General features: G+C 40.6%; 2 protein-coding genes and 1 long non-coding RNA gene across 3 annotated transcripts; 1 reads left to right on the forward strand and 2 right to left on the reverse strand.

Annotated features, from left to right (window-relative positions):
* Positions 1-11408: 11408 nt before the first annotated feature.
* Positions 11409-36335, reverse strand: LOC138913517 (uncharacterized). The gene is made up of 3 exons (XR_011419287.1): positions 36066-36335; positions 22286-22409; positions 11409-11761 (listed from the first exon to the last, which is right to left on the reverse strand). It is a non-coding gene; the product is annotated as an uncharacterized lncRNA (long non-coding RNA).
* LOC108062372 (dynein light chain roadblock-type 2) lies at positions 19093-19700 on the reverse strand. The gene has a single exon (XM_017149011.3). It carries the CDS (start codon positions 19579-19581, stop codon positions 19276-19278), a length of 306 nt encoding a protein of 101 aa, XP_017004500.1. The 5' UTR covers positions 19582-19700; the 3' UTR covers positions 19093-19275.
* A 19890-nt stretch (positions 36336-56225) lies between the features above and the next one.
* Positions 56226-57909, forward strand: Glut3 (Glucose transporter type 3). The gene has a single exon (XM_017138048.3). It carries the CDS (start codon positions 56344-56346, stop codon positions 57871-57873), a length of 1530 nt encoding a protein of 509 aa, XP_016993537.1. The 5' UTR covers positions 56226-56343; the 3' UTR covers positions 57874-57909.
* The last annotated feature ends 9729 nt before the right edge of the window (positions 57910-67638 follow it).

Here is a 67638-nt window from a genome sequence, read left to right on the forward strand (position 1 = left end):
GACAAAATTGTTTTTATTTATACATCACAATCTATTGCTTTATATTTCAAAATACATTTTAATAAATTAATTAAATTTTTTTTAATCGTTTTAGAGATAAACCAGTTTAACCTAAACCTAAAATAATTTTACGTAAAATTTAACACTTTTCTTTCTTTTCTGTACATATTTAAGAGAACAAAGACCTAAGGATTGAAATCGCTTTACGAATTTACATAATATAACACAATCAACTTATAAATTGTCTTACTAAAATATGTTTCCGCCGGCTAAACAATATATTATTTCTAATTTTAAGGAATCAAAAGAACAATAATTGTAAAATAGCAAAAATGAAGAAGGCATACAGAACTAAAAGCATAAAATTCATCAATATCAATCAACGTTTAAGAAGTTTGTATATTGTTTTGATAAAATATACATCTCTTATTGTAATTAAATTAGGTTGCACATATGTATAAATGATGTTGAGTTTTTGTTACGTTTGGAGCCTTACAGATATTAGATAATTAAACATTATTGAAAATATTATAGAAGTATTTAGCAAGCATGACGGTCGGCTTAAGGTAATGAGACATTTTTTTCTTTTTAATAATAATAATAATAACCGGATAAAACATATTTGTAACTAATAGCACATTGTATTGAATAAAAATTGAGAAAGTTGTTTTTACTTAACTTTTAAACATTAAATTGGGTGACGTGCTTGTACAATATAAATTCATAAAATTTGGAATGTTTTATTTTATTAGAAAAACTGATTGTCAAGAAATGTATATCAAAGTGTACTTCTCCTCCGGTTTGCCTTTCAACTGTGATTCAACCGAGGAGCCGGAAAATTTGTGTGCTGCGGTTTTCCTTTTCCTATTCACATTCAAATTCGCATTCGAATCCAAATGTTCAATCCGTTCGCCAATACTTTCAATGGGATATTAATGTCAATGTAAATATGGCTGCGAATTGATGCTAATAAATTCATATGCATAATGCAAATAGATCGGGGTCTTGCAGACCGAGAACGCCGGGCCATTCGCGAAAGTTTCGCAAATATTTGTCAAAGTTTCCACATTCGCACAAACGGCTCGTAGATTAAGCCAGAAACCGACGACGAACAAACAAAGTTGCTTGCCACAAGTGTTTGCAAAATAAACTTATTATAAGAAGAAATTTACTTTTCTACTTTTCCCACCCCCAACCCTCCCGCCTGCGCCATTTTCCATCCCCCAAATTTTTGGTGCCAAGTCTGAAAAATCAACAACAAGCGAAAGATACAAAAACTTGCACAAAACACAGATACACACAGCCGCACAAACACACACATTCGAATCACATTCGGAGACGCGGTGACATTTTCCAAATATGCGGCCAAAAGCCCAAGGAAAACGAAGGCAGAAGGCGAGAAGACCCAGAGCAAAGCAAAAGTAAAGTAAAAATCGCAGTCGCAACTGAAAACTAAATATCGTGAGTCGGGAATCCAGGACCCAGAAACTCGCAATCCAGGACCAAGGAACTCGGCACCCAGGGGAAGGACACGAGTGCGAAGGACTCGCGGGGATGACAGAGAAATAGCCTCATAACCATTTGAAGCCATTCGAAGGCGCATAAAAGGATCACAACAATCGCCGAAATGAGCCATAATGAGCTCGTAAAAATTTTGCTACCTAATATACTCGGGAATCTTACGGGTACGAGTATATTCAAACTTGCTACGTTATGGGGTATGCAATGGGGCAGCTCCCACTTTGCTTCCCCTGCGGCTCCCCTGCTCCTTTCCCTGTTTTTTGCTCCTGCAGGAGCTCCTCCGCGTGCAGAAAGTTGGGACCTCAGACTCTGAGTTTTGTTTTTGTTCGACATCGATGATTGTTTTTTCCTCCGTTGTGCATTCTTGAGTTCCTTGATATCAGAGGAATGGTTGGAGCTGTGGTTTGGTTATTGATTGATTAATTTCGATTTTTTGTTGGTTCAAAATAAGGTAATGCAGAGACAGGTGATTATGTTCATCTTCAAGGTAATGTGATAATATTAATTGGAATCTAAATCAACACACAGAAAAATGCCAGGATAAACTTGATAATCAAAGTATGATAGATATTGGAAATTGTAATTCATTGTATATCATCATTTCGTATCAATTCTTTATCAGTGCTTTAAATAGAATACTATTTATATATATGTACAAGTGGAGTGAAAAGTATATTTAGTTAAAAATTTATAGCAGTTTAAAGAACTTAAATTTTTTTTACAAGTATTTTAAACTTAAAATATTATTTAAATTGAGTATATCTTTATGGTTAAAATTTAAACAAAACTGGTACGTAATGCAATCAATTACTGCTTCTTCTGCATGTGTAAACACGTTTTAACAATTGAATACCCTGCATCGCCCACACAGCCCGAAAAGGGAGGCTTCGATTGTCTTGGCACAAAGTCGCAATGAGATTGTGCGATTCCCGATTCGCAATTCGATTCCCAGGCATTTGCATACAAAGCGATCTCATTTTCATATGGCCACCGCCTCCGCTCCACTGTCATCGGTAGCTTGTTGCGGCAATTTACGAGAGCTTCCGTTCTGCGCAGAAAGGGGAGTCGAATGGAAAGCTCACACCTGTCCGAGTTACCTAAGGCTGCCCAGTTGCCCAGTGGATATAGACAATGGTAAACGTGGCCAATTAGCCCCGAGGCAGCCGAATCCGTGGCCAAAACCTGACTCCTCCTTCACACCATCGCCTTGATTGTTGGCCTCCATTCGCCTTTGAGAACCGGTGCAGGGTAATTAGACAAGCTGTTTAATTGCCACCTTGTCAGCTCGCCTGCCTCTGCCTCCTCACCCGCTGTTTTATTGGCCGCAATCGCTCAAATCGAGCGATGCCATCCGTGAGATAGGCGCACCCAATCTAATCATAGTCAAAAAGCAGACACAAATGCCCCCCTCCACCTGGGAATCGGGGGGAGCCACTTACGCAGCTAATAAAGCAGCAATTTGGCAGCTGGAAGCGCCGGCGCTGACGCCAGTCCAAAACATCAAACGGCCAGTACCAAGAGTATACTATCCCGCCGCAGTCCCTCCTCCTCTGCGAGATCAAAGTTTTGGGGCCCCGAGGTTTATTTACACAGAGATGTTCAACAAAATACTCGTACTCCTCGGTGCCTGGTCTCCTGCACTCGCCGTTTGTTTACGTATTGTCTATAAAGATTTTGGCTCTGTCTTTCGGCATTTTTCGGTTCGATGGGGCTCGGCACCTGTTAGAGGGTGCACTGAGAGAAAGGAGTATACAATATCAAATAAAAACACCTCTTAACGAGGTAAAAAACTAGTGACGACCGCACCTTCAACATACAAAAGTTCTGATATCAACATTTGTGACGAAAAATTATTACACTCGTCATTAAATAGACTTTCTAATATTTTCTCATTCGGCCCGCCCTAGCAAACTATTCCAGCATTTTTCCCTTCACAGGCATTTTCTATTGCAGCGTGCCGAATGAGAAAATATTAGAAAGTGTTATATACCAAAATTTAAGGAATCTCAAGGGCTATACAGTTTAAGGTTTTAAAGAAAATCGTTAGAGCCGTTTTTGAGAAAAAAAAAAAGCTAAAAAAAAAGTTTTAAAAAATTGTCTTTTGTTCATATTTTTTTAATTATTACATTTACACAAATTGCATATAGAAGGCGTTTATAGCATTTAAAATTACCTTTCAAACGAGATGCAGCACAAGTCTGTAGCTTTAGTAGTATAGAAGTTACGGCTTTCCGATTTTTAGCTATTTATAGCTGTTTTCCCGCTAAACTAGCGAGTTTTTCCAAAAGTGGTAGAACAAAAGTTTTTTATATCGATGTGATGAACGTCATATAAAATTTTCAAAACTTAAAAAACATGTTTTGGACAAACTGACAAACTGACAAACTGACAAACTGACAAACAGAATTAAATTTTCATTTTGGGAAGACGAAGAAAATCTTATTTTGGCTATAACTTTTGAACGGAGCGTCGGATTTTGACAAACGATCCCTCATTCGACGGGTATTTTCAAAAGGAATACAAGTAAAATATTGCGAGGGGGCAATTATCCCCACCGGCCCCAACAGCTCCAAATTTCGAAATTTTCACTTTTTCACTTTCACCGCTCTCTCTCCCAAGCAAATTGATTTTCTTAGAGTCTTGGTATGCAATCCTGTTAGTTTTTGCAATACCTTTCGATAAATGTATCATTCATTATGATCGGACCATCACAGTAGATTTTCATTTCTTCGTGTATATATAGTAGTCGCCTTCGCACACTCTCCTGGTGCGCTTCGTCACTACATGGACTGCCGTCCATAGTGATAATTAAGTAGAATCATATAGTATTTTTCCATCCCATTTTCAGAAAATTTTTTTTATCCTCATAATCTTTTGACTTTCCCTTAATCTTGCTAGACTTCCTCAGAAAGAACGCTTACACCCTTAAATATCTAAATATCTAAATTCTAATTATATAATATTTATATATTTTTTACAATATTTCCCAAATGTTTTTCTGTGTAACTGGTGGGTGGTGCTTTAAAGGGCGCTTTTCTCGCGGCCCTCCAGATTTATCACGCCAATCGTTCAGAATTTTCAAAGTCAATACATTTTTCTGTCGATTTTTAGGCTTTGATGAGACCGAAGCCAAGTGATCGCGAGGCAAGGTGTCGACAACTTGATAGGCCAACAAATGGCCGAGTTTGATGCATTTCGTATTCAAATGTCTTATTGATTGGTGCCACTAATTAGTTAGGAATTTTCAATATTGAAATAAAAAGAAAGACCTTAAATTAAATAATCTGTTCTTCAAGCTTTTTCTCATTTTATTTTTTATAGTCTGTTCTTCTCAAAATTTGTATATTTTGGGGTCTAAAAACTTTCCATTTAGCAAAGTAAATGTTTATGCAAAGAAATAGCTTGAAAATGAACCATACTAAAGCCATTTGAGATATTTAAAATAAAGTCCCGCCCCCAGAAAAAATAGCGACCTCCCACACCGACGCTTTTCCGAAAAATTTAATGAAAAATGTAATCCACAAAAAAATGAGCCAGAAACAATGAGTGGACGAAATGGTCGAAGGAGCCGAGCCAACTGAAATGAAACTACCGGGCGCACTTCCTCTGCAAATTTGAATGGCCCCGGCTACAATGGCCATAATGTACGCATGGATTAACCAATTACATTGCAATTTTAATTTGCAGGCTGGCGAAATTTTATTGCGAAATTGGCGGGAGCGCAAAATGAAATCGGCGCGCCGCGAATATGGAACGCATTGATAAGGAAATCCTGAGGGCCATGAAGGGGGGTTTTTGCGGGTGGGCTTCTGTGGGGGAGTTGACCCGAAAGCAAGGACCATGGCAAACGGAGAGCGAAAAAGAGCACAAACAGAGGGCCGAATGCGAAATGCAATCCAACGGATTTAAGTTCTTTATTAACACTTAATAAATCATAGGAGGCTGCCGGGTGGTGCAGGGTGGCTTTGGGTGGCTCTGGGTGGTTCCGAATGCCTCTGGAGTTCGTTTTCATGCCATTGACGACGCTTCGTCGGCCGTGGAGGGGAAATGGTGGCCATAAAACTAGCGCCAGCGGACGGGGGAAGGGCCGTAAATGCTTGTCCATCCATCCATCCATCCATTCATCCATCTGCTGTCCGGGCTGTCCGGCACTATCTGCCACATTGCGACAGTGTCAAGCATAAATCCTCATCATAATTCAAAGCATTGATCATCGCCTCCGACTCCCATTCGAATGGCAAAAAATGACAAATTGTTTGGCGCTTCCATGTGGCGCCTGCCCTTTTGCACGTGTGTTGCCCATGGCCCGTTGCCCATTGCCCATTGACAACAGTAACTGAAAATGCAACGGCAACTGCAACTGCAACTGCAGCGTGCACAAATAAAATACTCGTAAAATTCAACCAGCAACTCTGCAAAAGCAATGGAAAAAATTTTCCTGTTTCATTTTTAAATGAAAGTTTATTATTGTTTTTGCGTGACAAGATAAGGTAAAAGTCGTAAAATTTTATTATGTATTTATGCATTAAACATTCTGCATTATGAATTTAATACGGAATTATAAATATTTGCGGATTTAAGCTTAAGGCCTATTTGTGTGCGAGTGTCGTCAAATGCAGGTGAATCGATTGGAGGGAGGGCAGTGCGGTGTACAAAGTTGAATATTTAGTGCCCATTCATTGTGGGTGCCACAATATATTCTGTTTAAGCCGGGCTTTAATAAAACAAGTGTCAGTGCGAAGCCCGAACAGTTCGAGGCAAAACACTAAAATTAAGTTAACAAAATGAGTGAAGTCTTGCCGAAAAATTCAGGAATTTAAATAACAAAACGGTAATAATGTAAAAGTTGTTAACTAACAAAGAATGGTAACAAACTAGAAGTAGAATAAATAATGAGTTGTAATTATAAAATATTAAAAATCAATTATAACTAGTAATATTTCATATTTTTATTTGGGGGGCTTTGAATATCTTTGTGTTTTTGCTTACCTTTTATATATTTTTCACCCAAAACACACGAATAAAATGTCCTTTCAGTTAGTGTCGTTTAAGCAACCATCTAGCCTCATTTGAATGTCGTTCTACCGTTAGTTAAATTTATTGGACGACTCGCGACCTGGACAGACAACTCGGAGAATTTTCCAGCTCGACTCCGCTGGAAAATCAATAAACGCAAAAAGCCCGGCCTACGGACAAGACATACAAATTTTCCAATTAAGCAGAACACGTTTCCTAACGATTATTTTATACAATCAAATCGAAACGAAACGAAGCCAATTAAGACTATCGACGACTGCCAAAGCGATTGCGTTAGTACGAATAAATCGTGAGGGGATTCCAAAGCGGGCTCCTTCGATTTGATGAATTAATGAATAAGTTGACGGGCCACCGACTGACGATCCACCGCCGGCTGTCAAATGCGGCTAAATGCAGGCTGGAGGGGCAGTTGCCACTCGCAACTTGCACAGCCACAATGTGCAACAATTGGGCGTGCATATTCGTTAGCGAGTGCCACCAACGTTGGCGGTGGTAATTGAGGCGTGTGTGGGTGGGGGAGTGGCTGCATGGCCATTGCTTGACGAGCTGCAGCGCTTAAAATGTTTGCAGATTGCATTCGCGAGATACGAATGACAGAACAAACACACAAAAAAAAAGGATTTCAAAGGTTTTAAGTTTACTTTACAAGGAACATAGGTATCTTTCTTCCAAATAGAGAAAGAATGTCTGTTCGCGACTAAACTCTTTTTAATGAAATAAAATAATAATAATATTAATACGATAAAAACTTTATATTACAGTTTTAGTCAAAATTTTTGTACAAAATCTTAAAAAAAATAAACTCTGGAATCATAGAACTAAGCTTTAACAGGTAAAGTGCAATAAACAACAATTTATCTAAATATATTATTACTTTTTTAATATATTGAAGTATTTATTAGTTTAAGTAACAATAATATTAAAGAATGTCAGGGACACTTTGACCTGCTAGTAAAAATCCTTATTCGCTCGATCTACATATATTTGAAAACATACTTTTTCTGGGTGTACCCGGGATGGCTCAACAATTGCGAGGCGCGCGATTTTCCATTTTTATGCGCAGCATTTCCACAATTCAAATTTGCACACAAAGTGGCAATTTGGCCCAAAACCGTTGCGAGCGCCTTTTATGGCCTACACAATCAGAGACGGAGCTGCAGTCGGAGTTGCAACTGCCAACTTCCAACTGCCAACTGACGACTTGCAACCGCTCGTTGGCCGGCGAGGCAGCAGCGCATAATTGAATCGAAGCGCTCTTCGCGTTTCTTCAAATGAACGTCAATTAAAAATGCATCATAACCGCCCCCAGCGCCATTCCATAAACGCTGGCTTAATTTATTCCCCCATCGGTGGGCCGTGGCGATTCTGGCCATAAAGCAAACCAGTCCCAGGTAATAGTTGCGTATTAGTGTTATGGCACCCCGCCAGCCGGAACCCGATCCCGATCTCCATTACCATCCCGGCTGCTGCAGCCAGGTGGAGTACTCTGCCCATCTACCTACCCATATATGTTGTGTTATGGCTACACTCGATACTCACGATAGAAACTCGTACGATACCCAGTTGATTGGCAGATTGGCAGATCGGCTGATGGCTGATGGATTCGTAATGTGTGTCTAAGAAGTAAATTAACTCTGGGCAAATTGATTGAAATTGATAAGCAGCCATTGATTCGCCAGCTCTGAGCATGCAAAATATTTAATCAGATCTCAAAGACGTGATATTAGGGGTCATTAGCTACGGTCGCTCGGTAAATATCAAATATTTATTGAGGCCTTGAAAAATTGCACAACATTAACTTAAATACTTGTGTGCAATGAAAATCGATGAAGAGTTCGGAAAATGACTGAAGTACAAGTAGGAAAGAATTAACAATCATATCTCTTCAAAATTTTTTGGCACTTTTATTTACACTTTAATAATAAATATAAATTTTTAAAACATTGATATATTTTTCAGCTTTTAAAATGAATCATTTCTAAAAGTATTATTTTACCAAAAAGTTCGAATTGTAATTTTGATGTGCATATCACTTTCATTGAGTCCGCCCACTCACTTTACTTTGCGCCATCAATAACTATCTGCCAAATGGCTTAATTAGAAAGTTTTCAAGTGCTTGGAGTTGTCGTCGCTGAAGGCTCCTTCGGTTGGTCTATCCGTAGGATATGGCTTCGTCTGGGCCCTCTGCTCCATCCACACACCCCTAAAGTTGGCCAGTGGCTCTGGATCTGGATGTGGATGTGGATGTGGATGTGGCCCACGGGTTCGGGCCAAAGGCAGCCGGCTGTTGGCCTTGCTACCCCTGGAGTGCAATCATCGGCGCCTTGGCGTGTTTGTGTGCAAAGCAGTCATAAAAATTACAATAAACAATCATCATTTCGATCCGTTTACACCCACTTTGCACGTTTTCGCAGGCCGTGGAAAGTGAAAAAGGATTCCGCACCGGCTTACACCGCTCCAGTTAATAATGGTACACTCAAATTCCTTTAGCAGTCAGAAAATCAAAAATTAAGTGTTTACATTTATATAAAAATCTTAAATATTTTTACATTGTTAAATTTTTGTGTTCTAAAAAAAAACTATCTTTAATATATATAGACGTATACGTCTTCAATTAAATTATTAATATTAAGTTGTAGACTTAATCTGTACGTAGCTCAATTAATTAAACAAAATATTAAATTAAAATATTTAAATGATACAATAAATAATTTTAATTAATTTTCTACGTTTATGGACCTTTATTTTAAAAAAATCCTTTTTTCTGAGTGTGTGAGGGTGGGCTAGAGAGTTGTTGGCCAGCAGCTAACAAGTAGGCGAAAACCGCGAGGCACGGCACTGAAACAAAAGTGCTCAATTAGTCGCCCTCAGTCCTCAATCCTCAGTCCTCGGGATTAGAATGCAGATACGAGAAAGGGAGTTCGGAAATGAAGAGCTGCCGACAGCCACATGCAAATGCTCTGCCAATTGTTTGATGAATTGCGGCCAGAAGTCAAGGGTTCATTGCCAGGATTAGTAGGTAGGTATTCCGCCGCACCGAATGTCTTCATTGTGTCCGAGGAGTTTCTTCGGCCTGGTCTCTGCATTGTTTTGCTTCGGTTTGGTTGCGATGGTCTGCTTTGCATAAGCAGTTGGTTCACAGCGATTTCGGACCGCAATTGATTTCTGACCCCGTAATGAGCACAAGCCCGGCACCACTGAACCACTTTGCGGTGGATTAAGTCATCAAGTCGCAAACAAATTTTTCCCGCGGCGCCTGAGGCGGTTGCTTTGGAGGTGGGAATACGGTCAAGCAACCCGGAAGGGATTATGACAGGGAATCGTGCTGAGAATGGCTATGTATTGAGCTAAGCTGTTGTTTAAAAAGTGGTTAAGTAGGAATTAGAGAATATATATTTTAAAAAATAGTTATCCAATTAATAGGAATTTCAAAAGTTATAGTAATAACATAATTAATTTATTTGTTTTAATTTTCTTATTTATTATTTGTTTCATCTTTTTGGTTGTAAAATAAATAAATGTTCACAAATAAGATTATTTAAATGGATCTAATGGTCTCCATGCTCAGAACACCCAAAAACCAATCTTTATGTCTGACAATTGTCAGGGATTAGGGACCTTTAGTGCTCCACTTGGGGCTGGTTAATAAAAAAGCAAACAGTTAAGTAGTGTAACAAGATGTTAAGGAACCTGTTGCTGCTTTTGGCCCTCGTACCTAAGTCATACCACCAAATAGCAAATGAAACCATTTAAATTGTCGTAAAATAAATTTTATTGGCTCGTAAAAAGAAAAACCGGCAGTCGGCAATTAAATGCTAAGCAGAACAGAGCGGAACAAGATAGAATGGCATTTTAACAACTATATAAACAAATTGCGGTTAATACCAAAACACAGGCTGAAGTTTTATGTTCTTTTTACGACTTGACGCCACCGCCACTTGAGTGGCAGAAATCCGCTGGCGAACATAGTCATCTGAGACTCACTCAAAGCGTCAGCGATCCGAACATCCCAGTTGGTTCGAGTGTCCTTTTTGTGATCCTGAGTGCCCCTGCCCTATAGGGGATGTGCGTTCATTTTTGGCTTGAGCGTGAGTGAGATTTCCCATTCTGAGTCTGCGGACTTTACGACCTTTTTACGATCTGTTAGTGTGACACGATGACAATCAATATAAAAGACATAAAACCCAAGTTCCGTGACGTATGCCATAATTATTGTGATATCCCCTTCGTGTAGATACAAATGTATCTGCGAGATGCTGATGGCCCATAGACATCATTACTTTTACGAGGTGCCTCGGATGCTGCCGTTAGTTTGATGCCTCTGCTCCATGCCGCTGATGATGCCCGAGGAAATGGCGGTAAAATTTTATTCGAATGCATTTGCCTTCGCCGGGGCTCAGTGATTGCATATGGCTGTGGCTTTTATGGCATTTTAACGATTTGTTTTGACGTCGGATTTGGCCAGCATCTTGATGAGCCCTCCTCCGGCAAGGTCGCAGCTCGTTGACGCCTTGATTTACGCACTCGCACTCGCACTGGCGGAAGTTCATTTCGATGGGGCCCATAAATGTAGTCATATTTTGTTCAATTTGTTTTTACAGCGTTTTTATTAATACTTGGAAAAATATAAATTAATTTTACTTATTTTACGTCATTTACATGTTTCGGTAATGATTTATTTGGGTAATTTTCAAAAGTAACGTTCGACATATTTTATTATATTTTGAAAATTCTTTAAGACCTTACAAAAATTTAACAAAAACAATAAGACTTAGTAAAATAATTTAATGAAATTTAATTAAAATATCTTTCCTGAGTAAAAATACCAACATAATTCTCATTTAGAACCTTATCTTAAGGGCGTCGGTTTTCAAGATGGAGGAACTTGAACTGTTGTCCCGTCTTTCCTTCAAAGCGGACGCTTCACTGGCAACATGTGTGGGGTGTCTGCCTCTGATTCTGTTTCTGGGCTTGTTCAACGGGTTCCAGTTTCCAATGCAGTCGAATGCATCTGAAGTGCACTCCGGCCGGGTGTGTGCGTGTGTCTACATCCATATATGCGGTCATATTAAATCATCTGCTTGTAGTAAATCATGGCAGCAACTTAAAGAGGAGCGGGTGGAACCACAAGTACAGCACTGACATCCAAGGGCATATGGTATGGAAATGAAGTCGTCTCGATCCAATGAGGGGTGATAATGAGCTGGGGATTAGAGATGTAAGAAAAAGTTACAGTTGCTTAATGAAAATATTTAAAAAAATAATAAATTTTTTTTAAAAATTAATAAATAAAGAGATTGTTTGCCCATTCAACAATTGATCACGAAAACACAATTAGACCCTCAGGAAAATCAATGCAGATACATGGAAATATTCTTGCAGGCGCCTCTTACTGACAGCCAAACAAACAGCCAAACTGCTGGAATATGTTTTTGGGAAATAAATCAAAATTCTCATATTTGGCAAGGATGAATGCGGCCCGAATCGCCTGGCGCAAAAGAGAAAGTTGTTGGCCCTTTGTTTCCCCGGGCATTGGCCATGCCGGTGGTTTTGTTATCAGATGCTCGAGGGCGCGATCGGCCCGAATACGCAACATATATATACACAACATAGTACCTACCGAAGGGACACCACCAATTTTACAGGGGATTTACGAATCCACCGTGTAACGAGAATGCCTATGCCTCCTCATTCCCGATTCTGTGCGGCTGAGGCATATTTTTATGATTTATTACCGGGCCCGGCTATAATCGAGCTGGCAAAGTCAGACAATACCTGGGTGTCCTTTTTTGGGATCGGCGGCGTTGCGATAACAGAGAGTCAAAACAAATCTCCTAAGGTCAGCTAAAAAGCATCGTTCGCCCTGGCATTTTTTACGCTCTCGAGGACATGTTGAAAGGCAGCATTACCATTTCCATCTATGGCTGCAATATTTTTTATGACACATTTTTATGATTTATGAATTGATTTGGTTTCGACTTTGGGTTTCTTTCACGATCTATTATTTTTTGTGTTGTTTTTTTTCGGGAAGGCGACCTTCGAGTTGGTGTCCTGGGAGGGCCTGGACTCAAAACTATTACCGGAGCATATTGGTATTATGATCACCTTCGGCGGTGCCTTGGGTTAATTGTTCCTGTGAAATTGGGCGTTTTAATGTGACTTGTTTGCGGCAATTGTCTTCGAATGCTAATAAGCTGGCTAGCAATAATGGGAGCACAAGGCTTAGCTAATTCAATTTAAGTTGATTGATTAATCGATATAAGATATGGAATTTAATTTATAAATGGTATTCATTTAATCCAATTTTAGTATTTAAGTTATGTTAAATTGTTACCAATTTAAATTAGTATTGCCATAAACCTCTTAAAAAAATATGAATGCCCAACATTTATTAATTATAATATTTTATTAGTTATGTTTTGAAGCTGTATATTTTTCCTTTGAGATTCCAGATAACCTAGCTGCGGTTTCTCTGAGTCACTCGAACACTATGCGCTAAATGCAAAATCTCTCTGGCGGAGTGCAATAAAAATTGAAAATTATTTAACCGACAACTCGACATGGTCTGCTCTGGAAATCCTCTAGTGTTTACGTTGCGAAAACAATTGAAATCATAACAATAAAATCAAATTTGAAATTTGCGAGCGGTGGGCGGTTTGTAGGGAGTTGTAGAGGAAAAGAGGGGAGTGGAGTGAAGTGGAGCGACCAAGTGGCGAGCGGGCCAATGGGCAACCAGTTGCGTCAGAGCGGCGATGTGAGAAAATTTCCAGCACAAGCCCAAACAACCAAAGGTAAATGGCAAATGGGTGAAATGCTTAAGAAAATCAAGCCAACGAGGAGCAGCGCCAAAAAGCAGAGACAGTGAAACGAACGAAATGGCCATAAACTTAAGCCAAAATGCTCCCTCCGTCGGGAGGGTGGAAAGGAGGGTTTCAGGAGGGGACGGGGACCCAACCAACCAGTTCGGCAACGCGAACTCCGAACTTAATCGAAACATCAAAGGAAGAAAGCCAGCCAGCAGCAACAACAACCAGCCAACAACCAGAAACTTATTAAAAACAAGAGAGAACGTTATAGTCGGGTGCCCCGACTATCAGATACCCGTTACTCAGGTAAAGGGAGTGCGAGGGAGATGGAGATAGAGATAGAAAACGTTGATCACGCATAACTTTTTAACGAATGGTCCGATTTGAAAAATTTCTTCTACATTTCGATAGGTATTGATAAACACAATAAAACTGCATTCTTACTTTTCCAAAATATTAAAAATTTTAAATTCGTATACAAGCAATTGTGGGCGCTAGAGGGGGCGTGGCACCATTTTGAAACAAACTTGCGCTGCGTAGGAACTCCTAAAATCTGCATGCAAAATGCCAATCTTCTAGCTTTTATAGTTTCTGAGATCTCAGCGTTCATACAGACAGACAGACGGACAGACGGACAGACGGACAGACGGACAGACGGACATGGCTAGATCGACTCGGCTAGTGATCCTGATCAAGAATATATATACTTTATGGGGTCGGAAACGCTTCCTTCTCCCTGTTACATACTTTTGCACGAATACAATATACCCTTTTACTCTACGAGTAACGGGTATAACAACAAGTGCAGCTTGCTTAGCCAGTTGGCCCAAAGGGGTTGGAAGCGGGGGAGGAAAGGGTAAGACACGGAGGGTATCTGTACAGCCAATTTGGCTATCAATCTAGATCTGGCGATTTTAAAAAAGGAGCTACAAAAACAGAAGCTTTTGATATTGTTCATCCTACATAGAGTATGTATTTTGTAAAAATTCCTAAAAGAAAAAAAAATGCACTTCTTTTTGTGGGCTGAGGTAGGTAAAGTACTTTGTCTCCATTACTTGAAGAACTCTTTAGATAATGAAGTCATAGCTTAGTAAAGTTACTCACAAAGCATATTTGCCCGTTGATTTTAAAACTTGTCATTAAAGTTTATGAAATGCTGGAACCGCTAATAAATCTTAACAAGACCCTCGTAATTTGTAATTATTTTTATTTAGTTTATTTTTAAACATTTTAATGTACTTTAAATCCGACTTAATAAATTTCACAATGAGTACAATATTTATGTTTTGAATAAATTCTGGTTTAGCTTTTTCGACTTCAAAGTCTTGGCTGCACTGGAGGGCATTCGTGCTGTTTGTGCAGTGGCAGCACGTCCCAACCGACATCGACAAGCTGCACTGAGCGAAAATATCAGTTAGCGGGGCAGCGCTGGAAGGGGAGCACTCAAAATGGGCACTTTCGGTCGCAATAACCACGACATTTACGATTATTTTACGGCCACTAAAAATCAAAAGTGTAATTTACGGAACCAAACCAAACTGAACCGAGACGAACAATGAGACGGAGACAGGGACGGCAACACGACCGGCGAAAGAGACGGAAAGTGTCGACTGAGGAGCGATGGAACCGTATCTGTATCGGTGTTGCATCAGCTTAGATGAAGTTGAGTCCGGGGAAATGGGGAGCAGGATTTCGGGGCGGTGCAGAGGTCAGTGTGGCGTGGGTGGTGCTTCAAATCTCCACGGGGAGCACCAAAACAATGCCACTTCACAATGACTTCCTGCATCGTGAACTGTGGCACACAAAAAAAGTATTTTTTTAAAAGGCATTTTTGGATAACTAATTACCAAGTCATTTAATAATATTTTTCTTATTTTCGGTCCAAATAGGTGAAATATAAAATAATTGTTGAATAATCATGATTAGGATCGCTTAAAAAAGTATAAATAAATTGTATAGAATATGGAGACTTATTTTTAAAGAACTCGTATAAAGAATAAAAAAGTATGAATTAAATAAAGTGTTTTTTAATATTTTTTAGAGGTTGAGGCTAACAAACTATTTCGGGTTAGACACAAGTTCTTCAAGAAATCCTTTATTCTGATATTTTAATCCACTATGCAGAGGAGTTGAGCCCTGAAGTTGGCTCGAGTTTCGAATGAAGAGTGCCGAAGCAGGGAGGAAGTGCTGTGAAGAAAACCAGTTGATTCCTAACTGGATGGACATTGCCGGCAGCCAAATGAAAAGCAGTCTTTGCCTCCTTGGGTTCCTTTCTCTGCACTTGCTGGCTGTCTCTGTTATGGCTTGAGTCTTGATTTTTCTTTATTTTTCCTTATTTTTCTGGCCATCACATGTGCAACTCGAAGCCAACAACTCCAGTTCGGAGCCCTCTTCCGCCCACCTCCCCTGATTGCGATTGGTGTTCTGCTTTAGCCGTTTTAGCGGATGGCGATGGCTGGATGATGCTGCGAATGTCGAAAGCGCATCGCGTTGAAAGATGATTTTCATGTTTTCCCCCTCAACGTCCCCTGGATTCCCCCTGTTTTCGAGCCGGAATCGTGGCCCTAACGATGCTCAAAGTAATTTTGTTGTCTTAACCGCGTTTACTGACATCTTGATGCTTTGATTGCTCCGATTTTGAATGGAATCGTTTGCGCTGCAACACCCGCACTTGGCTTTATGCGCCATTGCCATTATCGTCTTGGCAAGTCGGGGAAATTGAATTGAAGTCTTTGATTGGCAATATGCTCCGTTGACCCCTTAACAAGTTGCCAGTCGATCGTTAACCGGAGCGGCAAAATGCGGAGAGAGCCAATATAGAGAAAACCGGGAAACGGCCGAGTTAGAACTGGCCAACTTAATTGGAAAATGTAATACGATGGTTCGATGAAGAGTATTTTAGTCCTTCTAGATTCTTCCAAAAACAAAATAGGTAGGAGCAAGCTAACAAATGTAATGTACTAAAGGCCGATTTCTCGTCCTTAGTTTAACATTAGGATAAGAAAATGAGTTTCGGTAAAACCGTTTTAGATATATCTATAGGAATGATAAGTATATTAAGTATATTTTTATTGTACAAATTTAGAATATTAAAATATTTAATATGTTACTTTCTCTCTATCTTAAGGTCCAGTATTATACCAACCCCAAAAACCGCATTAAACAAAAAACTTCCTTTTGACGGATTTTTGGTCTACGAAACCTATATGTTGAATACTAAAAGAATAAAGAAATTACAGGACTGGGACTTTAAGAACATTTATTACATATTAAAATTTAAAATAAAAAAACGTAAAAAGCTAACACCATTTTTTTTATATTAACCAATTAACGGAAAACCCAATACATTTTTTAATACCTCTACCAGTCAAAACATAACATTAAATGTTAACATATGTTACGTAACAGAAAAACTTCAAAGGAGTAACAGTGGCTCTCAAACTGGGCAGTCAAGCTGCCTCCCAAACTATGGTGACAGAACCCATAGATGGCGCATGCAAAACAGTGCTGCCATCTGGCGAAAATCTTGCGCAACTCCGTCCCTTTTTCCGTTAATTTTCAATTGGAGTAAATGCTAGCAGATAGCTTCTTAATCGGCTGTTTTCTCAATTTATTATTGTACTTTTATTCACTGGCTTCTATTTGAAGATTTTTTCGATATTTTCTTTTTTTTCTGCTAACTTTCTGCTTATTTTTCGTCCAGCAGTTGTTTTTTGGTCTTCTTGCACGAAATCGCTCATCCGCCCCCTTAAAGCGACGTCTGCGCCGCAGCGAGTCGAAACTGGAAATGTGGCGCGGTGGTTGAACGAGCCAGAAAAAATCCAGCATTTCATCACCACCACCAGCATGAAAATGGGCTTGGCCTTTTCGTTTGAGTGAGTATTTCGAGGAGCTCATTCTCCTCAATTCTCAATGCTCCTCTCTCTTTTTTTCTTGCTGTTTTGATAGCCGTCGGCTCTAAAAGTCAAAAAATTACAGAACATAGGGAATGTCTTGAAATGTTGCTGGTAAATTTTGTAGTTTTTATGATTGTCTGTTTTTAATTTTTTTTTAAATTGTTTTCAAGAAATTCATCTTCCTAATCATTAAAGAATTACGTTATCAAACTCAGTAGTTCAATTACAGCAGCATTAATTTTCCAAACCATTTGGAAAAAGAAGATTACAATACCTCTGAAACAAATATCAACATTGTTAAAAACTCATCACATTTGTACATAAACTGATAGATTTGATGGAGGAACTTATAATTTTTAAAGGAAATATGTTAATATATTACTGTAATGGAAAATATCAAGATTCCTATTAGGTACCATCTTGAATTTCAACAAGATTAATATTTGAAAAAAAAATCCTCTGACCTTGGATAATTTGTATTTTTAATAAACAAAACCACAGTAGTAAAAGTAAAAATAAAGATATAAATACCTACAAAAATATAGATATTATTCAAGAGTGGTTAGCAGATGTTGCGCTTGAGTATTCATCACATTCGTCGTCTCGTTTGCGTTGCAACTTTGCTTTCAGGTTTGCGGCACAACTTAATTGAATTCATAGAGCGTGTTGGCACACCCGTACAGTGAACACCGGGCGACGGGAACGGTAGCCGCCTGACGAGTTCATAAAGTGTGATGTATGAAATGTGTGTGAGTTGGCCGTGGACATCTTTGCGATAGCTTCAAAAACGTTTTATTTGAATTTAATTCAAAGTGTTTCTAATTTGCCCGGGGCATTGATAATTTCGCAGGAATAAAGTCGTCACCGGGAATGGACCGTGGAGTAATTTCATTTCACGCTGCCTCAAATGAAGTGCGCAATTCTGACAGCCCGAGTTGGGGGGAGAAAAAATCGCTCGACCTTGCCACCATCGAAGTTGGCCCATTGTGCCCGAGAGCCCAAAGAGCCCAGAGAGCCAGTTGAATCAAGTTTCGGTACAAATTTGTACAATTTCATATTTACCCAGCACCACAAAACGACGCCAGACAATGGGAAACTGCTTAAAGATAGCTGCCTGGGCACAAAGCACCCCAGGAGCGTCTCGTGGTGATTATGGACTCGGGTTGAAAGCCGGGTAAAAAAGGGCAGATAAGTTATTGTTGCAGCAGCAACCCCTGCAAAGGGATCTGTAAAAATAGGACAAGATATAGATACACTCGCACTCGCACACACATTCATCTATTCATCTGCCCAGAGGGTGCGTCGTAAAAATGAGTTACGAGTCCTGCCATTTTAAATTAAAATAGCAGGCTGCCTCCCTCCATTGTGGCAGCAAGATGGAAGAGGCAAAAGGAAGGAAAAAGGTCAAAGGCCACGCATTTCCACCCTGAAAGTCCCATCCAGCGGACAAAATGGTCATGTTGACAGAAGTAAATCTCTTGAATTATCGCATTAGATGCCGCATTCTCACAGATAGATTCCCGGCCCGATGAAGCCATGTCGTAAATAATCGAGATCGGAACGTCGCCGGGGTATTATAAAGGATTTTCGGGCATCCCTGTTGATTTAAGCATTCTTCCCGTGTTTGTTTGGCATTCAAAAGGGTTCAAGACCATTGCCACCCCATTTTCAAAGACTCTCCATGCCACCAACATTGATCGACATTTTACTGTTCTCATTTAAATTCAACGGCTATTAGTAACTTTAAACTTGAAAGAAAATATCGGAAAAAACTACTTTTGCCGATAAAGATTTTAGAAGAATTACTTCACATTTTCAAACCATTAAAGAAATTCCTTAAAGAATTTTTTATTCCGCAACTGGAGGGCTAAAAATTGCCCAAACATTTTAGGAAACAATGTCCCAAGTCATAGAAAATTGTTCCTAAAAGTTTCAGACAATTTTTAAGTGATGAGTAAAATTCCAACATGATTTAATTTTCCTAGGATGATTAACAGCTGAGTTTCCCACTTCCCTCACTGAACCACCGTGATGGTAAAATACTCTTCGGGGGCCACCAGATACTCGAACTTGCGAGTGGCCAGGCGCATGAAGCACAGTTTGTTGGACGGGTCAATGTCCCGAATGACACTTTGGCAGGTACTGACCAGGAGTCCGTTCAAGTGCTTCACGATCGCCTGGGCACTTGTATTATCGAAGGACGTTTCGGCCACGGCATTGGCCATATTGTCGGAGATCACGTATCCCGTAGTGTGATCCGATAGAATTCGATCCACCATAGTTCCATTCTGGTGGATCACCTGCTCCAGAATACGATTCATTATCCTCCGTGTGGTGTGTGTGGTAAATAGTAAATTGTTATATATTTGTTTTGCGACTGGGAGTAATTTGAGTGTTCTATGTGATTTGTTTGGAGGAACTGAATGGTTTTTGGAGATCAAACAGAAAACTAAACATTTGATTTGACTTAAAGGGCTCAGGCTCTACGATTTTCCAAATAACCAAATGTTATAATTATAAAGAAATAAAAATATAATTTATTTTAAAGTGTTGTTAATTCTTTTTTTAATGGTTTGACCTTTTTACAGTTTTCAATAAATTTGTTAAGTCTGAATAAAAATGGAAAATGTTCTCATTAAATTTACTTAATTTCAAATACATCCATTAGGCCCCGTATAAAATGAAATTACCTTCTCCCAATTTTCCTTTACCCACTTTTAAATTACCTCCTCCTCCATTTACAATATTTTTATATCGGATTTATAATTACACCGCACGCCTATCGCGTTGATTAAATAAGTGTTGGCCGCTCGTTGCAACATCGCAACAGATGGCAGTGGGCTCGAATAAATTAAACTTATCGGAGTTTTCTTATCTCGCTGCGGCCCTTGATCCCCACTCCCCCTGGAATCCCCAGTGCCATTGAACTTGCCCTCCAATTGGATCTGCCCGAGTCGCCGAGGTCAGTTCGAATTACTGCACACAAAAACTGATATTCCCGCCCAAGTTCAAGTGGTCGCGTGGCTTCTACGAGTCGCTCTCCTCCCGCAGGCAGCCTCATCAAGCCGTTTTCATTTAATTTTCATGCACATTTAATGGCGTCTGTTATTGGCTTTTAACGAGATTTCCACTCCAACCCGACGATTTTTTTTAGGTATCCGTATAATTGACTTTTTGACTTTGAACCGCTTTGTCGCAGGTCGTTGACTCGCCGGCGGCGACTTAAACTAATTCCCATTCGCTGGCTTAGCTTAAAGCCCCCTTTGGACTGCGATAAATCAGAGCAGGCAGAGTTGCAAATTCTGACTACTAGCGGGTGTTTAGTATTTAGTACAACACTCATCTGAACCAGGCTCATCTGTATTCAGGGCCCCTCGTCGCCTTAACTTCTCTTCTCGGCAGGGAGAAGTGCTTGTCGGACAAGTCCAGAGAGTACATATGGGAGTGCATGTCCCTCCGGTTCCCCAGATATATCCCCATATCCCCAGATCGACCCAAAATGGCCACTCGAGCGCCCACAACGGCCATAAAACACTTTCGGACATGCTGTTGGCCCAACAAACAACTCTCAACTCCGCTCCGTTCTTTTCTCTCCGAGCTGGTCAATAAAATGTGCATAAATTCCGATGCCATTCAAAAGGCAACCCGAAACTGGCCGTCGAGGAGAAGGCTTTGTATTTAACGGGTCAGCAAAGTACAGTGGAAATATGGTATTTCTTGCCAGTCTTACAACTGAACTTGTCCGTTTTCAATGCAACTTTAATCTCGAATTTTATTAGGATAATTCAGAATATCAGCCTTAAATGGCTTCTTATATAAAGTACACAATTTTAAAAAGATTTTTCTTATATTCCTAAAAATAAATCTGTAAAATATTCGCAGTTTTATAAACACATTACAATTAATTTTTATTTCAATTATACTGATCTTAACTAAAATTTCTTGAAACTTATATTAAACTTTAATGTATTGGGATTACAAATTTTTCAATAAATTTAATTGCTAATATATACAATTATTTATTACCATACCTTTAGATTTATAAATATTCTTCCCGCCCATTGTAAAGATTTAAATTTTGCCCAATTCTACTGCCCCTTTAGTGATGATTCATGGCCGCCAAATGCAAAACGGGAGATTTGTGGCCTGGAAAATGAATGGTGTACAAGTTCGGGCTCGGTGCCATTTCAAACTATGCAAAATGGGAGCTCATAAATCCCCTGAGCCCAAGTCGGACTATTTCGCTATCTGTGGGCCCGATTTTAGTTCGGATTTTGGGCTTTTGGTTTTGGCCCCGGGGGCGGGATTAGGCGGTAAACGCTTATCCGAAAGCGAGATACTCGGCGTTATGCCGGCGCCATAACTCATTTAATTAGATGACTATCGCTGTTTAGGCATAATTCATCCACCAACAGACGAAACTTTCCCAACCCCACTGACTGCCGAAGAGGTCGAAAGGTCGGGGCGGCATCAAAAACGATAAATAACACAGAAAAAGAATGAAACTTTCGAAATGGAAACTTCCTTCGTTAATTAGAAAAACCAACAGACCAACTAGCAAACTGACATTAAAAAACACACAAGGACAGGGGAAAAAGTAGGACATAGAGTGGCAATTTGAAAACACTTTCCCTGTCTCCGCTCCTGAAAAAATGCAAATGAGCTGCCCGAGCTGGAATTCAGGCCTTTTGCTGGCCGCTCCGGTCATTGGCCGGCGGTCAGTTGTGGAACGGTGTATCTGGGTATCTGAGTATCTGGTTTTTCGCCCTCTGTTTTGGCCCTTTCATTTGTGCCACTCGAGCGGCGAAAGGGACACGTCGCACACACATGGCACAAATTGGCCGAGGGCTTCGCCTTTTGTCCAACTGGCCCAAATATATCCTTCAGCCCACTGACACACTTCCCCGCTTCGCATATCACCAGCATCTGAACCCCAGCTTTGATTACGGACTCCGAGACTCCGAAGCTCCCATAAATAATGCGCAACATACATATAATACATGGTACATGTACATGTGGACTCACCTCAACGCGTTCTGAATTTCTAATGTGCCCAAAAATGGAGAACAGTCCTCGAGAGTTGTGTAATATACGGTATCCTGGGGTTGGAAATCGGACGGCAGGACAATTTATTTGCTGTGTGAGTGCTCTGTAATTGAAAATTAAATGGAAAGTGTTAAATGGGCTCAGGGATAACTTGAGATAGTCTGCTAAAAGGATTTATCCCTTACAATAGGTAAGTGAACTAAAATCACATTTTCAAGTATATTTATAGGTAATTGAAAAGACCAATTTAATATTCATACAGTACCAAATACACTCATACTAAACATGACGATATTTTATCTCCCCAAATAAATCGACTCAAAACACCACAACCCACTTAAACTCCACATTAAGTGAAGGATTATTCATTAACACATGATTTCATTATTTTTAACGACAAATTGTCGAATCGACTCATTTCAGATGCGCAGGGAACAATAAAAACTGTGAAAATATTGCAGCCCCAAATTCGTAATCCCATTGACAAATGGCATTATTTGCTTTTCGAATTTATGTGATGGTCTTCTAAATAACAACCAATTTAAGGTATTTATCTTTAAGAAGCGTAATTTCGTATGCTAATTCGCGGGGCAGTTGGCTTGCTAATTTATGAAAGCGGCGGTCTTGGCCACAACCGATCTGGTTTCGACTAACAGACGAAAAAAAAACATACTTGCCGGACGAACAATGCAAATTTTTATTAGCCATGAAGTCGGCCATAAAAGCCATTTCGAACCGCTCGAAATCGTTGCTCTCCGCTCGAGTACAAATTGTTAGAAGAGGTGCAAAACGGAGCGATTAAATATATCTCCCGGGCTAATTTTAATAACTTCATGAGACTCGTTTTCAGCGCAAATAAATTCGAAAATTTAACAAAAAAACAAACAAAGTATTGAATATCAAGTTTCGTTTGATGGCAATCTTAGAACTCGGAGCAAAATCGCTTGCCAAAACAAAGGAATTGAATTCATTTAGTTTTATGGACCCAAAAAGGTGGGAGATGCTGGAAAAAAAATTACATCGGGCCAACAACAAAGACGCACACAAACACACAAAGAGGCCATTGAAAAGATAAATTTCTTAATTTAAATTCAGAGTCAGAGTGAATCGAGTTTTGTTCGTTTCCACCCTCGAACGATTTTCATTTCCGTTACAAATGCTTTTCAATTTCGCCCGAGCCAAATTCAATTTTCAAACGTTTTATTTCGACAACGTTTTGATTTAGTCGCGCTCGCTTTGAATATTTTACGAATTGCTTTGGATTCTCTGAATCGAAATTGGGCCTGGGCCACCATTTTCTGGCTTTGTGCGTTTGTGTAACTATGGAATATTTATTATTTAAATTTCTCGACAGCGAGTCGGTGGCCCTAAATCATGCGACAGGCTCATTCAAAAACAACCAACTCTCGCGCCCAAAAACACTCGCATATTCGTAAGTTGTGTTGTTTTTTCGACGCATGATTTAGGTGCAGTCATAAATTCAATTTTAAGCTTTTTGGTATTTCATTTCGGTCTGGCCGGGGATCTGGTTTTGGGCCCCGACTTTCTGTGCTACGGTACGGGTTGTGGATGGGGCTTGGTGTTCGGTTTGGGGTCCGGGGTTCGGGGTTCGGGTCCGAGGCCAAGATAAACACTTGACAACGTGCTAAGGCCGGCACTGGGAACGCGATAAGCGCATAAATAAAGCCCCCCGTAATAAATTCAGCGTCACATTTGACGCCCCGCCATCGCATCTGTGGACCCATGGGCGTCTCGGGGGGCTTTTCGGGGGGATACCAGTGACACTTGGTCCTCCAGAGCCACTCTCGACCTCTTGGCTTAACTGTACCATGCATCATCCGTAGCACTTTGAAGGCACCATTAAGCTCTTCTCCTCGCTTTTTTTCAAGACAACTTCTGGCGACGTTTATGTGGCGTTTTAGGATGCTCTTTGAATATTTATAGGGTAAAGCTAAGACAATGTCGTATATCTTTGTGATTGCATAGTTTAGGTTGCAATAAGTTATATGATTAAATAAATTATATTAATTCAAAAGGGAAAAAAGCGCAAAGATGCCTATAAATTTCCTGTGAATAAATGGTTTTATTAGGTTAATAATATAACTGTACGACAGACTTAAATTCTGTTAAATAAAAGAAATCTCAAAATGACCAAAACAATTCGTATTGCGGAACTCCCTTCCAATTTCTTTCAGAGTTCGGACCGTAAAGGATCGGCCATCTGGTCAGCTGTTGTCCGAGTGCTTTTACCGTGTCATAATTGCCCTGCAGGACTTTGGGAAATATATGACATCTGCGTTGATGTAACAAAGGGCTAAGGGGAAGAGAAAGGAAGGGATAAAAATCCTGCAGCCAGCTATTCACGGCAATCAAACAGCGCGGCACACGCGGCGAAAGGATGCGGCGCAGTGTGAGAGTGCCGAGTCCATTAAAAGGACATTCCACGCCGGCGATCCACATGTGTCCGTCGAATGGACGTGCCGTGCCAAAGGGACCAGGCACCTTGTTTGTTTTTCCACCGCCGTACATCTCATACTTTCTTTATTTTTTTTAATTTTTGTAAATTGAAAACTGTGTGCGGATGCGGATGCAGCATTGCGTGGCAATTACACAGGCCCTCAGCCCGAGTCATAAATTCCATCCTTTGCAGGGAAAACCAAAAGGAGTAGCGTGCCACCAGGGGGTCTGGATCTCCATGCGAGCCACTTCGAGGTGGCCAAGTGGCCGTGCAACATTTCATGTCGTGTTTACACTCACTTCCCGATCGCTCCCTCCCCTTCGCATCGAAAAAAAAGTCCGGCAAGAGGGTCAGGATATTAAAAACTGCCATTAACTGCGGCCAGTGCCTCCAGTTTGCCAATTACCGCCAGAGTTGTGAGCCGATGCGACAGGTTGCGGCCCGACTTATTTATATTATTAAGTTTCTTTTTTATAATTTATCAATTTACCTTTTCCGCGACCGCACAACTTGCAAGTACATAATGGGAAAAGGGCTCTTGAAAACAATAATTACTTGAGGTAATATGTAAGCGGCTATTTCATTGGGTTTCCCTTCGCTCGGTAAGAGATACAATGTTGTCTTTTAAATATATGCCGGAATACTATTACTGCTATATGCATTTCTGTGTTTATAGGAATTATCATAAAAAGTGCAAGAAATATGTAGACTAGTTTAAGAAACATATTATCACGCATACGCCATGTGATCCATATTAATTGAATGGCTATGAAAATTTCCAAAATTCCTTTAAAATTTCTAGGAAACTAAATATAAAAAACCAAAAATTTTTAAATCATCCAAAAATAAGAACTACTTTACAATAAAAAAATGTTCTCAATTTAATATTTTGAGTTGGCATTTATTTTGCTGAACAAATTTAATTTAATTTTGTATCATGATAAAAACACCAATTTACCAAGGCGAAGAAAACACTTTTTTCATGTTGCAATATTTCATAACCCCAACCAAAAAGTGCCACCCAAGAAGCGTGGCGCCGCGGAAGAAATGAGTCGTATTTTTGGGTTCTTTGACCCAATTAGAATGCATATGGCTAGGGAAATTAGAAAATGGGCAAGTCGGCAATCGTTTGGACTTCATGGCAATTTCCAATTTTGAATTTGCCAATTAAATGTTTATCTCTGGCTAATTACCGACGCCTTTAAACCTCAAAAACAACAACAACGAACGACCGACGCCGGCATTATTCAATTAAAAGTTGTTGCTTTTGTGGGGGCTGTGTATATTTTGTTTTCCTTGTTTTTGGCACGCACTAAACCCCATAAAAGTCATAAAGACCCGCATAAAACCCATAAAAGCCATAAAACGAAAATGAAAAGAATCTTAAAAAGCGGCGAGCAACAAGAAGCGATGAATTTCAAGAGAGACGAAAAGGAAAGGGAAGAGGCGGTGGAAAAACCAGTTTAAGGTGATTTCTGATTGATATGGAAAAGCACTCGCAACATGTTCGCTGCTCTCGCTTTTCCACTCGCTTTCCCGTCGCTTTTCCTTTGAGTGGAAGTTCGCCTGTTGCCTTGGCGCTCTCTCTCACGTTTTCCGCTTCTTTTTTTTTCAATCAGTGCCCGAGCACAATGATTTTTATTTTTATGCGCCAACGTAACGATCTCGTTTCCACTTACTTAAATCTACATTTTAACTGCCTGGCACATTTTATGTCCCCTTCTAACAGCCGTGTGATATGGGAAGATGCGCGCGCTCTTTTTCGACTGCGCTCTCCTCTCGCTCTTGCAAAAAAAGTGCGAAAGAGAGCGGGTCGCAAGAGAGCTTTTCCTATTTCCAGAGGCTTTTCTTCGGGCTGCCAAATGTTCACTGGGCAATTAAATCAATACTAATTAATAAGCAAACATGGGCAAACACACAAAGAGCGAGAGAGAAAGAGAGCACGAGAGAGCAGGGCAACAGAGAGCGGCAGACAATTGAGCCACATTCAGCAAACGATTATGAGGCCATCTCAGTCGCACTTAAAACGGCCATTACGAACGACAGTTATGGCGACGACGCCGGCAGAGGCAGTGGCTGCGCTGCTCTGCGACTGCGGAGAGCGTGAGAAAAGCCATTCTCACGAAGAGCTGCGTATCGATTATGCTCAACGGCCGATTTACTTGTCTTAATGCGAGAGCGACACGTGGCGTCGTGCCATGAGGGAGAGAGAGAGGGACAGCCATCTCGCTCTGGCCGCTCTCTTCTTATGGCGCAGCCATTATGGTGCGCGCACCCCTCTCGCTCGCACCCTTAGGCCAGCCCTATTTGCATCTCGCTCCAGCACATGCAAGACTCTTGATAGCCCTCTCTCTTTTTGAGTTATCGGCACTTTGGCTCTGCCGTTATGGCTTCCGTGTGAAGGGGGCGTGGCCTAGAGAGCAGTAGCATTTGGCGCTGGGGTTTTATGGCTCATTTTCAGATTTTGAGTGCGTTCTTCCGCCGCTTCTTCTTCTTCTTTCTCGGGTTCGTATTCGTATTTCGTATTTTCTGGGGTTTCCACTTTGACGTTTGCCGTCGCTTGTTTGGATAATTATTTGGATTGTTATTAGATTGTTGCAACAACTATAAAAGGGCCGTAAAAAATATTTTTATTTCTCCTTAAATGATTTTTAGTGGCCCAGTGCCTTGTGGTGACAAATTGCCCCGGGGAAGAGAAGATTATGGCTCTAATCACCGTCTTCATGTTTCTTTGTCTTCTTCTTTGTCTTAACTTTGACCCCATGCACACAACCACATGGGGACATAATGTTGTAGTGAGGGAGAGTGGGTGCCTAATTAAAATATATAATTTATATTAAATAATTTATAATTTGAACAATTTTTTTAGAGCGATATAAAAGCCAAGTAAAATACATTTTTTGTTTTAAGTAATAGGGTTTATAAGAAATGTTTAGTGAAAATTTACAAAAAAAAAATTAAACATTTTTTTTTCAATCTTCATTTTTCTGCTTATGCATATTTCTCACATATTCAAAATTTACTTCAATTGATAAGCAGGTTTGTATTCCCCAAAGAGACTCTGTTTGATAGCCGTTTTTATGCTCTGATATAAAGAGCATTTATAACGATCCAAGTTCTTATCATCTAAAAAAATAGGTTATTAATGATAATAAATAACTGCCGCAAAAAAAAACCCCATCTCTTCGATTATAAAACCATATGAACTGAACAGCTCCATAATTTGATCGAACTCAGTTTCGATTTCATTGCGAGTCTTGAGTTATACGATTCGCATACAAAAATGGTTTATTTATTACTTTTTCATAAGACAAACATAATTCTTGTGGAATTCGAAGAGCGGGCAGCATAAAACCAGAAAGGAGAGAAATAAGTCAGATAAAGAAAAAGCATTTTAACGAAACTGTCACGGCCCGGGGACGTGAGTTCCGTGATTGGATTGCCCAATAAATGTTTATCGAACGTCGAACAAATGCGTATCTATCCTCTGAATGTTTGGCGCTTTATTTTGTTTTTCGGAGTTCTTTTTTGTGGAGAAAACACTTGGGTTTTTTTGGGGTCTGGGCTACGGGACCCAGCTGGCGGGAAAACAAACAAAAGACACGTTTTGAAAGAGAGACAATAATGAACAGAAGCAGCAGAAGCGGCAAAGTTATTTTTATGAAATTAATATTGAGTGCTGTGGGGCCATCCGAGTCCGAAATGGGTAATTAAAATAATAAAAGCATTTTTTCGACCGCCGATGCATTCGGAATTTTAATTAAAAAGTCGCATGGGACCGCCGCCCCGGGGGACTGCTTGTAAATTCTGCAATGCGACATTTCAGAATGTCTTCGTAAACAAATATTAAGAAAATATTTTCCCTCGGGCAAATGCGTTTTTAAGTAGCAGCTTCGCTATAAGCGATCCGATAAATTCCGTCTGCCGGGCATCCCATTCGATTTAATTGACTCGCCCGGTTTGACTAATTTTGGAACGTTTTCCTTTCCTTTCATTTCCCGGCCCTCCATCAGCGCTTCTTCAATCCCATTTTCCCCCGCCAGCTGTTCTCCAGCTACTCCTCCATTCTGATCCGCTCATGGATGTGTCCCGGTAAATTTATGTGCCTTTTCCAATGTTTTCTTTCTTGTCTATTCCCATTATTTTTTGGTAATTTCTTTGAAAATGTGCGACTTGTCATTCGGCAGCAGCATTTCCACCCCCTCCTTTTCTCCGGTCAGACATCCCGTTTTCCACTTGCCCCTCTTTCTCCTTTTCTTAATTATCTGTTTTCCCAATGTCATTTTTTTATGCTGCACCTTTTGATTTGTGTCGCTGTGTGACGACGTTTTTTGTATCTGTTTTTTTGGCCATACCTGTATTCTTTATGTCTTTTTTTACGAATTGCCATTTACGCTGAACAGTGCCCGTCCTCTTCAATGGGATTTTTGTTGTTGTCTCAAGGTCAATCGCGACGGGTGAATTAGGGTTGTTAAAAAATCGATAGTGGACACCATCGATGTTTTTGGCTATCGATGGTGGTCACTATCGATACTATCGATAGTATCAACAATTAAAGAAAATAAAAAACAAATTGTTAAAATAAAGGAAAATTATGAAAAACAACTTATGGAAAATGTGTGGTTGACTCATATAAATTAGGGGGAAAGAAACGGTCTAACTTTTACAGCGATTAAAGTGAAACAAAATTCGATGTTGAGCCTTAACAAATAAAATACCGTCGTGTTCTTAAGTATATACTTTAAAATACTTTTTGTTCCTTAAAATATACCAAAAGTTGCATGTAAAATTCAATTATTTTTTTGGAGCGATAGTATCGATTGTGGGTTCAAACCATCGATGTTTCCTAAATATTAAAACCATCGATAGTATCGATAGTGCTATCGATTTTTTTAACAACCCTAGGGTGAATGACGTAGACCGGTGCTATCTATTGGCAAGATGGTATGCCATAAATAGAGTAGAAAAATTCGGAAAATCGATTCATTGAAAGTGGTTTACATGTCCGTAAATGTCTGCATTTCAAAAAAGTGTTTTTCATGATTCTTTAAATTTAAAAAAATTATCTTTTAACTATTCCGCATACCGAACTTATTAAAAAAAATTACTTCAAAACTCTTTCGTGAGAAAATTGTTTTCCACATCGGTCAACAATTTCATGAACCTGCGGAGAAAACTCGATTTAATTGCATTCATTTCGTTTTCGATCACTTTGCAACTGCTCATTGCAATTATTCGAGCCGCAGTCGAGTGCATTTTAAAGAGGAACAACAATTACAAATTATATACATTTCGCATGAGCATCCTGGATGTGCATGTGCATCTCACCGGCGGCCATCTACTTTCGTCAATTACGAAAGAGCAGTTCGGATGGAGATGAAGTCCGGGCAGCTGCCCGGCGGCCAAATTATCCGAACGCCATTAAAGTCATTAAAGCCATTATAAGCCGAGTAAAACGTTTAAGTGAAAATACATCTTCTGGATGTGCCTCTGCCTGTGCATGTGGATGCGGATGATGCTGGGGATCCGCATGGGATGTAGATGAAGATGGGCTGGGTTCTGATGAGTTGGCGGCAGCGACAAACGCACACGGGAATGATAGACCCCTCGGACCCTCAGATCCCGATCCCCGATCCTGAACCCTCGGGTGCCTCTGTTATTAGCAGCGTTTCGGTAAAAAGAGTTGCAATCGAGTTGATTTTGAGGAAACTTGGGCATTTTTTTAATTCATACTCGGTGCAGAGGCCACACACATATAATTTGGACAATTCTGGTGCTCAACGCGAACATTTGCTTAAATGGAATTATCGATCAATAACCCATTGATGCACATGGAGAAATTTAATTTTAATTCCGCTATAGGTCTTGAATATTTTAATAATTATTTGATTTCATTACAATAAAAACGGTAAAAATATCGTTACTTTTTTATATGCTAAGTTAACACTTACAAAAAATTTCAATTTGTGAAATATTTACAAAAATTTTAAAAATACTAAAATTGTCTTAACTAAACAAATGAAAAGAACCTTAAGTTTTTCTAGACGTGTGATTTTGTTTTGCTGCTGCGTCAGGCCCCATCGATAATGGTGGACCACGTATTGCCTGCTCCGCACTTCTCAACCACCCCGATTGTAATATAATCCATTTGACTAAAGAGAAACTAGAGGCCCCACCACTCAGGCCACAGCCCCCTCCACATATCACGAGAGGAAGCTGCTGCTTTGGCTGGACTCGAGTGTCAGGTGTTCGTGTTAAAATGCCAACTAATTTCAGTGTTTTGGGCCAAGAGCTGATAGCCAGTTGCTGCCAGGCTGGCCGGCCAATCGATCCACTTAATCAATGGGGCCAGAGCAAAGTGCTCACAGTTTTTGGGTCGCAAAATGAAAACAAAACCATTATATGCTCATACTTAATACTTAATACGAGTGTTTAAGCACAAAAAGTTGTCGCAGGAAATGGCCCTGTGTCCGGAGGGTCGATGGGAGGGCGTGGTCAGCGTTTTGTGGCTATCGCGCTGGGCCATCTTGGCCAGGTTTGCACACGTCCTCGGCCTCTTGGCTGCTTAGTCAGCGCACCGAATGTCAACGAATTTTATTATTTGCAACCTCTGTCAGAGTGTCTCTTTGTTGGCCACGGCAGTGTGGGTGGAATGGCTGCCTAAATTATGATGCACGGCCGTGATAAAGTGGCAGCAAACGTCACCAGGCCACTCGCAATTGCCATGCCGTGGAGCACTCTGGGTTGAACGCCTCCGTCGGGGCAATGTCTCTCGATCTGGCAGGAACTACTATATCTGTCAGTATGCGTCTATAAACACCGGCCCACGGGAGGACGTGAGCCGCCGATTCTGCACTTAGTAAAACGACTCTGATGGCGTCAGCCGAAAGTGGCCATAATTTATAATGATAAACTAGGGACCTATAGTGGCTAAAAAGAAGGAAAAGGTCTTGTCACATGGGAAATCAAAACGCTGAGTAAGGACTGCAGTTGATTGATTCGATTTATTGATTTGCATCGACAACAAAAGCTCTTCAACTATGTTTAATTTACTAAATGGTTATTCCTCGTGCTCCCAAGCTTTCTATACGTTTTCAATGAGAATTAAATTTAATTTTATTACCTGCCTCACAGTTTGTTCAATTAAAGTTAGGTAAAATATTAACAAATATTTCTTGCCTATAAACAAATCAAACAATTCAAATAAACAATTATCGGAACCCTAATACGCAGTAATAAATTATTTTTTTTTAGCTAAAAATTGAATCAAATATTTAACATCACTTCTAAATGCAGCGTTTTGTGTAACATTAATAATATTTTCTATTCAAAGTTTCTTTAATCTTCAAAAATCATAGTGATCTAAGCCGTTTTGATTTTGTTGCCAATCCCGCCCATTCTTATGCGGGAATTTACTACACAAAATCAGCTTTACTAGATTGAAATTGATTGAGTGGACATTCGACGCCTTAAAGTGATATCAATGGGCCATCAAAGCTGTCTGCCATGTCAAATCACAAGTCTTTCGTTTCAACTAGTTTCTGCCCCACGACTCCGAAACTATAAAATATTACGTATACGCCCCCGTCGGCCAACGCATAAATAATACCGAAAAACTTTATAAAAACTTTTCGTTGCGGCTTTGCTTTTATCTTTTCCAAAACACACAAAAATGTAAAAGTGTTTTTGTTGGGAAGGCACACAAACAGAAGAGAAAACAAACAAAGAAGCCCCATAAAGCTCCGGCCAAAGTAGCTCCCCAGTGGAGAGGCATTCGTCTAATAAATTATTTGACAGTAAATTGGAAATTATCTTTTGAAATTGGAATTGCAGCGCATTACTTAAGCTCGCATAAATAAACAATAACACAATTGAGTAAGTCTGCAGCAACAATAACCGAAAAAAAGAGACTAAAACAGAGGGAAATAAAGCCACAAACACAGTGGACCGAATAAAAGGCCAAATAAAAAGCAACATTAACGACCGATTCAATGGGCCCATTAAATTGGAAGACTCGAGCCGCCGTCTGGACGAGATCGAGTAAATATACACAGGGAAAAAATGGGCATTACTAACAGACGTTAAAAAAACTTCAAATAAAACAATGATAAAATGGTTGTACCTATCCCTGGGTATTATCTCACATCTATAGTTCGGAAATATTCTGTTTTCAATTCAATAATTCTCTGAACAATAACAAATTTTGTTTTGTGTGTTCGATCCGGGGAAACACACTCGAAATCGGATTCGGAATCGGAATGAGAAACACAAGAAGGAGGCGTCACGATCACGGATCATTCCGCCTTTTCAGTGCTCTTTGCATATCATTTGGGCCGAAAATTTATAATTTCATTGAGTGGTTGCCGTTCGGTTCGTTTCATTATTGAAATTAAGCAATTTGGCGTAATTTAACAACACTTTCGATGCATAAGTTTGGCCGTTGCCATTTCGAATGATAACAATGAACCACGGCCAGACAGGGACTTTCGGTATGGGAATGGAAATGGGAATGGTCATCCAAATCGGAATGGGGCTGGTTTTTTTCTGTTGCCAAATGACCGGCCAGTGCGTCGAGTGTCCATAGTCACGTCATTAGCTCAATTGTTCGCTGTTCATTGTCCGTGGCCCTCTGTCCTTGGCTCTGCATTGTCCGAACTGTCTGAAATGTCTGGTTCCTGGCCCAGTGCATCAACACGTCTTCGGCTGCCTTAATAATGGATACCGCGCACGATATGGATAAGCTACATATATCCCGGGTAATGCGGCCCTTTGTTGTTTTTACCAGATTATGGTGACTTCTTGTGACTTGATCCCATATATTAGCCTAAATCTGTCTTCATGATTTTCCCATCAGTTTGCTGTCTTTAACTGACCAATTACGTGGCATATGCTCCTTCCGCCCCTTGATTTGATTGTCTTTTTATGGCGATCAGACATAATTATCCTTATCAAATCAGAATCGAATCGCTCACACAATCCGCCCGGATAACGACACGTAAGTCTGGCCGACAACTTGCGGTGGCCTCCTCGGGCGCCACTTTTGTTTATAGCCCTTTTACGGCTCTTTCAAGTAGTCACGGGAGTACGGAGGAAGTTTTTACGACGCTGCACTTGAACCTCATCCACATCCGCATCCGATGCGATCCAATTCGGTCCAAAACAAGGGGACAAGTGCTGGAACAGCTCGTCCTGGTGGCATTTCAACACGTCGTAAAATCATCTGGCCGGCCGTTAGAGCGGCTTTTACGATCTATAAAACGCCCGTAAATCGCCGGGGTGCTGACTGCACTTTCGCCTTCGTCGAATCAACTCGATGATGGCGTTTAATTGTCGAGGAGCTGATTCAAGTCGACGGACACGGAGCCATAAAAACCTGAGCGTGTGCCAGGGCCAAAAGGAGAGGAGGGCATATCGAGCAAATCGACGCTGTGTTTTGTTTACGGCATTTGTCGAGTAGTAAAAATGTCGTAAACCAAATTGTTATGAATTGCGGCAAATTAAATAAACATCAAATGCCAAACGCTTCTGTTCTGTTTTGTTCTGTTCGAGAGCTTGTTGTCTGTGGTTTTTATGTCTTGGCTGTTCATTGAATCTTTATGTCGAGCCCTGATTTCCCGAGTGTTTAAAATGTCGTTAACCAGTTCGGAGATGATTTACGGGCTCAGATGAGTGCTTATTTTACAAGTTATTGCATGGCTTAGTTCTCGTCGAGAGGTTAAGGTAAAGCTGACTGGTTAAAGGGGGTGAAAACCGGCAGACACTCGATATCCGCAAACGAATCTCGAATGGCAACGACCACCAGCAAAGAAAAGGCTTTTCGTGTGCTCCTCTTACCTGCAAAGCACGAAAATGTGACCCCAACGTAAAAAAAAAGCAATATAAAAAGCAGGGAAAAATCCAACTGCAATCGGAGATAGCGATAAAGGGTACGAGAAGAAGCTATAAAGGAGACAAACAACAAACAGGCCAAGCGGCCAAAAAGACTCAACGCGAAGCCAAAAGGCCAACTGCTAACTTGGTCCAAGTCCACGTCTTTACTGTGGTTGAAAAGGAAAAGACTAATGCAAATTTAACGCAATTAAATTGAATTAAGAAAAATAATAAAAATTATAATAATATTTTACAAACTACTCGCAAAATGCTTAATAATGTCGATGGATTTTTTTAGAAAAACTATATATTTCCTGAATAAAGATAACAATTACAAAAATTTACAGGATTTTTTTTATAAAATATTTTTTTTTAGGTAGAATTTTTAAACAATGTTTTTTATATTGAACATTCAAAATTTCCCTATGCAACCCACGGTATTTCTGTTTGGGGAGCAGGGGTGCCTTGGCATTTTCTACCTACCTATGGGCCATATCGGGACAGAACCGGCCAAGCCTTTAAAGCGGCCTGAACCCTGCTCCGTTGGCATTGTTCTTGTTTTTGTTGTTGCATTCCGGCATAGCAATGACCGCAACATTTACTGGGTCTGAATCTGAAAACTGGCATTGGTGTTGTGATAGTGTTGGTCGTTTTGGAAAAGAAGTGAGGCAACAAAAACAACAGAAAAGAGGCTACAAAAACAAGGGGTTCCATAATGGCTGCGACATTCATTCGCATTCGTATCTGTGAGTTTGTATCTGTATCCCTCTGTATCTGCATCTGTGTGGGATGGCCTGCAAGTCGCAAGATTTAAGATTGTCAACCATGTTGTTTATTGCTCTCTCAAGATTTGTCGCAGCCCGATCTCGTTGTTTTTGTTTTTGTACCTGGAGCGGGTTTATTTTTCTTATTTTTCGTCAGGGGTCGGGGACCGTCCGGCTGCTTCATCGTTTATTCCGCGGAATTACTCAAAACGCTGAGAAAAATCTGGGGAAAGATAGGGACGCGAGAAATGTTGCCCAGATGAGATGCGCAGGCATGTCTGCGGTTTTCGTCTGTGATTTATCTCAACCATTTTCTTGGGCCCTTCTTGAATTCTCCTTTCGCTTCTTGCCGTTTTTATGGAGCCCTGCCAGCTTCCTTTGAATTCAATTAAGTGGGAGACGGATGTGAAGAAATTTAGTTTAAAATATTTTAAGAGGAGCTAATAAGGTCTTTTTTTGTTTAATGGGAAATAAATGATCGTTTAACCTTAAATGTTGCATGGTTGAACTAAAATCAAGAGACCTGTAATTTTTAAATGCCTTTTATATTGCATTATATTTATTTAGTTAATCAAGGGAAAAACGAGTAAGCATTCATATCTTATTAAACTTCTAAGGAAGTAAAAGATCTAATGAGGGTAAGTTAACGTATATATAAAAAACTTACCATTAAATCAATAGATTTTGTTATCCAATTCAGTATGATCCCTAACCCCCTTGACTTTGCCGTTTTTTACTTTTGGCAAACACATCTTTAACACATGGACCTCTTTCGATCCCTGGGACGCACTTCACTTAACACTTTCCCATGGAAAACAGCACATATGCCATTTATGGCCTTTCATATTTTGCACACATTTTAACTCATTTCGTATTGCTGGCAAACAGAAAATAGCCGCTCCGATGCGTTTTTTAAGCCGATCCGCAACGTCCAAGCGCCCGGGAATTGGAACTCATACTGAGTGTTTACAAAACAGCAGCCGCCGATCCCTGAAGATCCTACAACATCCGACGATCCTGGACCGCATGCAAAAGGGTCACGGATGTGGGCATTTGGACGGATTTGGACACGGCAAGCGTCATAAATCATAAATTTCCAAAGGCTGATCCGATGGTAAAAAACCAAATCCGAAACGGTTCGCCACGCAACGGGAATGCGCCATAAAAAATGTGTGTGTTGCCTTTTTTCCGCTTAAAAATTCGCACCAAGGTCATCACCGCCGGCGGCCATTAAAAAAGGTGCCGTCGCTCACCTTTTTTGCGAGAGCGAAAAAGAGACAGGAATAGAAGATATAGCGGCCAAGAGATCGCTCATTAGCAGCTGCACTTGTGTGTTTTTAATGAGCAACCTGACCTGACCTTGGTCGCCGTTTTTTATTAGCCATAGCAAAAAATTATGATTGTTTCATATTTTGCTAGACCGTGCAAAATTACATAACCTGCTAAATGATTGTTTAGGGAAAGTCCTAGTCTTACCTTGAACATCCTTCAAGGACTCTTTTTATTCAATTTTGCTTAAACCCCCATTAACTGGGCTCAAGCCCAGCTGCATTTAGACCCTCCACAGATTTCGGTAGCTTCCTCTTCGTTCTCCAGCCCAATTCAGGATGTCTGCCATTCAAAACAGGCGTTGCATGAACATGGAAATTTACACGGACATGAAAACATTTGCGTAATTAAAATTGTTTTATGTAGTGTCATGTTCAATGGAAAGGGGAGAACAGCTGGGTCATGTCGCAAATTCATTGACTACAAGTTTTGCAGCAGCATTGGGTGCTTAAGAGTAATTCAAAAGGCAAGGACTTTAATAGAATATTTATAAAATTTACAAAATAAATGTCTTTAAAAAAGACTGTTTAAATTTAATTTGAAATTTAATCCCAGGTTCACGAATAACAAGAATTGCCCGCACATTTGGACAAGAAACCTTAAAAAATATACCCTAAAATAAAAAAAACAACCTAATATTATTATTATTTAAATATAATAAACACCGCTTTAAAAAGCTCAAAGCCCTCACATGTCGACAACACTTTAAATCTAATAAAACAAGCTGGTTTAAATTAAATTCCCATCACGCACAGCCATTTACACATATGGCGACTGCATTATTTAGGTGCGTGGTATTAACTTTAATGCGATATCCTATCCGATGGCCGCCAATCAAAGCTCATTTAAAGCGACGGCGCATAATTTGAAAATGGGTTTTTTTGCACTTCGGGCCGCGTTATTAGCCTATCCGTATCATAATTAATCCTAAACACGCAATTTGTGCCAAATAATTACATTTAATATGGCCCCTTCCCTGGCTGCGCTGCATTGCCGGGCAATTTGCATTGAAATGCTTAAAGTGAAATATATGGCGGGTAATTAAATTGCATTTTACATTCACGTGCTGCTTTTCGCCCAGTGCCGCTTGGCCATAATGGCGAGTGCATTAACAATTAGCTGACCGCATCCATTGGGCTCCTCGGCAGCGTGACCTCCCTCCCGAATCGCCATCCATCCCCGGTAACCTGATCCTCTCCTAGAGCAGCCTCGTATCTCCGGCAGTCCGCCCACCATTCCACAGTTCCACAGCTCCAAGTTCCACTCCTTTGCAATTCCCTTCTGGCCGGCAGCAGGACAACTGAGTGGACAGATTTATGCGGCCCGGCTGCCTGGCCTGTAAATCTCTGGCCCCCGGCTGCAGGGCAATAAACACGCGTTGGCCCAAGACAGCGCCCCACCCACCGACGGACGCACCACCAACAACCACAACGCCCACCTCGAAGCCTCGTTTGGCCAGCTTCAGTTTTGGGCCGCCGAAAACTCTGGCCTTAGATCCACAGAGAAAAATAAAAGATATATTAATCACCTTGATATAAACAAAATGGGTGATTTGGATTAAAAAATCTCTATAATTTTAGTCAACTTACAAAATATATTTTATAAGTAAAGATGAAAAGGGTTCTTCTAATATCTTGAAAACTAATAAAAAAAACATTTAAAATTAAACATAGACTGAAAAAATGTAACTGTCTGATGAAAGTCTAAAAACAGTTTTATTTGTTGATTCTTTTGAAATTTCAGCAATTAAAATATTTGCATTATTATTTTAGATATTTTTTTCCGTGTTTTGTCCAAGCGGCGCAACAAACTCCATTACATAAATACGAGAAAAAAAAACATACCTACGTATAAATAAATATATGTATACATGCTGTTGTAGGCTGTTGTTGTTACAAGATTTAATTTCGTAAAAAAGTTACTCACGAAATTTACGAGGAGTACATGGCGTGTGGTTGCCGATTTTCCACTGGTGTGGTTGTGTGTTCGCATAAAGTGTTGCCGCCGAGATTTATGCGTCATGAATAAACCCCAGGGGGGTGGTGATGGTGATGGTGGGCCAAGGAACAGCTACAACAATACCGCCAACACCAACAACAACAATGTCGCCACAAACTGGCCCGCCACAACTTTGGCGAAAAAAAGTTTCTTCGCTCCACGGGCCAGCACAAACGTTCCCAATAAATGAATTCCGTTTACATAAGGAAATACTTTGGGCCAGAAACAAAAGCAAAAATCGATTAGCTCATACATATATTTATTGGCTGGCTCATAAATACACGCCTTAACTTGTGTTTAGTTGATGGAAATAGCAAACTAAATGAAGCCAATTTGGCGTATAGGATCTTAAACCAGGATTAAATTTCATTTATTTATTTTAAGATTTGCTTAAAAATATTACATAGTTTTAGTAGATATTAGTCGAACCTAAATGTGAATTCTCCTAATTTCCTAAACAAAGCCTCCTACAAATTGGACTTTCATTTGGGCAGAGTCCTCTTAGAAGAAATCTGCAATTTAAAAAAACGAATTCCAAAGATTCCATTAGATCTTTTGATTTTCTATATATTTCCCTGAGCATCTGACGATCAAATATTTGCACCACGTTTTGCGAATGGTCCAAGCCGAGTACTCTGGTAATTGAAGAGAGACCCCGAAGATGGGGAAACAATTGCATGTGGGGCACACAATTTATTGGCCTGGCTAAATCAAAAGGATCTGGGGATTGGCCCGGACTAGGGATTGGGCTTGGCATGGACCAACCGACCGACCGACTGGCTGGCAATAATCCAGTAGAACGCCATAAAAGCTGTTTATGGTTTCGCGCTCCTTGTGCGCCATAAATCGAGCAGGAAAAGGAGGAGAGACCCCGGTTGCCGCGTCTTGGATCTGAGATTCTGGACCTGGTTTACTGCTCCCTGGCTCTGGAGCAAGTGGCCGTGGGCTGGCAAGACGGGCGTATATAATTTAGTTATAAAAATAACTGCAACAGCGCTGTAAGATGAGATCGCCTGGAATGGCCGGATCCCCAGGATGCGGCTAGAACTCGCCCCTCAGGCTCCTGACATGGAGCGGCGTCATTGTAAATTAAAAATAAATGAAGTGCGTGCTTTCCATTTTCCATTTTCGTCCCTATCTCGTTGCACTGCGCTGTGTTCGCGCTACGGAAAAATTTCGATTAAATTATTTATCAGGCTCTTTGCATCGCCGCATCCGCGATTTATGCGCGGTAGCAAAAATGCGATTCGGATTCGATTTTTCAGCTGCAGCGGCTGCCGTGCGAGTAAAAGCCAATTAAATATTTTTATCAGTAGATTGCAATGCGGATGAGTAATTTTATTATTTATGGTCTTTTCGGCGCAAAAACAAAGGCGAAAAAATAACTGAAATTAAAACCAAAGCTGAGTTTCAATTTGCCAGCCCCACATGGTGCACAGAGAAAGTTTACTGGGATTTATTTAAAATCAAAAGTGAAAAACAATCAAATTATTTTTTATTACAAATATTTATTTGAAAAAACAAGTCACAAAATATCACTTTAAATAATCTTAAAATAGAGAACAAATAGTACATCTTTGTTAGCATATTGCTTTGTTATTTTAGGGAGATTTTCTGCCTGTGTGAACTGTTCGGTGGGGCGTTCATAAATAATCCTTGATTCGAGCCAGCCATGAGTGTTAAATAAATTCTGTCAGACAAATTAAAAACGCAAATGTTCTGGATATCCATTTCCACTTTGCATTTCCTTCCCATGCAGCTGATGCCTTGGCCTCCTTAATATCCGTCTGGGCGACTATTATTAGAAACATTCGCAGATATTTATGCGGCGCGTGACGCGTTGTCTTCCTCTGCTGGCCGCCTCTTCTGCTCTCGTGGACTCCCCCCCGAAAATCGCCACCCATGCCCATGGCGTCCGCGTTGCCATTTGCATAATCGCTTTCGATTCCTCGCACGGCCCGCGCCTTAAATGAGTTATTTGCGAGGGGGTCGCCATTCCGCCCGCCATTGCCGATTCGATTAGTGAATCAATAAGGATCTGCTCTGCATTCTAATGCGATTTATGGCCGAGGTCGAGCGGATCCCAGAACCTGGGCAGATTGTCGCATAATTTTATTCCAATTCTGATTCGTTTTTTATTTCGCTGAATGGGAATAAAAGAATTTAAAATGTGGAAGCCAAAGGAAATGTCAGGGGATTGGTACTTTAACCAAATCGGGGTGAAATATTGTAGAACCGTGCTAAACAGGATTATCGTTTTTAGCTTTAAGTAATGGTGAGCCTCACATCTAGTTTGTGGAAATGGCTAAAAAACAAACTAATAATAATTATGGTGTAAGATCTTAACAAGGCTTGTTGATCTTATAAGTAGAGTTTGTTACTTCTTCGATTGAATTCACATGTAATAACAGTTCAGCCAAAGAACATTTCTGACTTTGTTGCAAAGATCGCCTGGTTCCTATATAATTCCAGTTGCTCGAAGCATAAGTACTGACTGTAATTACCAGGGAGTCCATGATTATCCATGAAGTTGGCATCTAAAAGAGTAGCTGATGCTATCTGCTCACTTATTTGCAAGTATTATTGCTTGGCCCAACTTATAATCAAAAGTAAATTATGTGGCAAGATTGAACACGAATGATCTGATAAAACAGATGGTGTGATTCATGTAGTTTTCTGCATTTAGCAAAAATTAAAATCGTACTAAACAGAAAATAATTCCAAGTACCCATGCTTAATTATAAAAACAACTCGACACTCTTACGAATTATCATTTAATTGATGTTTTCCATTGTTAAGCCAGGCAGAAATCTCGTTTCGCCAGCGAAATAAATATTCATTATATTATTTTTAAGGCCAACTCCCACGCGGCTCGATGAGGATCCAGAAATGGACGCCCCGTCGCATCGGCAGTGCGGAGATTTAATTAAAACATTTTCGAACTGATGGCGGATGACGGTGAATTTACGATGCCTTTGGGGCGGGATCAGCTGCGGATCGGTCGCCGGATTGAAGCTGCCTGAGAAACGAGCTGCGTTACAATTTCGCTGATTGCGCACAATTGCAGGAGATACAGATACGATTTACATGCTGGCATAAGGGGAAAACAACAATGGCAATCAGCGGAGCCTCGCAAATTTATAGTTCACTCGCAGCGCAGAGCCAAAGTTCATAAAGTTTCATCAGACGAAGGCAGAAAGGGATTTTGGCCGGGTCCACAAAAGGCGCATGAATATCGGAAAGACGACGACGGCGGCGAAGATGGCGAAAAAATATATTTCGCAGAGAGCTCCTTAAAATATGCAAATGAAGAAATAAATTTGCATCCCTTTTTTGTGCTCATCACACACTCGCACACCGCTGCAGCATTCACGTATCTATGTGCCTTGCAATCAGTCTGGTACACAGAAAAAATCATACTTTACTTTATGAGCTTTAAAAAAAGATAAAAGATGATTTAAAAATTCTTTAAAGTACACAAACTCTCAAAATAAATTCCCAAACAACAAATAACATTTTCGTAATTTACAATTTTACAGACTTTTTAAAGAACATTTTTTTCTCTCTGCACAAATACATTTTCGTGGAACGAGCGGAGGCTCGGACTCACGTCCCGTGCATAAATAGCACTAGCATATTCAAAGCCTCCAGAGGCTCTCGTGCTCGCCGCAGAGTCAAAAGATTAAGACACAAAATTCTTTATATGCTAAAGCGCAAATAACATTAAATTAAGCAACTTTTTGTGCTCTCCCCAGAGGAGCAGCTCCTCTGGCCGCCGTCGCCATCTCCGTCGAGGGTGAGGATGAAGATTGCGATGGGGCAGGAGGCAAGTTGGTGGAGTCTGGAGTCGAGCCAAGGCTAAAGTTTCTTGCGGTTAACGGCAATTTATGCATTTCGGGTTTTAATTCTAAAATTGTGACTCACAACAGGCAGAGGCACTTCTTCTGCGGACGAGAGTGTGCTCACCTAATGGCTTTGGCGTTGTTCCGGACCCGGCATATATACCATTCCATACGTGTAGCAATTACGGCATTTGCGTTTTCAACTTTTACTTTGCCTGCAGAATGGGCAATTGGATGAGCAAGACTTGAGTTCACTTTACACGTATAGAGATTGTGGTTACAGCAGGAAGAGGACCTTTAGAAATCCCTGTTTTCAGACTGAGGTTACGAATTCTTAAAGGATTAAATCGTCTGATGTTGAATCTCCAGTTTTATTATGTTTCTAAGTCTTGTACTTATTGTGTAACTATAGAGAATTTTTGTGGAAGACGATTTGACATAGATAACATTTTTTGAACGGTTATAAAAATAAAGGCATTTATTACGAATTTTTCTTATTTTTTACTTTGCAAACGACTTTGATATTTTTATATCAAATTTATATAATACACTCAAAATTTTTAAAACCGCTAACCATCTAAAATCGAAAGTTAATCCAACAAACATTTATCAAGAAATCTGTAATGGTATATTTCCTTTTTATAAGACATCTGATTTACACTTAACATCGTACTATAACTTCCCACACTTTAATTTAATGCATCGATCCTTGCTGGAACTTTAAACAACCTCCGATTGGCTTGCCTGCACCTCACCGATTACCTATTTACCAGCCAATTTCAATCCGTTTAGTAATGCCGATATTCATTACATCATTGGACTGTTGACGAGCCGCATTGCCGTGCAATGGCAGCTCATTAAATGGCTGAAATCTCCCGAGGAACCCACGGCAATTCACTTACGAGGAGCAGAAACAATGGAACATCTCGGCTGCCAACTCTCGACAGGCCATAAATGGCAGCTAAGCAGCAGAGTTATGGCCACCGAGGCTGCCTCCAATTTGCCACCAAGGATGCGAAATGCCATTAATGGAAACATGTGCAATACTCAGGTCGAGGTTGAGATGCTGCAGTGGGACCACTGGTTTGGAGTCCACAGAAAGAAATTATAGCTTCAGACTATAATATAATTTATAAAATATTGAAAGCAGCTAGATCAACATTTAAATGTACATTTAATAAACAAACAAACATAAAATAATAATAATTTTTGGTTATTATATCGGAAATCTGTTGAAATAGCTAAGTTAAAATATATTTTTTTCTCTGTGTGCCGATTCCAGTTCCCAAATGGCGTGTTGATGCGCTGCCAAATTGGCCGCCGACTGCAGAATGCGTGCGAGCGGGTCCGAATTGCATTAAATCATGCATTAACCATGAGCCTGGAACCCGCTCTTCTGCTCCTCGAGACCAATTTGGCAGCAATCCTTTGTGCCCCCAGTGCAGACAATGTTTTAAACATCGTCTGGTTGGAATGAATTTTTATTGGCCACGAGGTTTCTTTGACATTCGCCGGAGTTTCATGAATTTTCCACCGACAGTGGGTGGAATTTTGGGAATGGGGGGGAGGTCCTTTATACATATAGCTTATATATGCCATCCCGATAATAACTTAATATGAGTTTTTAATCCCGGTCCGTCGTCGTGCACACGGCGACCACCCCAAAATCCACTCTGATGATTAAAAATGATAAAATTGTTTAGTGCCGCTGGAAATGGGTCTCCCGGGTGCCCTAAGCTGCTATACACACATTATAAAATGGTCGCCGGGATCAGGGAAAAGGGACAGGACGTGTGTCTGATTACGGACCCAGTTGTCCTTCGGTCCGTTCTTTGGTCCTTGGTCCTTGGACCTTTCGCAGCCTCATCCGAAAGCAAACAGGAAAATGTCAAAATTTAAGCTCACCAGGAGCCATGAATGCTTAATTGTGTCGCATGTTTTTGGTGCGGGTGGTGCGAAATCGGGTGGTTCGGTGGTGAGGTGGTTCAGTGGTTCGGTGGAGCGTAATTAAAGCCGGCTTACGGCGGCCATATATGACTTGATGGGCTGCTGAAAAAGGGTTCAAGTCGCAGGGTTGCGTGCCGGCGCTTTATCAACCTGATTTGCGAGATTGGATTTTGGCCTCTGCCAGTCCAGGGCTTATGTGGCTTTATTGCGGTCTTAGCGGTCCTGCGGTTGTGCCCCAGCCCAATGGTCCTCTGTACAAACACATTTATCAGCAGAGTTTAACAAATTAATTCAGCAAAGTTTCGCAACTTTGCACAATTTGGCCCGGCTCCAGGAAGAGAAAAGAGGCGGCTTCTAAGCGAAGAGGATAGGACACTTGGCCAAATTCCATTTTCTTGGCCAAGTTCCCGCCATAAATTTAGTTGTTCAGTGCAAAAGTACCACTTAAAATTAACGAAATTGGCAAGGAAATACGGGAACTTTTCTGTGGATTTTTTACTGCATTTTATTAAAGAATTTACTTTAAATCAATTTAATTGCTTCTTATGTAAATTTAATGAAATTGGAAATTAATAATTTGTTTCTCATAAAAGTTGTATAAATAATAAAATTATTCCTTTCATTAGGCAAATTTTTTTAATTTTATAAACCTTTTTAAAGCTAAGTTCATATTAAATATGGCGTGCTAATTTTAATGCGTGTCCTGATATATTATACAATTAATTTATAAGTTTATTAACAACATACCTTTTTCGTTGCTCAGTCGCTCAGCAATTAAGCAAAGTTTTGGCCCGACTTTCCACCACTTAGCGTTACCGTTAAAGCCCAATTGGCAGCCTTAAAGCCTAACCCTCCGATGACTCCATCTTCCCGGCACACTCACATTCCCCTTCTATCGATCCCTGCCCTGCTGAAATCCCAGTTTCGAATCCTTTTGTTCGCCGGCAAAAGCGAAATGACTAACGACGGGCCAAAAATAAAGGGAGCCCGTTTCGTGATTCGTCTGCGTTAATCAACTGGCAAGGTGAGTCCGGAGCTGTTGGCCGTATGGGAACAAAAGGCCAAAACAAAGCAGGGAAATGGGAATGCGAAACCAAACACGAAAGTTGACATCACGGACTTGCGACTGTGTGTATGTCTGCGTGTTTTTTTGGCCCTTTGTTTAGCCGCAGAAGTTTATTTTGAACTTTTCCCAGGCAGCGGCATGCGAGAAATGCGGTCTCCCTTTCGCCTTAATGGCCCAAAAGGACAAAACGTGTTTTTAATTACTCGTACTACGGAGCCCCATTCGCTATTTACGGCCAACGGCGACATTATCCGTTGTAAACTTGCCTGTTAGCCGGCGAAAGTTTTCCGAACTCGGTAAACTGCGGAGTTTCTGGTTGCACTTGCCAATGCTGGAAATCGCAAACAGTTTCGAAGCGTTCAATGGCGCATTAAAAGCCGATTGCCCCTGCCCTGTACACTGTGTGTCCTCTGACCTCGGATTTTCCTCGCGCCGATTGGACGGCGGCCTTTGGGGCCATAAATTCAATTTCCGCGCCATGAATTCCAATTCCATTAATTCCACTAAATTGACCCGCGCGCCATCTAGCGGCATGTGGACGCACTGCGGCGCAATGGGGAGGGCCACGCCCTTCCTCCAATCCCCTCCGCCCCCTTGGCATTTCGACTTTAAAGTGTGGATGGAATAAGCCTGTGGAACCCAATCGAGTTAGGGACCACGATACCTGCCTATCTGCCATGGCCAGGAAAACCTGTTTTTAGCTCGGGAGCGAAGTTCCTAAAACGGGTTCGGGGCTCCCCAAATAAAAATCACAAGAAGTACAGCTTAAAATTTAAGAACAATTTTTATTGACATATATACGTTTTTTTAATATTGTACATTTAATGAAGTTATACGTTCCGACGGATTTTTTGACTGTTCACTGAATTCAATCCAAGGCGAGCAATCTGAAACGAATCAAAATATTTACGACGTATTATAATGTTTGGCAATAATATTTATAAATATTAAATGTATAATTCATTTATAACAAGAAATGAAGCTACCTTCGGCCAGCCGAAGCTTATATACCCTTGTAGATAAAAGAATGCTCACTCGGTGCAGTTCCAGGGATTCCAGATTCAGCGTTTCTATTTATTTACATTTTATTTATAAGTAGTCAAGAATCAAAACGCCTACTTCCTACAAAGTTACAATGAATTTTCTTATATTTGTTTTAATATTCCTATGGGAGCCTTAAGATATAGTGGTCCGATCCGGCTCTTTCCGACATATGTACTACCTGCAATAGAAAGTAGACTTTCGGGAAAGTTTCATCGCGATAGCTTTAAAACTGAGAGACTAGTTCGCATAGAAACGGACAGACGGACAGACGGACATGGCTAGATAGTCTCGGCTATTGGTGCTGATCAAGAATATATATACTTTATGTGGTCGGAAGCGTCTCCTTCACTGCGTTGCAAACATCTGAGTGAAATTATAATACCCTCTACAAGGGTATAAATATGCAGATTTATATAAAAGTTTCCATATACATATTTACATTAACAAAATTAACAAAAAAAAATTAAATTAAATATTGTTATACCCGTTACTCGTAGAGTAAAAGGGTATACTAGATTCGTGCAAAAGTATGTAACAGCTAGAAGGAAGCGTTTCCGACCCCATAAAGTATATATATTCTTGATCAGGGTCACTAGCCGAGTCGATCTAGCCATGTCCGTCTGTCTGTCTGTCTGTCTGTCTGTCTGTCTGTCTGTCTGTCTGTCTGTCTGTCTGTCTGTCTGTCTGTCCGTCTGTATGAACGCTGAGATCTCAGAAACTACAAAAGCTAGAAGGTTGAGATTTCCCACACATATTCTTTGGCTTCCTACGCAGCGCAAGTTTATTTTAGCCGAGCGCCACGCCCCCTCTAACGCCCACAATCGCCCACTAACGATTTTAAAATGGGTCCTGCGCCCACATCTTTAAAGATTTCCGAGAAGTATAAATGCAATTTTGTTGTGTATATTTATACCTATCGAAATGTATTCGGACCATTCATTAAAAAGTTATACGCAATCAAAAATTATATATCTATCTCCCTCGCACTCCCTTTAGCTGAGTTACGATTATTAGTCGGGACACCAACCCGACACAGCGTTCGCACTCCCTTTAGCTGAGTGACGGGTATTAGATAGTCGGGACAACAACCCGACTATAGCGTTCTCTCTTGTTTTTTTTATTTTTTATCTATTGCTGCTTTTATTATCTTTAAATATGGAACTATAAATTTTAAAATTGTATTTAATTAAAATATGTAGATGGAAACTTTGAAATAAATATACAAATGCATACTACTAATAATTATTTTTTTTTAAATTAAATTAGGACTCGAAAAGGATGTGGCACAGGTCCTCGTGGAGGTTCGCGAGGTTAATGAAGGACTGGCGACGCTTACTAAAGTCGTCGGGTCGCTCTGCGCGCTTCTTAAGCAATCAAGGAAGGAGGAAGTTCAAATCCATCCAGTAAAAACTGAAGAGGACTTGGCTTCCCTTGGGCGCCTTATAAGCGACAGCAAGTCGGATAAATATGTAAGTTTTCCATTCTACATTCTCTGAATGTTGCATTTTTGCATATTTTCATTTATTTTATTGTTTATTATTCTATATGTTCTATTTATTTATAAATATTTTTAGGTCAAGATGATGGTCGACTTGCTGAAGCAAGAAAAACGAAGCAAAAGTATTTGAAATATAATTTCCTATGAAATTATATTAACGTACAATTTGGAGGGGTTACAAAACAAGAAGAGACTAGGCGTTTCCACGATTTGTGTCGTGTTTCCTTGGTTTTATCAGAAACCGAAATTAATTATTATTTTTGAGGTTAATTTTTAAAAACCTTAAAATGATTACTTTCTGTCTTGTGTTTTATATATTCCTATTGTAATAAATCTGTTTTATTTCAGATGTCATTGGTCAGGTGGAGCCAGGCGAGCCGCCGGAGAAAACCTTGCAAAAGGCGCTGCGATGCGTTAAAAACCTCCACTGCTCCAAAAAGAAAAACACCAAAACTGGAGAGCTTGGTGAAACAAACTTTGCAAATATTATGTAATTTAAAATGACAATAAATGAAATAAAGTGATGAAAATTTGTATACTTTTTGGCAGTACGTAGGTGATGAAACTGGGCAGTGATTAGGTGCTGAAAGCAGTGATTAGGTGCTGAAAGTAAGTAGTGATTAGGTGCTGAAACTGGGCAGTGATTAGGTGCTGAAAGTAGGCAGTGATTAGGTGCTGAAAGTAAGCAGTGATTAGGTGCTGAGTGTAGGCAGTGATTAGGTGCTGAAACTGGGCAGTGATTAGGTGCTGAAACTGGGCAGTGATTAGGTGCTGAAAGTAAGCAGTGATTAGGTGCTGAAAGTAGGCAGTAAGTAGGTGATGAAACTGGGCAGTGATTAGGTGCTGAAAGTAGGCAGTGATTAGGTGCTGAAAGTAAGCAGTGATTAGGTGCTGAAAGTAGGCAGTGATTAGGTGCTGAAAGTAGGCAGTAAGTAGGTGATGAAACTGGGCAGTGATTAGGTGCTGAAAGTAAGCAGTGATTAGGTGCTGAAACTAGGCAGTGATTAGGTGCTGAAAGCAGTGATTAGGTGCTGAAAGTAAGCAGTGATTAGGTGCTGAAACTGGGCAGTGATTAGGTGCTGAAAGTAGGCAGTGATTAGGTGCTGAAAGTAAGCAGTGATTAGGTGCTGAAAGTAAGCAGTGATTAGGTGCTGAAAGTAGGCAGTAAGTAGGTGATGAAACTGGGCAGTGATTAGGTGCTGAAAGTAAGCAGTGATTAGGTGCTGAAAGCAGTGATTAGGTGCTGAAAGCAGTGATTAGGTGCTGAAAGCAGTGATTAGGTGCTGAAAGTAGGCAGTGATTAGGTGCTGAAAGCAGTGATTAGGTGCTGAAAGTAAGCAGTGATTAGGTGCTGAAACTGGGCAGTGATTAGGTGCTGAAAGTAGGCAGTGATTAGGTGCTGAAAGCAGTGATTAGGTGCTGAAAGTAAGCAGTGATTAGGTGCTGAAACTGGGCAGTGATTAGGTGCTGAAAGTAGGCAGTGATTAGGTGCTGAAAGTAAGCAGTGATTAGGTGCTGAAAGTAAGCAGTGATTAGGTGCTGAAATGTAGGCAGTGATTAGGTGCTGAAAGTAGGCAGTAAGTAGGTGATGAAACTGGGCAGGTTAGGTGCTGAAAGTAGGCAGTGATTAGGTGCTGAAACTTGGCAGGTGCTGAAAGTAGGCAGTGATTAGGTGCTGAAAGTAAGCAGTGATTAGGTGCTGAAATGTAGGCAGTGATTAGGTGCTGAAACTAGGCAGTAAGTAGGTGATGAAACTGGGCAGTGATTAGGTGCTGAAAGTAGGCAGTAAGTAGGTGATGAAACTGGGCAGTGATTAGGTGCTGAAACTGGGCAGTGATTATGTGCTGAAAGTAGGCAGTGATTAGGTGCTGAAAGTAGGCAGTAAGAAGGTAATGAAACTGGGCAGGGATTAGGTGCTGAAACTGGGCAGTAATTAGGTGCTGAAAAATAAATATAAAACAAGAAAGGAAGCTACCTTCGGCAAGCCGAAGCTTATATACTCGCTTATATGCTCACTCGGTGCAGTTCCAGGGATTCCAGATTCAGCGTTTCTATTTATTTAAATTTTGTTTTTAAGTAGTCAAGAATCAAAACGCCTACTTCCTACAAAGTTACAATGAATTTTCTTATACTTGTTTGAATATTCCTATGGGAGCCTTTGTATATAGTGGTCCGATCCGACATATCTTTCCGACATACGTCCCTTCACTGCGTTGCAAACATCTGAGTGAAATTATAATACCCTCTACAAGGGTATAAAAAACTAAAAAATAAATATGATATTAAAATAACACGTTACTAACATTAAAATAATATCTTAAGAAGTTATTAAAAATAACTTTTTTCCTAACTATATACAACATTTTCATATTTCCATAAGTTCAACTGGTGGAAATGGAACTGCAGATATAGCTATTTAGCAGTATCAATAGCAAGTCCTGGAGAGCATCTCCCCAAACACTTTGCTTGGGCCATAACAATTACAGCCATAACATAAATTGCCGCAGCACCCAAACACAATTAAAATAACTGTCATTGTATTGGCATTAAATGTCAATTTAAGCGAGTGCGTGTCATTCACGGCCTGTCCTGCCCGTCCCTTCCCGTTCAGATTGGAAGTTAGGATCGAAGTCAGTCGTCGCCTGGCAATCGCACTTCCATTTCACTCGGCACTGCACTGAATAAATATTTTCACAGGACGCCAACGGAGATTTCGTGAGTTTGGCCGCACATTCAATAGATTTTCATCACTTGCACTGCGGAAAATTAAACAAACATCCCCCAGCTGAGCCCGGATTTTTACGGGGTGGCTGCTGCCGGCCCGCCATGATGATATCGATTTTCCATGTTGTTCGTTGGAGTCTCTGGCATGGCGAACAGGATTTCCTCCTCTGTCCTGCCGGCCGTGTAGATACAGATGCGGATGCTGGAAGGCAGCCTCCTGCGGCGGCCACCCATTCAGATTCATTCAGCTGCACAGTCGATCAACGGGCGAGTGCGGAAAAATCCACAGTTCAGGGCAAATCAATACATTTTTATTTTGACGAAGCAACGTTTTAATTTGTGTAACTTTTTATAAACTAATAATAATTTTGAGAAAAGTTTAAAAATGAATATACATTTTTTTGGGTTTTAGTCAATAAAAAGTATTTAAAGAATAAATGATAAAAGTATTATATATAAAATATAAATACTTATAATAAAAACATAACAGTTTGTAAATCTTTATTTTTAAATATATTTTCATAGGGGCTTAATTTTATGACACGCACTGTAAAAAGCACAACTGTCAGACCAAAATCGGCTATACATGGCACATTTTTCTGCATTGAAATCGACGTCTGAGCTTCACAATGTCCAACCCCTTTTCACTCAGAGGTCCTGCGCTGCCGAAGGATCATGAATCAGGCGAGTGGCCATAATTCTGTCGGCAGATAAAGCTATTACCGCCATGCCGGATAAGTGCGCAACCAGCGCAGGACGCTCGAGCTGCGAGCGGCGCTGTCCCCGTTAGATTAGAATTTAAATCCGGTGGCAGGACCCAAGCACCCAATCACCCACCACCCACTGAACCACCCACCCAGCAACCCTGCTCTCGCAAAAGAGCGAGCACAAAGAACGCGACTCGCTGGGCCATTAAGGATATCACCCCGAATGGCCGGGAACTCCGGTTTCAGCCGTTTCAGGCGGGTGGTTTTGCTCCCTGTGCTCCCTTTTGGCTCCCCGTTTCCTGGACAGCGCAGCTTAATACAAACATTGAATAAATCTCATTGCGGCGTTTATTTTAATTTCTACGTAAACATAAACTACGAGCGCCAAGGGAGCGGTCGCCCTTTCGCTGGTTGGTGATTCCACGCAGCAGGATACAAAGACAGGACACCGGGAATCCAGTTCGCTCAGTGGAATTTATGCCATTATATATTCCAATTTACAAGGCATTTATAATTTCTCATTTTAATAAGAGTACGTACAATACTGAATTAATTTGAGTAAAGCTTTTAATTAAAGTTTTATAAAAAGCATATTGAAATTTCTCAAAAATAATTGTTAGTACTTTGAAATTATTTGTATTATTTTATTTGATTATTTTTAGTAATTTTGAAAAGTGAAATAATATATTAATTTAAATATTCATGGTTCATTTTTAATATCCCTTTATTTTCTTTTACTTCAAAATTTACATATTGCTCAAGATTATGTAATGTAATAAATACAAAAAGATTAGTCATAAAAATAAATCAGATACTTTCCCAAACCATCTTCCAGTCCAATCCCATTACATATTTCATTTGTTTCATGGCGTTGCCCTTCAGGAATTGATTCGGAACATTTGCATGCATAATGACTAATTAATATTTACCAACTTGATGTTTGTCACTAAGACACCCCGACACCGACACCCCGGGCACGTTCGATAACCTTTTCGTACCCAATTGCAATGTTACCCTAATGAACTGCCGCCACTCGAGGCCAAGAGATGGGTTCGTGGCCCAAAAAGGGGCGGGTAGCTGAAATCAGCAACTTAATGTTGCATTTTATCGCCAAGACGCTCCGGCTCTGTCTCACCTTATCTCAGGCAAGGCAGATGAGGCCCTGTTTTGCCCCATCGGTGGTGGGAAAATGGTACCGAAGTCGGCAGCATGTTTGTATAAATTTTTTATAGGTAATACACTTAAGGAAACGACACTTAGAGTCATCATTACAAGCGCTCCGGCTGCAATAACAGGCCATCTTGCACATAGTTTTCGCAATTTACTTGATCCCCGGCGTGCGGCCGAAATCCACGGAGGGTTTGGCGGTGGAAACGGCTCCTGTTCCTGGTAACTGCTGGCCTCAAGTGCCCGAGGCAGTCGATTAGCCATTTTTAGGCAAACTTCGGCCCGCAACCGATGGCGTTTTCATCATCCGCTATTGGCCATTAAGGACACCGGTGGCAGGTTACGAGCTTAGTGCAAAATATGCCAGAGTTTAATCTTTAAGAACCGGGGAAAATCTAGCCAAACAGACAAGATGTCCAGACAGAGTCATCCCACCCCCTTACGAATCGCTTCTAATAATGCAATTGATTCTTGATTTGCACTCTCCATTTCGAAATTGGCCGCCGGGTCAGAGGGGAAATGGGCAAAAAGGAAAAATGCGCGAGGGCAACGTGCGCATTCCATAAATCCCCGCTTCATTTTCGCTACATTAAACGTCAAAATATGAACCCATTTGTGAAACATTTTTGCCGCTGCCGAGCGTCCAGAATGGCACTAGCCCATTATAACTACAAAAACAAGGGCGACGGCAGCAGCAACAACAGGCGACTCCCGCGCGGGCCAACAATATTACGGCAATAACGAGACGAACAAAAGGAAAAAACTGGCGAACGCGGGAAAGGTCCGCGGATGGAAAAGCCATCCTAGATGGTCGACCACTGAGTGGGCTTCATTCTAAAAGCTAAAATACTATACATGTCTTAGAAGGAATCGCTTAAGAAAGCATTACAATTCTGGTTTAAAAATATTTATAATGATATTGTCTTTTCCTTTTCTTTCATCCATATAAAATAATCTAATATATATAACTGTAAAATAAATTAAAAAATAGCATTGTCTTTAATAATATCTCAAAATAATTTTTAAGATATTTAAGAAATGAGAGTTCATTTGTTTCAATGTTCGTTCTTAGAAAATAACTGAAATGATTATAATACTATGTTTCGCAAATCACGATAACTTAACTATAGTTAACATATATGTTAAATTCCCTTTTAAATCCCTTAAAAGTTTTTAAAGATAGGCCAAGTTCAACGGAAAACTTTTGATTGGAGAGATCGAAAAAATATGCTAAGATGAGGCTTTGGTACAGGCAATTTCATCTTCTTATTCATGAATTTCCGGCAAAACGAGTCCGCTGAGTGTCATTCCAGCCGTTGTCCTCCGTCGGAAGGGGAAATGGAAAATGGGAAAAGGAGGGGCGGAATCGAAACCGAGTCGATGAGATGCGCACGTTCCGGACAAAAAAGCAACAATGGCAACTCATATGAGGCATGCAGCGAGCCAGTCTCCGGGGGCTTTGACTCCCGCTGCAATTACGAGTATTTTTTAACTGCTTATTGCGTTTTCGTCCTCCCGATCCAATCCCCCAGCAGTGGCAGCCATTGAAGTCCGGATGTGAGTGCCAGCAACAAGCAAACAAGGACCAACAACTGAATTTCATTCGATTTCAATGCGAAAGGGGATCTCGAGAGCTCGCCAATAAAAATTAACGATACACGCATACCCAGTTCACAAAATGTTGGCCTTTATATAAAGTATCTTATTTTTTTGTCTGCTGTTTTTTGGTTGGTGGTTCGAAATTTCAATTTCGTGGAAAACTGAATTGCGTTGTCAAGAGGTTTTTGCACATGTGGATGTTTAAAGTATCTTCCTTAAAATGTTATGAGTTAAGGTTTTTAAATGGAGCTTGAGTTAAGTGAGAAAAAAAAACTCACATAATTTAAATGGAAAAAATTATATTTAGTTGAATCGAGTTTAGATTACAGTTATAACTATAAATTAGCATTAGATAATAATAATACTAGTTTTAGTTAAATATACAAAAACCCTAACAAAAAGTAGGTATTAATGGAAATTGCATAACGTATTTTCCTAAAAATATTCATTGACAAATTTCCGTGTCTACTCTGTGCACATATGTATCTTTAAAAGCTCATTAACCAAACCATATGAGCATCCCGTTCCCAAGGACATTACCCCACATCACATCGCCTTCCACCCGCAATCACAACATCATTAAAAATCGCTGCTTCACTTTTCTCAATTAACCGCTCGAGCATCGTAATTCTGCGACTAAAATCTAATTTAGTTCGATGGGAAATGTTCCATAAGGAAAAGGAAGGTGGCTCCCCCGCATTTTTTGCACACCCAAGAACCCCAGCACCCAAAGAGGTCGTAACAATATTTTCACGTTTTTCCCAAGTCCGGAATGAGTTTTTGAAATTTATTTCGGTCTCTGGATGGGGAGAGTGGGAGACCCAGACCCATCCAATCCGAAAAGCGGCCTTGTAGAGGGGGCGACCAACAGGCGAGTGCCATTATTTTGATACTCAGGGCTATTAACGTTAATTTTCGTTAGTTACGTAATACGTATTCGAAAGCACCTTACACACACACAGCACCCGGGCACACAAACATATATATATCGAGTTCCATTACGGAAAATCCCCTACCCGTTTTCGCATTTTTCTCTCGGGGGTAAAACAAGCATCCACCATGCGTGTGTGGAACATGCGATATGTGGAACTGCTTAACCCCACAACCACCCACTCCACCTGCTCCTCCGCTTTTCCTGCCATTTCCCGGGTGTCTCAGTTTGTCCGGAGGCCGCTGGCATTAAGGAGATTTACGAGTACATGATTTTGCATGTTCGGTGCCCCCGATGCCATTTAGATTCGCTTAGGTACATTTTCATCCTGGCACCCACACACACGCTCCCCGCTTTGGATATATCTACGGGATCTGCGAACGGGTACGTGTGTGTATTTGCGTACGCATTTAATGGCCCATTAGTGCTATCAAATACGCATAAATATCTGCACTTTGCCAGAAGTACACCCGGCCAGAGATACCCGTACAAATTCAAAACACAGCCACACGGATGCGAGTCCGGAATAAATACCCACCCAAAACTCTGAAGGGAACAAATATTTGCAGATGCCAGTTTATTGCCGACTGGATGTCCCTTTTCCAGTTTAGCAGAACGGTACGGGGGATTTGGAAATGCAATATTGTAAATCGCACGCCCACAATCCCCTCTTTCCTCTTGGGCCCTTGGCTATTTTTGCTGGGAATAGCATAATGAGTTGTGTAATTACTGGCCGTACATTGCGGCTTACTTAATGTGGGGAGAATGTCTCTAAACGCATTTTGGATATTCATCGCTTTTTATACTAGCGGATAGGAGACCCCAAACTAAATTAACTGCAAATTAACCGCTTTAAAATAACTGAAACTAAAATATAATGTATTTAAGAGCTAATAGTTAGATTTAAGTGATAAAATTCGGACTCTGTAATTTATTAATTATATCTCCTATTTCTTAAAGTATTCAATCTAAGTAGACTACACGATATTATTGTTAGATTATTGGATTACACTTGTACAAAATTTCTATTTCAAATTCTATTTAAAGTTTGATTATAAATGCTGACCATTTGGTGACGAACAACCGCTGAGTGATGAAATGGAGGAAACGGGAATCGGAACCGGACCCCGAACCTGAGCCGCCTGCCGTTGAGCCGCCCAAGACATCCAGGTGGTCCAGTTCGAATCGGAGAAAACCGCCGCAGAGTATACCTAGTCCAGTGCCCCCACCCATCATCAGCAATGTGGGCCTCTACAAGGCCACCTTCTACAGCAACATAGGATCCTTCTTCTTCGGCATCGCCTTGGGTTGGTCGGGATCGGTGGAGAAGTCGGTGATGCAGCAGCACTCGTACTTCCTGCATCCCTCGGCGGTCGAATGGAACGTAGTCTGCATCCTGCTGACCCTCGGAGCGGCCCTGTGGTGCATCCCCATGGGCTACATGGTGCGATCCTGCGGCTGCAAGCGCACCATTCTCATCCAACTGCTGCCGAATACTCTGGGCTGGTTCCTCACCGCCTTCGCCAGGAGTGTCTATATGCTCTACGCCGGTCGCTTTGTCCTGGGAATGTGCGGTGGGGCCCATTGCGTGGCGGTTCCCATCTACAGTGCCGAGATCTGTACCAAGAAACAACGCGGTGCCATGGGTGTGATCTTCCAGGGGGCCTGCATTTGCGGTGTCCTGTACAGCTTTACAATGTCTATTTTCCTGGAATTGTGGCTGGTTAACTTTTTGAATCTGGGGCTTTTAACACTGGGCCTGCTGCAGATCCTCATGCCGGAGTCGCCGATTTACTATGTGAACCGGGGCAACATCCCGAAGGCGGAGGCCTCACTGCGATATTTGCGAGGCAAGAAGTACGAGTCGCGAAAGGAGATCGACCAGCTGATGCGGGAGCCCACGCAGAGTGAGCAGGACGTGCGCCAAGGACCGCTGGGGGGCTTCAAGTATAAGAAAATACGAAGGAGTCTCGCTCGGACCTTGGCGCTCGCCGTGCTCCAGAAACTGAGTGGTGCCCTGATCTTCAGCTTCTATGGCCCGAATATGCTGACCTGCCTGAAGGTTCAGCGCGAATATGGATCAGTACTGGCTTTGGGCATAACTGCCGGGTTTGTCATCTGCTTTCTTCTGGTGGATCGAGTGGGTCGAAGGCCGCTGCTGATCTACTCCTCGGCTGTGATGTTCTTCATGTCCGCCTTCCTGGGGCTGTACTTCAAGATCTGGATGTTTATGGAGACCACCGTCCTGCCCTGGGTTGCCCTCGTCTGCATATCTTTTTTTGTGGGTGCCTTTATCGCCGGAGTGGGCTCACTAACCTGGCTGCTCAATGTGGAGCTCACTCTGAAGCCCATGCGACCCGTCGGCTGTGCGATTGCCTGTGCCGCCAACTGGCTGACTGCCTTCTTCGTGGTCTGCTGGTTTGCCAGTCACGAGATCAAGTGCCAACCGTATCTGTTCCTGCTGTTCGGCATCATCGCGGTGATTGTCCTGCTCTTCTCACTCGTCTACATCCCCGAGACCAAGAACCTGTCCTCGGCCAAGATTCAGCAAAGGATGGGCGGGATAATGAACAGGCCCACGTCGATCACATTCACTTCCAGCAGCGACTCCTCGAATGCTTAGTTATTGTCTCTAATAAATTCAAGGTCAATTTAATTATTTTGTAAGGTGGAATTTCAACTGTAAGGATTTTAAATAACCTTAGCTTATAACAAAAGTAGCCAAAAAATTTTGGATTTAAGTTTAAGTTATTAAAAATCATGCTTGATTTTGAATTGAATCGGAGGAAATTATATAAATTCTAATCGGAATTAACTTTTAGAAATATTATATTTTTGTTTTTTGTATATCTGGTAATTTAAAAACACCTCTTGTAAATTTTTTATGATGGTTGTGTTATTTACATTGATTCATAAGCTTAAGACATTTTATTACATTTTATATACAAAGTCAGAAACGAGTAAATTATTCCAATTCTTATATTATTCTTAATGCATTCTTAAAGACAAACCCAAGCCATCGTACTGCTTCCTGCTTTCCCTCCGACTACATTGTCTTTGGCATTATTGAGCATTTATTTATTTATGCATCTTGTGTGGCGACATTTTCTGTTTTTGCGCACTTTTTCTTGCTCGCGTAATTAAAAGTTATGTTTTACACTGTAAATTCATTGGCGGTGCTGGCACATTTATGAATTTATGCGCTGTGTGCGCTGAAAGCTGCGCTAAGGCGAACACAAACTGGAATCGGGCTCCAGTGGTATTCTGGTACGAGTATAAATATTAATTTGCATTTTGTCACATGATTTAGACGGCCATAAAGTCCAATTAATGAGAGGTCTCATTGAGATAAACGATTGAGGAGAGGGAGAGCTGATGGTTGCCATTTAGTTCGTCTTGATGTGCGTACTTTGGATTGCTAGTATGCCGATTCACAGTGCACCACGCGGCGATCAATCGAGATGTTCGCAATCTATCCGCAATTAATTGAATTCAACCTAAATTCCCCGCTCACCTGTCCCCCAGCTACACAAATACGTATTTACCTTCCCACGAGCGACGCATGCAAATCGGGGTTGACATTCTGCGGCAAATATACGAGGCACCATAAAAATAGTTTACGACTTTTAATTACGGACTCAGCGTGCGGTCGACGGACAGAAGCGGGGAGCCGGGAAAAAAATATAATGGCTGAGCCTTCGGGCCTTTGTCTTTCCCGGACTTCTTCCTGGCTAATTTATTGGGGTTTTAAGCCTCCATTTTGGCTGGCCTCGCTGGTCCTGGGTCCTTGTAATTCCCCTGAATTATATCTCAATTCATTCCCCCCAATAAATTTGATAAATTTCTCATTCTGCTTACCTGCCCGCTGGGATCTTCCGATCTCGGAGCTCCGATCGCCATGCCGCCGGATCGTAAATTAATGGAGGACTCCGCCATGTGCTCGCAGTCGCACAGGCTGATTAAAATGTTCAACTCGGCGCGTCTTGGGTTTCTCGGCCGTTAATTATGCACTTCTCGGGGGGAAATTTAAATGTATAATTTCTTAAAGTGAAATGGAAAATTAATTATTCGAATGTGCGCTTCGAACAAAGGCAGTTCGAATTGAATTGTAATGAGCTGCATTCGCTAATTGAAATGACATTTGAAGCTCTTATCGGCAGATTGATAACTTCCCATATTAACGCTGAAAATAATATTTATTTACAACATATTTTTCAACATGTAAGATATTTGAAATTGAAAAGAAACAAGTAAACATGGGTTAACCCCATTTAAAGGTCCACTTAGGATCTGCAGAATCAAGTGCTCATATGTGTTTGTATAAATTCGCATCTGATAAACCCTGAAATACACTCAATTTGTGTGCGAATCGACTTCATTTCGACTTGAGACGCTGGTTAAGTGGAAAGTCCTGGGGAAAAAATAAAAACCAACAAGAAGCTGCCGCCAAGAAGCGCATGTGCATAACCGCCCATTTGCGTGGGCGAAGACTTCTCCTTGGCTGCGCTGCTGCGAAAAGGATGGCTAGATGGCTGAGGACCACAGCCAACGAAGGTGAAACCGGAGTCCAAATCCACGAACGTGGCTCCAAGTCGTCGTATTGATTTTAGTGGCGCATTTACGCGCGATTATCGTTTAGTCGGCGATGCCCGAAGTATTACGAGAATTGTTATGGCCACCGAAATGGCTCCCAGCAATTGCCAAGAACGAGTCTGCGACGACATCGTCATCCTCATCGTCCTCGTCATCGTCTTCGGCTTGTGGCCACCAAAGAAGCTCAACTGGCAGCTAGACAACAACAGCCGTCGGGTTGTCTTCTTGGCCGAGATTGTGGGTGGGAAAAAGCTCAGACTGGCAAGCGAAAAACTCCAGAGTCAGAGCCTCTCAAGAATCTTTTGTTCCAACATGCCGTCGGGATATAGCTAATTTCTGATTGTACCACGAACATTGAAATTAAATTACACAACTGGGGTTTAACTAAGTGTTTGCCTAAGCCAACATAAGACATAAGGCAAATATAGTTAAAGTCATGTAGTTATTTCAGATTTTGGTCCAAGATAATTCTACTCTTAGATACCATTATTTTAGAATTATTGAATATTTATTACATTTTAATGCGCCCTTTTGAGGTAAAGATTAATTATTCGATTTAATTACTTTTGCTTTTTGTTTTCAATACAAAACTTAAATTTTATTCAATATGTCTAAGAACAATACAAATTTTAAATTATTTTTTTGTCTTAAAAAATGTCAAATAATTGGATTGATAAAAGCTTGAGTGGACCTAAATTTATATAACTTTGAAAATAATATCTTCAAGATATCATAATATTTAGTCCAATCACGCACGCTTTCTCCAGTTTCAATCGATCGGGCCCTCAAATTTTTGGGAATCCGAAGAAAAGCGACCCAAGGGAAAAAGGGAGAATCGCTGTGGCGCGAAAAAGGATGCATGAAAATTGCTTTCATATTTCAGGTGATAATGGTTTCCTTATGTGAATTTACAAAACATTAAAGCTCCTGCCGCTGAGGCTGCTGCTGTGTACGGGGTATACATAATTTGGCCAAAAAGCAATTCACGTTAATGGCGCAAAATCCCAAAAGGATAAGGCGGCGAAAAAAGTGCTCGCCCCCCCAAAAAATTCTCCCTTTTTTTCGCCGCTGCCAGCCAACGGAAATGGCGAAGGGACATCCGAAGATACGGGCACGATACGCGATTTGGGGGGCGGGATTCGGGATTGGGATTGGGGCTTCGGGATGTGGGATATGAGGGGAGGAGGGAGGACCTTCAGCCCCCATCCTCCCGGCATGGCGACGCCAGCGCTTCGTTGTTTATTGTAATGGGCGTTGTACCGGCGCCGCAGGACGAAGGATCCGACCCCATCCGGCTTTTTGGGAGCTGCGCTCCCTGCCAAGGATATACGAGGTCATAAACGAGATTAAGAACGCTGCTGGCAAGCGGAGAAAAAAACTACAACAAAAAGCAGTCAAAAGGCAAGCAAGTGGAACCGGGCCAGGTACTTGGTCCTTGCTCCTCACTCGGATTCGATTTCCTTGTATTGCTCTTGTGGGAAATGCCAAGAATAATTTCGTGCATCTTTTTACACTCCACTCCCACAGTCTTGGGTATTTTTTACCCTTAGCCAAGGCACCAGGATTTCGATTTAACCTTCGAGCCAACCTCCTAACTGCATCTCTTACCTGTTTGGTTTTTTTTCTGCCCCTCCAAGTGCAAATTTCCAAGCTGATGATAATAACCGTGAAATATGAAATCTGCAAAGTGCCCTATTCTCTTTTTATCCTCCTGGCAATTAACCTTGGTCGCATTTTTACTGGCCGCATCCGTTGCGGTGGGTTAATAAGTGCAAAAAATGAGCACCTTGGCATGGAGAAATGGGCATAACAATGAATCGTCCTTGACTCTTACATTACCGATTTTAAGTTGGAATTTTCTATGGCACAAGTGATGTAAGAAAAAATAATGCAAGTCTAAAGGACGCAGATGGAAAATAGTAAGACCTTCATAAAAAGAATTCCAAAATTTCTTGGAAATTTAAAAAAAAACGAATATTTTTGTTAAATATTTTTTATTAACTTTGTTTTTTATAATAACTTTTTTAGAGTTTTTTTTTAATCCTCGAATTTTTTCTTAATATTTTAATAATTATACCTTTAATGTCTTAATGACTTTAAAATCCGAACACATCAAAGCAAAACTTTGCTACTTTTTAAAGGATTTCCTTGCTTACGACAACATCCTGTTGCATACAAAATGCCGCAATGAGTCTAATCCTGCTATTCAAATGTTTATCTTTCAATATAGAGCATCGTTAAACTAAAGGCAAAACGCGTTCTGAATTTCCAACCACTTGAAGACACTGGAATTAGACAAGTCCCGGCGAGAGGAACTGTAACAGCTGCAAAAAATTAAATGCAAATTAGAAAAACTCTCAAAAAACGCAATCGCATTAGTCTCAGATGTGAGAAATGTGATATAGGAATATATATCCCACCCACACCCGGCAGATAGAAAAGTGCGGCTGTGTGTACGAGCGGGCAAAGTAATTTTTCTTGAGACTCCCCAGCAGAAAAGCAATTTAGTAAGCTGCTGGGCCGAGGTCGAGGCTTTAAGGGGATGGGGGAGGCAAAGCCGCAGGGGGAGGGGGGTTGGTTGGCAGGGATATGGAAGAGCAAACCCAATTTCCTTCCCGGCCAAATGGAATCCGCTGGCTACGTGCGCCCCAAGAAGCGCGCGCGTCTTCCCAATAAATCTACTTTACGACCGCACACTCTGGCAACAATGGCCGATCCACCACCCCCTGGTTCACCCCCTTGGTACACCACCACCAACCAACCCCACCCACTTGCTCGCCCACGGAAAATGAACCTAAGCAAACTATCCGAATGGCATCTCAGACCCTAAGACGATGCTGACTCCGAGGAGCTGCACTGTGAAAAACCCAACTTAAATAATTCAATTTTTCAAACATCTCTAAAAATAACAATACATTCTAATTAAATTAAATTAAATTAATTAATTTATCAATTAACTAATATAGCTTATGAAATGGTAATAGTAATATTTTTACACCAAAATTATTTACCTTTAAATATATTTATTTAAAATAAGAAAAACACTTCCTATCATGGTTTTTATTATATCCATTGTTAACTTTTATTTAAAAAAAAATGCTTTAAAATATAAGCTAAAAATTTTTTATTGTATTTTATATTTATTTCCAGAATTCTTGATGACATTTTTTTCCGTGTGGAAACAGTTGGCTGCCAAGAAATGCGGCAAAAAGCAAACAAACGGCCAAGGAAGGCGGCTTTAAGGGTGGGTTGCCGCACGAACGGCACGATGGCGATGCGATGCGATGGCAGCCAGCCAGCCATCTTCTCCTGCGCCATCGGGCTCCGGCACTCAGGAATTCCGCACAGCCACCCCGGAGAAGAGGAAGTTTCCGGCTGCCTCGGAGTTGGCGGCAGCTGCCTCTGGATGCGAACGCACGAAATGGAAAAAAATGGCATTTAAGAAAAGCGAAACGAGAAAAATAAGGAGCTAAACGACTTTGGAAATTCCATTTGAGCAAACAACAGGCAGCTCCTCCCACTCAGCCCCTCCCAAAAGAAAAGGGGCTGTCCTAGAAGAAACAGGAGGCTTCGACCAATAAATGGAAACAAGTTGAACCATTTCCAGGCTTTAAGTTGGTTACTTACGTCCACTGCTTTATTGTCTTGGCCATGGAACTTGGCCTTAATAATGTTTGATGTTAATCTTAGTAATTAAAGTATTACAAGAAACGTTTTAATAAAATGTATATTTTTACAAATTATATACTATTTAAAACGGGATTTCTCTTTATTTGAATTTCTTTCGCCTCTTCAAAAAACTTTACATATGCAATAAATTCCCATTTATTCGAAAATCCGTATATAAACTAAATATTTAAATATATATATTGGACAAGTCCATGTGTGTGCAGATGTGTGCTGGCTGGAGCAGAGCAAAGGAGCCGCAATAATGCAAATGGCAAGAGACCCGAGCCATCGGCATCCGATCCAATATTTGCGGCAATAAATAAATTTAATGTACAAACTCCGTGCATGCAAGAGAATATTAAAAATGAAAATTATACTCTGCCCAGAAGCTGCTGCCAAGCACGCATATTCAAACCAATATTCCCCGGCCACCCACCGCCCACATGTGCGCAGCGCATTTGCATAAATATAATTACGTAGCGGAATATTTAAAATTGCATACAGTTGGAAAAAATATTCGAGCTGAAATTGAAATTATTATGCTGAAGCCCATTAAAATGTGCAAATAAAGTGAGGGGGTCTGCCTCCGTTTGGAACCCTAAAATACTGGAAAGATATCCGCCACGAGAACCAAAAATCGACTTTACTTAGGCGAGAGATTTTAAACTTTTCTATCCAGAAAATTATTTACTTTTTATACAAATAAAAAAACATTTTTAATAATTCAATATGTTGAACAAACCAATCAATTTTCCCCAACAATAATTTTTTATTTTTATAAAAAATAAAAAAAATGAAACAATTTATAATGTTCTATGTTATTTAAAAAAAAAAAACCTAAATTTGTCATAATTTTAATTTGGAAAATTTTGTTATTTACTAATGAAGAGCAGGAACTATAAAGCATAATTAAAGTTTGATTTTATTTCTCTTCCTCTTAAGCTGCCTTAATTTTTGTTCACCGAAATTTTACATTTAAATTTTAAGAGTGATAAAACGCGTTTTGTGACTTCCTCAAAGACAACGCGTCAGTATTAAGGACTCAAAAACATTTGAAAAATTTCAGAAAAGCACCGCACGCAGGCCAATCGCGCGGTTGAAAAGAAAGGACCAAAATGCCCAAGATTTCTTTCTTTTTGGAAAGGTGGAGCTGGAGCAAGGCATTCATATTTATGCCTGGCCAGGACATCGGATGCTCGCACATCAGCTTCGATGGAACATCCTGCGTACGTGTTAATATCCTTGAGTCGCACGCAGCACGGAACCATTGTAAAAATAAATGCCATTGCAGTGGCTTTTTCTGGGAAAGGAAAATGGGGAGGGGCGCTGGCAGGACATGTGGATGCTGAACAACTCCTGTTGGGCGTGGCAGTTGCCATGCGGGACAAGTGGTGCGTATTCATTAAAACTTTATAATCACCAAACATGAACGATACGTGATTCGATTGCCAAGTGCCTGAGCCATTTATCGAGCATGAACCTCCGATGAAGGGCTCGAAAGGGGAGGAGCCGTCCTATGAACATATGGGAAAGTTAAATGTGTTTGAGGCTAAGCGGTATGTGCAGTGCTGCCATCACTCAGCTTGAAAAACAGGACAGATAAGCCACAAAAAACAGGGAAAAAAAGGACAAAAAATTTAAGAAAAGGACAAAAAAAAGGACAAAAGTAAAGGTGCCTACATTTTTCTGTTTTTACCAATGGGTTATATATTTACTTAATATAAATGGATTTTAAATAAAATTTAATTATGTAATGATCTACTGCGCCCGACTCACAACCTTCTTTGTTTGATCATTTTACCATGGTACATTTTTGTGCGTATACGTAATAATCTAAAATTATTATAATAATTAATGCATTTCAAGTAACTATATTCGTAATAGAAAAAAATTAAATATCTGCGTCAAACCCGAAAAAGAGTCGTTCAAATCTGAATTTTTTTTGTGACAAAAAAGCAGAGAGTAAAAATTAAGAAATTTTAAAAGTGCTTTCCTCTTTTTTTTGCTACAGAAAAAATCGTACTATAAAGAAAATCCATCGACTGCTTTACGTCTCTTTGATAATTTGTGAAAAGAATTATTTTTTAAGTGCCGAACTGTAAGAATGATGGTTAAAAACGCATTTTAGCAAATAAAAACAGGTTTATACACTTTCGACTAGCAAAAATAACACTCAAAACCGTTTTTTTGAAAAAAGGATAGATTTCCGGATAGGGGATGTTTGAAATTTTTTCCGGATAAAGCCGTTAAAAAAAGGACAGATCTGTCCGGAAAGAGGACAAAATGGCAGCACTGGGTATGTGAAAAAACTTAAACAAATTTAAATTTTTACCACATTATGTGATATTTAATAATTTTTGAGCATAAATCACCCTCACCTCTGGTGGAAAATTAAAGGAAATCTGGTACTCAATGACTATGCAACAATACGAAAAGCCCGCCATAATCATTTATCATTAACTTAACTTTAAATTAACCTTTAAATTTATTTAAAAACCACTTAAAAATCTTGAAGAAATTTTCCCAAAACTTTCCATTTATTATTGTCAAGGTTGACTGAGGCATCTTTTGAAAAACCCTTTTGATTAGGCAAATTCGGAAAGCGCTCACTCCTCCAATTGAATTGAAACTTTGGCGATTGGAGTGCAAACTGCTGGCGAAAGGCGCACCGAAAGCGAATGGAGGTCCCAGCAGTTGCGAAAGGATCAACAATTGCAATCGAGAAAGGATTCGGCAAAGGAGTTTCGCCCGCCGTTGAATGAATCCCCGAAGCGGCTTTATGCGCAAAAGTTTTGCTTGTTATTTTTAATGGCCGGCAATAATCGTTAAATGTGTCGACTGTCGTCGTCGTCGTGTTCAGCTCTTTTCAGCTCCCAGTTGCTTTTTCTGTTTCAGTTTCTGTTGCTGTTTCAGTTTCAGGCTCCACTGCACTGTCCCTGGCAAAGGCGAAGGCAAAAGCAACTCAGCAGAATTCCCCATCCTGGTTTTCGGGTGGAGCTTGTGGCAAGTCAACTGAAAATTTCATTTCGTTTGGCCAGAGAGATCCGCTTCGCAGCAGCTCCGAATGTGGACGAAAACTTTTTAGACTTTTTGTCGACTTTTCGCATTTTCAGTTGCGGCCAAGTGGAAAGTGGAAAGTGCTGCCTCAGCAATGGGAAATGGGAAAAGGGGTGGTGGTGAGTGGGCGGGGGTGTCCAGCCCCCCGGCCCCTCGAAATGTTAATTTCATAACCCGAATCGTGCCCGACTAACTGTAGTTTCATTTATTTGTGTTCTATGTAAATTCCCAGATCTCACGTACAGCCTTCGCGATGGCAGCTGAGGTGGGCGTGGCCCCCCGGCCCTGTTTTTATAAATATTTGACAATTCTAATCAAGATCCAGTTGGTGCTCACCGGCCAAGCAGTCGGAAAACCACGGGAGCATCCCAGCTTTCAAGTGGCGCAAATGTCGTGTTGATTCTTTTTTGGTGGCGTTTTAATGCCCCGGCGAATGTGCAATTCAGAAACGAATTAAAACGAGAATTATCCTTTCGCTGCATTTCCCCCATTGCTATTCTAAATTCCCTAGCAAAGCGAACGCATTCTAATTTCGAGAAGAGCTGGGGAAAGTGTGTTTCCCAAATAAAAAATGGCGAAACCATAATATTATATTAATTTATTATTACTCTTTTGTTTTTATAAAAATTTTAAAATACATTTGCAACCAAGTGATTAATATTGGTGATTCATGTTTCTTAAAAATCATTAAAAAGTAAGATACCGACCAGCTTTAAATAAAAGAAATAAATTATATTGATCGTTTTTAACTTGCGATTGAGTTTCTTAATTGCTTACCACTGCTCTAATATATTTAATCAACAAAATCACATTAAACCCGTTCTCGTAGCTACTCTCGATTTTATTTAAATTCCACTCCCGGGTGGCCGAAACCCTAGTCAGAAATCGAACAAATATGGCCCACAGAGAACCCATGAGCAACGACGCCATTCGGGGGATCGTTAAATGGATTTACGACCTGAAAAGAAGACAGCTGAGAAACAAACTCGTTTGGGCCACTCCTCCGGTCGACCGTTGGCCATCTGGGACTGGACCAATGCAGAATTCGGGCCATTAGTCGGTCGTTTTC

The sequence above is a fragment of the Drosophila takahashii genome, chromosome 3R (assembly GCF_030179915.1).
Source record: "Drosophila takahashii strain IR98-3 E-12201 chromosome 3R, DtakHiC1v2, whole genome shotgun sequence".
NCBI classification, from domain to species: Eukaryota; Metazoa; Arthropoda; class Insecta; order Diptera; family Drosophilidae; genus Drosophila; species Drosophila takahashii.

Excerpts from the sequence above, each read along its gene's own strand:
- Glut3 (XM_017138048.3), top strand. The coding sequence starts at position 56,344 with ATGAAATGGAGGAAACGGGAATCGGAACCGGACCCCGAACCTGAGCCG.
- LOC108062372 (XM_017149011.3), bottom strand. The coding sequence starts at position 19,581 with ATGAATCGTATTCTGGAGCAGGTGATCCACCAGAATGGAACTATGGTG.